Below are 72089 nucleotides of genomic sequence, written 5' to 3'. Positions count from 1 at the left end.
ATCAATTTCTACTAAAAACCCAGTTGGAGTTTCATAAAGATTTGTTGCCTCCATGGATCAATTTTGGGATCTATTTCTTTTTAAGCCGTTTTTCCCAACCTAGTTTATCCACAGGCTGATGTTATTTAAATTCATTACAATGTCATTACATAGGAATGAAAGGAAACAAATTAGGGGCCAATAAAGATGAATAAAATGGTAGTTTATGAGGCATGGTGAGAGAGGTGGTTAGGAATATACTTTCAGCTGACTGTTCTAGAGTGGTTATTCCCAGATACTTAAGGAGCACTGTTCTCACCCTGAAAAATGGTTATCTTTGCATGAAACTAAATGAAAAATCTAAAGGACTTTTAAAGAAATAATGTTTGTCTTACGTTTTTAGTGTTACGATGGTCTTTAAAAATAACAGTATTTTAAATGTCATATTTTAATATCAGGATGTTTGCCAACTCTGTTAATTCATAAGTCATTTTCTCTGTTTTATTTAGTTGCCTAAAAGCTTCAAATTTTAGAATATTCTTTAATGAACTTCCAGTATCCGTGAAGATTCTCAGTTATAAGAAAGAGAAGTAATTGGATGATCGAAAAAGAGAATGGATTCATTAAAAAAATACTGACTAGATCATTACCTCTCTAGGAGGGCTAAAAAATTACCGCAGAAGCTTCCATTGTGACCACCCTAGTCACATATACTAATTGTAGCCTATACCACAGGAGATTTTCAGAAAGGCCCTGGTAATCACATTCTGAGAATATGAGCCTGCCACCATATTTTAGTGTTACAAGCTGGCGCTTATAATGGAAATTTTCTTAAAGCTCCAATTTAGTTTAAAGCTGTGATCATTCAATTAAATTAGACAAATGTGCATTGACCACCCACTATGAGCACTTGGCTAGGCTCCGATCATGAGCCTTGCTATGTTTGACTTGGCTTGCAAACAACTTAGCCATGTTAAATGTGTTTCTTTGCCTACCAGTGAATGAGTGAGGGGAACTCTCCAACTCTGTTGGGTTTTGATGCTAAACAGCACATCCCGAGAGCCCTGCTGCACCTGATGTATACACAGAGAGCAGGAACAAGAATAATTACAATCAGGCTTCTGCTGGCTGTGCTTAAGATCAACGAGTCAGCACAGTGCCAATCAGTGCATTTCTGCAGAAGCTTGTGCTAGGAGCTTCCCTTTTCTCACAGCAAGATGGCCCGTTTGTGGGAAACAAACAACCCTTGCGTGCTTTTCCACTATGTAGTGCCCCCACTTCAAAAAAAAAAAAAATTGCAGCAAATTGAGAGTGCAAAAGTGGCTGCCTGTGGTATTAAATATAAGGAATGTCTTCAAGATGTTGCAGTTTAGAGTTCTTTGTGGCAAGGAGGCAAATCACCTGAAGCAGCAGAACGATCAAACCTTATGAACTTGTTGAAGTCGTATGAGAACGGCCTTAACCAAGAAGTATCTGACATGTTGAGTATCAGATGCAAAGTGTTTTGTGGTTCATAAGCCCACTTTTATGTCTGTCAAAATAAGAAAGGTTCTATCGGGAGCATAAACTGTCTTAGTCACGGGAACACCCAATGTCTGAGAGAGTGGAAATGGTTTATTTTTAAACGCTATACTTACGTAATAGAGTCCAGGCTAACCCCAGAATGGTTTCAGACTCTGAATTGAGTTTTCACATCTCAGATGGGAATATTATTTCTTAGTTTCTACCATACCAACAATTTTTACATATGACTTATATAAGGAGGTTTGTGTTAAACCTGAAGATGTTGTCTTTACTCAGTAAGGGCATTCTTTCTTGGACTGGCATTGTTCACATCCCATTGCTTATACATGTTGCACTTTATATCATATATCTGATTTATCTTTAACATATAGATGTGCAACCTTCTTAGTTACATTGGACAAAAAATGCAAGAAAATTGACAAATACATTACTTTGAATTTTCCAAGTGCCCTGAGAGAAGGAATCTTCCATCCCTGAGAACTTCCTCCATCTAATTCACTTCTGGCACAGGAATCTACCATGTAGAATGCCTTAGATTTAAAGAATGGCAAATTACTCCCTAGATCTTTCCATTGTCAAGAGGAACTAAACAGTGGGTATGATAATGTATTTCTGGAAAAAGTTGTAAGACAATCTGACTTTTTTTTCCTCCTTGTTCTTCTACGAAAGGAAGAATAAATTGGGCATAAAATATTCATATTTCTTTGGGAAAGAGTTTCACAACACAGCAAGTCTTGAGAGGGGACACAAAAATTACCTAACAACCCTTGAAAGTGTTCTTTTAAAGTCTTTTACAAAATGAAGCATTATTTTTAAATGGAAAGCCTTTTTCTTGCTTGATAGCTTTGATTTTCAAATATTGTATATGATTGCCTGCCTTAGTGTACAAATTCAAATTTCAAAATGCATTTTATTTTTCTCCAAGAACATTTACTTTATGTTTTAACCTTTGTTTCATTTCTAGTCAGGATATTAGCATTTTTGGACATTTAAGGTGTTTAGGCTATTTAGATTTTTATATAACTTTATTGATGATAAGACATAGGAGTATTTCTTTTTAATTGAATAAATTAGAAGTATAAAGTTATTTCAAATGTGTCATAAGTTACTCAGTTTTATGACTTTTTTACTATTACTATTCTCTTAAAGTTATATGTTGTTGAAATTTATTTATTACAGATACAAAATTTTTATCAACACAAAGAACTAATATCCTAGGATATTATTATTTTGATTTGAGTACCCATAACTTTAAGCCTTCTTTATCCTTAAATGAAAATGGAATCTTTCTGATATGCTAGATAAATCTGTCTTGATCAAATCCTTTGAACCAAATTCCAGAAGGAGCACAAAAGACGCATCATTGAACTATGGTAAGTTGAGGATTTTCAGCATTCCCAAATATAACAATTAAGAAGGTAATAAAAAGGATAGTTTAGAATGATCCGTGTTTGAATCTGGTTAGAGTTTGCATGACATAGTCTTCTAACTGGAAGTTACCTCCAGAAGAGCTATAGATAGTGAGCAAAAGAGAATGCAATGCCAGATGTGCCTAGTGTTATAGTTGGGAGACAGGCCTCCAGTCCTGTAGCTCTGGAAAGCCTTTAAATAGCTTAAGTTTGGGGATAAAATGATCTGATGAATATTTTTAAAAAGATTGCTCTGAAGTTGTACGGAGATACAACTAGAGCATGGCCGTGTGGGTGGGGAAATGAGTCGCTTGCAGTCTTTCAGGTAGGAGATGGCAACAGTTGGGACAAAGGTGGTGGCCGTGGATATGGCGAGAAGTAAGATTCCTAGGTCTGTAGGCTGTACTTAGGGAGTTTGCAATCTACCTTTTAAACTATGTCCAGGCACACACTGATGTTGATTTTTTTTCTTTTTCATGAAATGACTCTCTGTTTATCTGGACTGAAGTTTAGTCCTCTTTCTTCTTGAAAGCAAGCAAATCTCCCCCATTCTTTTTTTATTGCATATTTTTATTCCCATAATGAAATTCAGAAAGTTGATAGAAATAACTAGATAATTGTTGCTTGTCAAGTAGTCATTAAAAGTGTTTTCGGAGCAAATAAATAATATACCTTTTAGATAGTACTCTTCTTAAGGATTTTGACATCTGTGGGTGGGTATTTAAAAGTAGCTCCTTTTTCTCTGCTCGCCAAACACATTTACATTCCCAACTCTCAATAAAAAAATGGGCCTCCACACAGTGCTCATGAAGATTCTTTCCCCATTCTTGTTTGAACACTTTTGTTCTCTTACTACCCAGAAAGGAATGGGAGAGGGGACAGACAATGTAGGTGAGATTATAGCAGGAGGAATCCTAACTTTCCATTCCTTTCCTTCCTTTCTTTCTTTCTTTCTTTCTTTCTTTCTTTCTTTCTTTCTTTCTTTCTTTCTTCTTTCTCTTTCTTTCTAACAGGAATTCCTTCCTTCCTGGCAATATCTGCAATTAAACATTTCTACCAAGCTATTGAAAATGAACACCCCATTATTTTTACCCCAATGTGGAGAATCCTGAGGTCCAGGACTATACTGTCTGAATTCATTCAATGAGCTCAGTACAGCATTTTCCAGGGTCTCCTTTATTTTTCTCCTTAGAAAGCCTGCTTTATCCTGTAATTTGAACCATGCAATCAGTTGTCTATGCTTCATTTCTATCTACCGAAAGGCTGGGCTGAGTTATTTTCTACTTTATGGTCAGTATTTAAGAAAATTCTTTCCCTGTTTGAGTCCTAACTCTATCACTCATTTCCACTCAGAAGCTATTTGAATAATAGAGTTTTTTGAAATCTGATTTGGTGTTTTCCCCTTGCATCATCCACCAGCATTTCTAGTTAATAATCTTTTCTGAAACTCAAGCCTTTAGCGCTAGCTTCAAGCGGCACATCTTCTTTTGTTTCTATCTTTATGCCATCAGTATTTGTAATAACACGGGGAAAATAACAATCGGCATCCAAATCTGTCTTAGGAAAGAATCTGTATGTATTTGGAGAAAGCCAAGTAAACATTTGTGCCTAGAATAGGACTCTGAATCTGCAGGACATGAGTGAGACTGTTTTGCTCATTAGAGGGTAAAGGATTTGTTAGTTGCTCCAAAAAGGCGTAGCGGAGACAGGACGAGCAAAAGAGGGAAAGAGGAATCCATGAGCCGCTGCAAAGTCATGGTTGTGAACCCCTGCATATAACCACTGCTTATGACCCCAACTTCGTTCCAGAACCCTCACCCACCAGAAAACAACAGAAAACCACAAACGAATAGCAAACAAACAGAGGAACAAAAGCAGTAAACAGGGGAATCTGAGACATAGCCTTGGGTGAATGTAGTTATTGGCAAGTGGTTTTTATAGTTAAATGTGAAGAAGCAGGGAAACGAGAACAAGGAAAGGTAACAAGGCAATAGAAGATGAATTGGTGAGTCTGTTCTTGGTGTGGAATCCACCCCAGTGTGGGCCCTTCTAGAAACGCTGAAGAGAGTCCCGCTGGAGGGCAAGTTTGATAGGGTGGCTGGGACACCCAGGAAGCCAGTTCTTTCATTTAGGGTTGCTTCGGCCTCCTTCCCAGGCCACACTGGGTAGAATTGTGGGCAGCAGAGCAAGCTCCTGATGCAAGATCGCGGATACCCTCTCGCACCTGCCCTCTCCTACAAGCCTCCTGAAACCATGAAGAGACTGAATTGTGTCCAGAGTGTCTCAAGACACGGCTGAAACTTTCAAGAATGCAACATGGTGGAGGCAGAGAAAACCATGACCAAATAAGGGGCAGGAACTAGTAGAAATTCTTGGGAAGGTTTTTAAACGGTGATAGGCAAAGAGGCCGAAGTTCAGATCCAGATCTGTCCACAGCTTTGACAGGCAGGACATTCTGACTTTAATCAATGAGTCCTGCAATTCTCAAAGCTAAGTGTCCCACGCATGAACCGTAAAAGGAATAGAAATGATTTAAACAGCTTAAAAAGAAAAGGGACCTTAATATTTCATTTTACTTAAATATTCAAGGCATGGGTTAATTTTTTAAGCTTTTCTCCAAAATCTCTGCCTCTCTGTCTCCAATTGGAAGACACAGGGGTTGTACAGCCCTGGTGTTTGCCTATCTGTTTAAAATGACCAGCTGCTACCAAGCTCAAGTACACTTTACTGAAATAATCTCCATGAAACCAGGGTTGTTGTTTTTTTTTCTTTCCTTTCCATCATTTTTCTCCCTCTTTCTTTCTTCTCTTCTTCTTTTCCTTCCTCTTCCTCCCCTCCCCCTCCTCTCTGATTGTTAGAGGTTGGAAATCAATTAAATATATTAAATAATTCTGTTGCTCTCCCTTTGACAGACAACTGAAACATACGAAGGGAGTGGTTTGACTTGCCACTTATGCTCTAGGGTTTTTATTTGATTTTCTAAACATACGCACATGTGCGTTTGTACAAATTTTGCAGGCGGTATAAGCATCCTCAAACTTTCAATCCTTGAGGTTTGCCAGAACGTATCTAATGGAGTCTCCAGGCAGTTATCATTACTTATTAGTCATAGAAGTTTTTAATTCAGACTGATTTTGAGAAAAGTTATATGTGTGTGTATATATATATTTATATTTATATGTTATTTTCTTTCTTTATTTATTTATGGCAGAAGAGGAGGCTATAGTCCTATACCTTTCTCTTCCTTTGACTGATACATGATTTGGCTATCTTTTTTATGTCTTGTGATGTCAGAGACTGAAGACTTTGTGAAGAACCCATATCCATCATCTTTCTTTTAAGAATTTTTCTCCAGGGGCGCTTGGGTGGCTCAGTGGGTTGAGCCTCTGCCTTGGCTCAGGTCATGATCCCAGGGTCCTGGGATCGAGCCCCACATCAGGCTCTCTGCTCAGCAGGGAGCCTGCTTCCTCCTCTCTCTCTCTTCCTGCTTCTCTGCCTACTTGTGATCTTTGTCTGTCAAATAAATAAATAAAAAATCTTAAAAAAAAGAATTTTTCTCCAACTCTAGTCTGTGTCATTGTCTTTTTTGAAAATCTACTAAGTTTGCTGAAGGGCATCTTGGCTCTTTCCACAGTTTGGCGAGAGCCAAGATGTCCTTCAACAGATGAATGGATAAAGAAAATGTGGTCCATATATGCAATGGAATATTATGCAGCCATCAGAAAGGATGAATACCCAACTTTTGTATCGACATGGATGGGACTGGAGGAGATTATGCTGAGTGAAATAAGTCAAGCAGAGAGAGTCAATTATCATATGGTTTCACTTTCTTGTGGAGCATGAGGAATGACATGGAGGACATTAGGAGAAGGAAAGGAAAAGTGAATTGGGGTAAATCAGAGGGGGAGGTGAAGCATGAGAGACAGTGGGCTCTGAGAAACAAACTGAGGGTTTTGGTGGGGATGGGTGGGGGCATGGGTGAGCGTGATGCATGGAGCACTGGGTGTGATGTATAAACAATGAATCTTGGAGCACTGAAAATAAAATAAAATTAAGATGTTAATAAATAAATAAATAAATAAATAAAAATAGTTGGAAAAAGTCTACTAAGTCTGCAATCTTTATCGCTCATGTTTATGGCCTTGTTAGCTAAAGCTTTGTATAGACAAATGTAGACTCTCTTATTTAAACCTTTTATAGGGGCCCCTGGGTAGCTCAGTTATTAAGTGTCTGCCTTTGACTTGGGTCATGATCCCAGGGTTCTGGGATCGAGCCCCACATTGGGTCCTCTGCTCAGTGGAGAGCCTGCTTCTTCCTCTGTCTCTGCTGCTCCCCCTGCTTGTGCTCTCTCTCTGGCTCACTGTCTCTCTGTCAAATAAATAAGAAAAATCTTTTTAAAAAATGCTTCTTATAGAATTTAAAACTTCCTTTCTTTTTTTCCTCCTATCTTATCCAGTACCTAGTCCAGCACTGGGCTCAAAGAAGTGTTCAACAGACATCCATCAGAATAAATTCCAACAATATCTGAACACAGAGAGAAAAACTTTTCAGAAAACAGAACCTTTTTTCCTCACTTGGCATTTCATCACTGTTAGAAGTGCACGCAATTCTCATCTCTCTCAAACATGAAACTTAGCCTTTGCTTCTTTATTTTTTCCCCTGCACTGATTTTAGTTAAGTTCAATTTCTTTATTCTTCTTAGCATCTGAGTCTAAATAATATCATGTAGGAAACTGCAAACTGATTTCTTATGTATTATCTCCTAAAGTTCCCCTTTTTTGTGGTTGTAATACGATAGAATATACTCTCTTTATTTGACCAGATGTCCATTTTCCTTAAAATCCTGTAATTTCTCCTTATTAACATCTGTATTAAGTATGAATTAGGAACAATTTAATTTTCCAGTCTTCTTATTGCTCCTTTTTCTTGTCTTTTTTTCTTTTACTATTAGTCTGGTAACTTTGAGCCAAACAAAATGACTAGTAAGATCTTCTGGTATGTGTGTTCAAACCTCTTTCCTAGACCCCAGAATATCTACTTATTAATTTTCAATGAAAAAATTTAATTATTGCAGATGAGAACATCAAAGTTTGCATGACTACTGCAGGTTCTTTCAGTAAATTGCGTGAGAAGTCACATTATAAACTAAGTCACTTATTAATTTGCTATAAGAAAGTCTTGTCACAGAAACCATAAATACTCTAAAATCCTTTTGATCAGCACATTCTTTCCCCATTGCAGAACCACATGGGAAGCAGTTCATAATCAGAAGGTTGCTTGGCAAGTGTGGAATTAGAACAAGTAGCTCGAGATGACTCAAATATTACACGGGATGAAGTTAAAATTGCTACAGCGCAACTCTTTACACTTGCAAGGTTTTCTAACTGTGTTCTGAAATCTTGATAGGTAGAAGCTGTAAAAACTGTCATATAAAAAAGCTACAGGCAGCTTCTTTAACGGGTAAAGACTTGAAGACTCCTTCGGAGCTGATTGTTCCTTCGCTCTGGGAAAACCTCCTCAATGGGCCTTTAGTTGCATGGATGTAAAGCAAGAATTACTTATGAATTATGTATTGTTCTTGAAGAAAAATGTGATGTAATTGTTCACCTGAATGAAAACATTTCGGGCTGTGAAGCTAAGTGTGCTGTTTGCTAACGTAGGATTCTGCCTCTGCTTTGTGGAAGTTAGTGAACCTCCCCTAGCCTCAGTCTTCTCCTCAGTAAAGAGGGGATAATAATATTTGGGAAGATTAAATAAAGCAATACGAGTAACCTTATTTGAATGGGATCTCACATCTAGTTAATGACGTAATATTAGGGATGATGTTTCTGACAGCATAATTGTTTTTTAAGATTTTATTTATTTGAGAGAGAGAGCGCGCGCGCACACGCAGGGGGAGGGGCAGATGGAGAGAGACTCTGAAGCAGACTCCCAGCTGAGCATGGGCATCAGTGACCGTGAGATCATGAGATCATGACCTGAGCTGAAACCAAGAGTTGGACGCTTAATTGACTGAGCCACCCAGGCACCCCTACCATTGTTTCATTTTACTGAAACTGTACTTTACCACTAAATGGATTTTTGTTCTCCTTGGGGAAGAGGGTACTTTGTTTTGAAAGAAGATGGCAGAATGAACTGCAAGTCTGCTCCTTGCTTGTTGCAGCGGGACCAGGTATAAAGTGCAGGGCTGCGAGTGCCACACGGAAATGGCTGTTGACTCTTACACAGAATGAACCCAAATGGTTAGAGCGGTTTACACTATTGTGCTCTGCCATTTATGCCTGTACCTGGAAGGAGGTGTTTTTTGTCTTTTAATTAACTTTCTCATTCACAACTATCTTTTTTTTTTTTTTTTAAGGAGTATTTATTTATTTATTTATTTGGCAGACAGAGATCACAAGTAGGCAAAGAGGCAGGCAGAGAGAGAGGAGGAAGCAGGCTCCCTGCTGAGCAGAGAGCTCAATGTGGGGCTCCATCCCAGAGATCATGACCTGAGCTGAAGGCAGAGGCTTTAACCCACTGAGCCACCCAGGAGCCCCTCATTCACAACTATCTTAAGTACAGAAAGGTTCTGGGGGTAGAAAGTTAGAAAGTAAATTTTTAAGTGAGGTGGAAGGGAAATTGTTCTTTGCTCTGACCAAAGGACTCTTTGGGTGTATAGCCATAGATGTGGGTTGCATCCTCCTGTGTGGTAGGGAAGGGGTATAAATCAGTCACTATCCCATAAAATTCGGCTGGAGTGGGGCCAAGGCCTATTGCAATGTGTGCAATAATGCTGCCTGTTAAAATTCATTCTCCCTTTTTCCATTGAAATGGAAATGTTGGACAAATAGTTGGTCAAGTACACTACATTCTCCACCTTTCTTCGCAGTTAGATATTGCCAAGTGACAGAGTTGTCACTGATGGACTGTGAACAGAAGTGTGTTCCATTTGCAGGCCTGGCCTAAAAGCCTCCTGAGCATTTTGCTATGCTCTTTTCTCCTTCTGCCTAACTAGTGTGACAACAACGAGAGAGATCTTGGAACACCTATGTGTTGAAAATGGCAGAGTCACCATCCGACTAATCTCTGAATGACTGCATGGAGAAAAGCCAGAGTTGGCCTGGAACCCCCACTCTGACTTTTATGTGAAAAGGACATATTTCTTCAACCACTAAATTTTTGGTGTTTGTTTCAACCAATTTGCCTATTGTAGCCAATCCAGAAATTAATGTTTGGGCACTGGTGCCACAGGCTAAAAAGTTGGAGAAATATATGATATCATGGCAAAAACGTTGACATTTATTAAAACCACCTCCAGCTATAACTTGGAATACAGACCACATGCTCATATAGTTTTAGGTGTAGTAGTTGGAAAAAGCCAGAATGTTTATACATGTTGGCTGCTATTCATTGCTTCAGTAAGGTATTATAAGAATTGGCTGGTTTGTGCACAGAGATTGAGGGGAGAGAGAGAATTCACAGATGAAAAGCCTCGCAGGGTTGGAGAAGCTAGCTGCTTCTGAAATCCAAATAAGAAATATGATAAAATGGCTTCAAATGCCATAAAAAGTCTAAGTTACTTTAGGGTACTTGGCCTTGCAGCAAACATCATCTGAAGAATGCTATCTTCTCGCCCAACTACTTTCAATGTCCTTAAGGTAGCTGTCATTAATACACACACACACACACACACACACACACACTGCAGACAAGTTAAAAAAAACCAACAACAGACTGGTGAATTATGTCTAAGAAATTATTTTGGGTATGGCCACAGATACTTGGAAGGGACAGGGAATTAACAGACCAAAAATCGACTTAGTTTTTGAGGGACTTGTACTACCAAGGAAATCTGAAGCCTCACCTGAGCTTTTGACTTTCTGATCTGTAAGGAGGACATACTCTCAACGCTCTCAGTGTTCATCACAGATATGCCATGGAGGGAGGCAGAGAAGAAGAAACCTCTCGGAGGCATATCCAAGAGCTCCTGAGGCTCACGATCAAGGAATGCACGTAGATTCTCCCAGGTAGCCGGATCGTGTCTCATCTGGGGAATCCCCTCTATTACCAGGACAAGGATTTCCACAATGCCAGCTCAGCAAGAGTGTATTGTTGTAACAGTCTATGATTGCTAAATTCCCTACTCTTCTCTTTTAAAAATAAAATATAAGCTTTTTTTTTTTTTTGAGCAGTTTCAGGTTTACAGAAAAATGGAGGGAAAAGTATAGAGATTTCCTATGTACCCCTTCATCCCAACCCCGTCCCCATCCCAGCCTGCCCTGTAATTAACATCTTCCATTATTATGGTACATTTGTTACAATTGATGAGCCAATATTGATATGTTATCAGCTAAATTTCATGGTGTTCATTAGGGCTCATGTTGTACATTCAGTGGGTTTTGATGAATATATAATGATGTACAGCCACCAGTTTAATAACACACAGAATAGTTTCACTGCCCAAAAAAATTCCTGTTCTCCACCTATCTATTCATCTCTCCCTTCTTTTTCAACCTTCCCTCCACCATTGTCCAGCCTTAGCCCCGGGTAACTAATCTTTTTACTGTCACCGGTTTTGCCTTTTCCAGAATGTCATATAGTTGTAGTCATATGTCATGTAGCATTTTCAGATTTTTTTTTTTTCCACTTAGCAATCTACGTTTTTCCATGTCTTTTCAGGGCTTGATAACTGCTTTAAAAAAATTACTGAGTAATGTCCCCATTTATAGATATACCGGTTGGTTTAGCCATTCGCCTACTGAAAATCATTCTGGTTCTTTCCAGGTTTTGGCAATTATGAATTATTCACGTGCAGGTTTTTGTGTGGACATAAGTTTTCAGCTCATTTGGGTAAATACAAAGGATCATGATTGCTGGATCATGTGGTGAGAATATGTTCATTTTTGTATGAAACTGCCAAACTGGTCTTCCAAGGTGGATTTACTACTTTGCATTCTTACCAGTAATGAAGAGAGTTTCTGCTTCTCTACTTATTTTCTTTTTTAACAGGTATTTTTGTCATGGTTGTCCTGCTTCATCAATGTGTATTGACTGGGTTTGGGGTAGATAACCTTTATTGTACTTCTCTGTACTACAAAAACAAACAAACCAACACCCATTCAGTCCTGGTGGGGAAACTTCACATTCCAGAGATGCTGGACCTTGGAGTGGAGGCAGCACGCTGTCTCCTTGGAGAAGAGAAAGACTCTATTTTATCTGTGTACAGATATTTGATGATCAGAGAAGTAGACTGTCCTGGAGATGATTATTTGCCCTCATAACCCACTGCCCTTTTTTCCATTGTAATCAAAGTGCTTGACATATGGTTAGTGAGCTACATGTTTCCCAACTACCCTTGCATTTAGATGTAGTCATAGAAGTATGCTTTTCCCGTTGGTTCCAGTGTTCTAGATGAGTAGGAATAATGTGGGTCACTACGGGTGCAGGCTCTGAAAACTCCCAGACATGCTCACTTATGCTCTTTCTCACTTTTCTTTGGGCAGGAAAGGTGATAATCAAAGGTGACCAGAAGAACATTGGAAACCATATTATTAAATGGCCAAACTCTGTGAATCTTTGTGCCTGAATAACAGCATTGTGAACTACTCTGCTGACCTAAACTTTCCCCTCTGGACTGTTATGTGAATGAATAATGAACTTCTATTATATTTGAGCTAGGCTTGGTCGTTTTTGTAACAATAGTTGTACCTTTTCTAATTAATGCATGCAATACAATAGTTGTATCTTTTCTAATTAATACATACATATCATGTGAAGTGCACTATTTTCATCCTGCCCTAAGCTCTCAGAGTGCTGCTTAACTTTTAAAAAATAATGGTCATGGACTAGGAGGTCATGAGCTCACTCTATATTGTTTTTCTCAGTGGGGTGAGAGGCAATGTAAGATAGAAATAAAGAAAATTGCATCTAGTTGTTTCTTTACTACCTGTGCCTGCCTATATTTAAATGTCAGATTTTGTTAATTTGGGAAAACCGTTTTTAAGTTTCAAACTTTAGTTTACTTATCTGAATCCCTATTTTATAGATTTGTTGTAGAAATGAATTAAAATAAATCATGTAAAATATTTAGCACAGAAATTTGATACTCATCTACTCAGGCAACATTAGCTATTAGCTAGATCTTAATTCTGTGAAGTTTGAGTTTATACTCAACATTTTGTGGAGTGCCTGGTGTTTAAAATAAAATAAACAAAAAATGTTTCTGCTATCCTCACAGCCCCTAGCTGAAATACCTTTTGACTTTAGTCAGAGTGAGAGTGAGAAAATGAGGAAGTATAAAAGACAAGGGTTTTGTTTGATTTCCTGAGGGAATAGCTAATTTCTCCAAATAAAGTAAAATAATAGCACCTCCCACTGGGCAGAGAGTTTGTAGAGAGAATTGCTGAACTTCTCTATACCCGCAAATCCAGCAGTCAGGGCAGATGCCAGAAACAGCAGTAAGGGGGTAACACAATGAATTGCAAACGTGTACAAAGAGTTTAGCAACTGGCAGCCACTTGGAAAATACAGTGAGCATGTGTTGCACGGAAGTTATTGGCAGATTAAGTTCAGAAATCCAGCAGCAGCTGAAGCAGTGAAGACGATAAATAGCTTAAATTGGCAACCAACACTTCTAGCAAACACTTATATATACATAATGAGAACAATACAAAAGAGTGTACAGGAGGGTGAACAGGGGGGTGGCTGGGCTCCTTAAGGAGGTCACAAAGCCCGAATGTGTGGATTAACTAGACCATGCATCCCTGTCAAGGGTCCCTGCAAATCCCTACAATGACACCAAGGAAGAAAGTAGAAGAGCAGAGAAGTGAAGTACAATAAATCAAGTCTTACTTTCAAAAAGAGGATGGTGAAAAAATTGGCTAGAAGAGATTTTCCAACTTCCTAGGTAAAGAGGAATTGATGGTCAAATCCAAAAGCAAGCACATTCTTTCCTATACTCTCAGGAAAATTCCTCTTTGTTATAATTCCCAAATTCCCAAATCATAATTCTCACAGGGAATTATTCTACTTTTAAAACAATGCAGCGGGGCGCCTGGGTGGCTCAGTGGGTTAAGCCGCTGCCTTTGGCTCAGGTCATGATCTCAGGGTCCTGGGATTGAGTCCCGCATCAGGCTCTCTGCTCAGCAGGGAGCCTGCTTCCTCCTCTCTCTCTCTGCCTGCCTCTCTGCCTACTTGTGATCTCTCTCTGTCAAATAAATAAATAAAATCTTTAAAAACAAACAAACAAACAAACAAACAAACAAAAAAACAATGCAGCGTCTGGGCACTAACAAACGTATGGCTGTTTTAATAAAGTGCAATCAGTGATTAATTATATTGAGTTGAATCCATCACTTTCTAACCTATAAAGAAGAAGGAGGAGGTAGGCTTAAACAGTCAAAGTTGAGTTTGAATTCTTCTTTGCTATCCTGCCAATCAAATGGTGTCAAATGTCTGAAATTTAAGTGCAGAAAAAAGTCTGTAGGTGAGTAACTCAAAGAGGCAAGGATGCAATTCTTAGAATATTATCTAATAAATGAAGCTTTCAGGCTGAGCAGGCTGGCTGCCCACTCTACCTCACCTTGGCCACAGTCCTTGCTTCTGAGTTTACCTTTTATGTTCATACCATATATATATTTTTTTTAATTTTTTTTTTTTTGGGTAATGGCTTTCATTTTTTTTTACTTCTTTTACAAAAACTTTGCTCATTCCTCAGAGCCGAGATTAAATCTTCTGACCTCCCTCCTGTTGTTGAACTTGCGTAACATATAGCTTTTTGAACCACAGAATTTAACACTTTATTTTATGGCCCTTTAATCATTTCATGTATGTAAATCACATTTTGCCAACAAGATGATATATTCTTTGAGCAAAGGGCACAGGTCTTTCAGGCACATGCTAGACATTTAATAAATATTTATTGATTGTTTAATATGCTTCCTAATGCACATAAGTTACTCTTAGGAAGTAATTATACAGTGGAAGAGTCTGGCTTAAAAAAAAATTGATAGAGAAGGAGGTTGAGCTGAGAACTGGATAAAAACAAAGCTTACGTTAATGGCAGCAAATGACATGATTAACACCTTTTCTGGCAGCCTTGCAGCTTGAATTTGATAAAGGAAAGTAATTTCTCCAAAGAACCAAAAGCTAAATTGAGTGATTGAATTTAACTCCATAGTGTAAGGCTCTGTTAGTAGATTTTTAAAAAGATGACATTTGAGTGTATTTTAAGTGCAATACATCAATCTGCCATTGAGCTAATGAACTTCAAGTTAAAAATCACTGAGGAGTTTGGTATAGATGACTCCTTCAAGTATCCTTGGGGAAGCAAGATGTGTAGGTAATTGAATGAAAATCTATCCTGACTGACCCCAATGACAACAATGTCCAACTCATATTACAAATCACCTGTAGTCTTTAATGGACTATTTTTTAATTGCTTTTAAAGTGTTAATTGTGACTATAAGGGAGCAGAATGTTTCTTATTTGCTTATTCCTCGTCAATAAAATAAATTTTGAGTGGGTTTTTTTTCATTTGTCACTGGCAGTTTGCAATTAGCTTTATTTAGTTGCTCTAGTTTACATTTCATCGGAGGAGAAAAGAAAAGCACATTTGGTTGTCTGGTACTTTGCTAATCTCTCTGTCTTTATGAATGCCTTGAGATTATGGGATCAGATTTGTTCAACCATAAAATGTGGGAATAAATGAGTAATTGGTGACTGCAAGCTAATAAAAAGGAAAATAAAATAGAGAAACACCTTTTCCTGTGAGTTCTTGTAGGCCTGCATCCAAGTTTGCAGCTCAATTAAAAATATGATTTTCTGTTTTTCTAAAGGGAAACATAAATGTTTAAAGACTCTAACACAAATAATATATTATGAAGGAGTCCTAAAATAAATGCATTTTTAAGAAATGGTAAAGAATGCATGCAATCACACATTAAAATATGTAATAATATTAACAAAAACAGAACCAATAGCTAGAATATTTAAATTAAGCCTTGGCCAAATGTGTGCTTTGAGTACATCATCAGAATTACTTGGATGCCTGAAGTGTGGGTTCCTAGATCATAGCCCAGATCTACTGAATCAGAATTTCTGAAAGCGAATCACAAAAATCTATATTGTAAAATGGTATCTCTGATGATTCTTGTAGATGAAAGATTTAGAAAACTATAACATCCACTTAATCCTTGACTTTCAAAAATATGTCTAGAAAGATAATAGTGTCAACTCCTGGCTGCAATGTTGAAGGAGGGCAAACTCTTTTAATTATACATCTCTGCATTGTCTTTTCCCCAAATTCGGCATCCTTTTGTTGTAAAGAGAATCTATGCAATTGATGGTTTCTGATATTATTATGAGTTGCATTTTGTCTGTGGCTTCTCCCCTCCAACTTGTATCTTCTGCTTCAAAGGTCTTGTTGGGGGAAATTGTGGTGTTGCTTAGGCTGCCATAACAAAATACCACAGATTAAGTGGCTTAAATGATGGGAATTTATTTTCTCAACAATTCTGGAGCATAGAAGTCCCAAATTAAGGCCTGGCGGCATCAGTATCTGGTGAGAGCTCTCTTCCTGGTTTGCAGACATTGGATTCTTTCCTCTGAGCTGAGAGAGAGAGAAACTATGAGCTCTCTCCTATCACTTCTTAAAAGGACACCAATCCTATCAGATCAGGGCCTGATTTTTATGACTTCATTTAAGCTTAATTCCTTCTATACTCCAAGAGTACAGTAAGCCATGCTGGCCGTTAGGGCTTCGTCCTCTGAATTATGGAGGGACACAAATATTTTGTCCATAACAAGGATGGTCTTCTGTATCTGAGGAAACCATGGTGAGGGAAGAATAGAGTGATCTTTGTCAAATCCTTGAAGATAAGTGAAGGATCAAAATGTAGAGACCAAATGCCAAAGTTTAAGGGGTGGAAATGATGTAATAGAAATAAAATAGAACCAGGATAAAGAACTGGGAGGAACAGGATTAGAATGGAAAGAATCCAGAAAGACGATCATAATCAACAATGGACACTCCCTCTGGAGGCTAACAATCTGAAAGCCGACTTAAATTTCCAAGTTAAAGACCCAAGAGTCAGAGATGATTATAAGTTAACTTTTGTTATGATTTTACTTTCTAAATTACAAGATAAAAATGGTAGTTAATTCATTTCTATTAAGAAAAAAAGTGCTGCTTAGTTTAGTATGAATACTATGAATTTGACATTGAAATTCCAAGTTGTTGATTCTAAATATTTCTGAATAAAAAAACCAGTCTGTTAACAAGAGAAATAGAAACAGTGTAAGTCAGAAACATCACTAGTACAAATCTGGAATAATCTTGGCATATTTAGGGACAAAAACTAAATGGCTAAACTTAGTTCATCTAGGAAGAAAAATCTCTAGTGGGAAAAATGTAGAGAAAACAGACATCTTGAATTTTCTATTTTTTAACCTACCACTTTCTCTCTTCCTCTGGATGTAGGTTTATGTGATAGGAAAGATCTTGTTGACTTAGAACAAGGACAGATTTTGTTATATATGGGGGCTAGTGCTAATGTCTGCCTCTCCCATTCCCACTTAGCTGTGGACTTCCCTGCCCTTGAAGTGAAGAGGCATCCGTACTTAGTTGCTGAACTCATATTGGCAAATACCAGGGACACTTGATCCCACCAATGGGACAGAGCTAGAAATAGTTTTGTTGTTATTTGATCAGGATTTTAGGCCTAAAATGAATTTCTTGTATCTGCGTATCTACTTAGTTTATACTTTCCATATAGATCTCAATAGTTTGCTCAGTTGTGCCTTCAAGTACTGGTAACTACTAATTTTCTCCAGGGATTAACTTTTTTCCTGAACTGCATACCACCGTAAAAGAACTCCAACTGTTTGATTACCATTTGGTGTTGCCATAGCACAAGTTATGTCTTCTTCCTGGTATAGTCATTTCCTGTTTGGGTTCTTCTACATGACTCCATAGGTTGATACCAGGATTCTATTATACACCCGATTTCAAGTCATGCCAACTACTTAGACCTTTGCTTTGTATTCTCACTTGCCTGGTTGGAGTTCCTTGATCTTCAGTGGCTAGTAAAACAAACCATGGTGTCTTTGGGCACAATTCTTTGTTCAAAGGGCCCTCCTTCAGAGTGCTGCCCTACAGAAATGTCAATTGTTTTCAATTACTTCTCTTTTACGGTCCTAGTTTCCTCCTTTTGCCCACTGGCCATGCTTCTTTTTCATTATGCTTGGTTTGAGGCCAAGTTCACGCAACATGCAGTTGAAAGAAATTTTGAGTTATAGTTCTCAGTACTTGATAAAAAGCACCTGTTTCCATAGGAAGAATATATGTTTTTGAATCATAGACATACAAGTAAAATTAGTGCCTCTAAGAAGTTTCCAGGGCTAAGCAACCTCCCATCATTGGTGGAATGAGATTGTCTGATATGAATTCAGAAGGAAAAAAATAAAGTTCTTTAGGGAACCTAAACATCAGAAAAATGTCTTTCCCCTTGAACTAGTGTGTTGGGGGAATGATGGACCTGATGCTCATGGTTATTCCCATTTTTGAGAGGCTGACACAAACCTGTATTTACTCCTTCATGAATGGTTTTTGTTGTTTTATGTTATAGAAGAATTTAAGAATGGAATGGTTTGTGTTCATTCTCGACTCTGCATTTTTTCCTGGACACCTCAAATAAAAGAAAGCAAGTCATGAATATAATTTGTATGATTCTTTTATAACATTCTATTAGCATTGCTGTAATGCCATTTTTCTTGGTTACAGATGTAACAGCATTTCTTACTTTACGTCTACCTACACTTTGACCGACAGTCTCATGTTTTTACTAAATGATTCCCAGTAAGTTTACATAATCTTACATATTCAGCTTGAAACAACACCATGGTAGCTCCCCTTATTTGTGAAACCAAAGATATCCTCATGTACTTCTATGCACCTTTGCATGTAGCTTCCTGTTACTATAATGCAACAATTTGTATGAAATTCATTCCTCTTTTTCCTTTCCTCTTCTCCTTTTTTAACCGTATTGGTTGACCCTGCATACTTTTTTTAAAAAAAAGATTTTATTTATTTATTTGACAGAGAGAAACAGCAAGAGAGGGGACACAAGCAGGGGGAGTGAGGGAGAGCAGGCTTCCTGCCAAGCAGGGAGCCTGATGCGCAGCTCAATCCCAGGACCCTGGGATCATGACCTGAGCCAAGGGCAGATGCTTAATGACTGAGCCACCCAGGCAACCCGACCTTGGACACTTTGACCGACTGTGTGGACCATTTTCCCTTTGCATTTATCACAAGGAGACATTTTCAGTTAAACTTCTCTGGACCTAGACTTTCCTTCCTGACTTTTCTTACTGTAACTGGTAGTTCAACAGCTGGTCTGTCTCATTTTCCTTAAATTAGTTTCATAAAGCTTTCCAGCAGAAAACTGGAAAGAAAATTAGTTAGGTGCTTTATGTGTCACTGTCTTCTAAATTATAAAATCCATTAATTTTATTTACAAGTGAAAAAAAAAAATGAGCCTCAGAGAGTTTAAGTGACTTCTCCAAGGCCAAATCACTAGCAAATGATATAATCGGATGTAAAGAAGGCTCTTTTGATTTTAAGTCCAATCTTTTTCAGTGATACTGTGCATTAATAGACAAATATTATCTCATGGGCTCTTTCATTCATGGGAAAGTAAAAATATGAATTTGTAAGCACTCAATGTCTTTTTAGGTGGTCATCTTATATAGCTGCTCTACTCATTGAAGGGTGGGAACAAAACCTCAGGATTGTCAGCCATAACTATTTTCAACTCCATCATGATTCTTCTTTGCTGAGGTCTTGGTCTAATTAAATTGTCCTTACTCTGGTAAAGTATGTGTAGAGGGCATTTGATGAGGTTTAGTTGAAGAAGAGGAGACAACAAGGCACTGATGATCTGACGTAACAGTATAACAGATTTTTTTGTTGTTGCTGACACAAAATTTGAAAGTTAAATCATTTCTAGAAAAGAACAAGAGAAATTATAATGTGATGTAAAAGGAATCCTGCCAGGAAAAGAATCTCTTTATATATAAATCTAGAATTTAACTTAAATCTAGAACTTAAAATCTAGAACAATCAATACTTTGAATTTTAAATTTCTCTTGTTTTTACTGTAATTTTTGCAAAGTGAAGTATTACTGGGAAAATTAAAAAAAACTATTTATTTATATATTTGATTATAGTACAAGTATAGATAAAAGTGTTCAGCCAACACCAGAATTTCAGAGGAATTTATTGTTTTGAATATATATTTATTTTTTCATTAAATAAAAAGTTTTTGTGAAAACCTGAACATAACTATAGATGCATACAGTTTATTAAGCCAACATTTTTATGAGACTAAGTTATGAGCTGGGCTTAGTTCTGGACAGATTTTAAGGTTTTTAAATGCTTAGGTGTGTTATCCTGCTAGTGGCTCAAGTTAAAAATAAAATAAACACAATATTATGGTTAGTGGTGATTACTGTTACTGAAACTGTTTCATCTTCAGATTGGAAACTTTAGAGAAGTAATCTAATCTTTCTGTTTTTTAGATCTGGTCTTAAATTTGTCATGAACAATTTTTTTTTAAAAGGTTTATTTATTTATTTTGGGGGCAGAAGTAGAGGGAGAGAGAAAATCTCAAGTGGACTCTGTGCTGAGCATGGAGTCCGACATGGGGCTCAATTTCATGACCCTGAGATTATGACCTGAGCCAAAATCAAGAGTCAGACACACAGTCGACTAAGCCACCAGGGTCCCATACACCACCTTAGCAATACACACACACACACTTTTTGAAATTGCTATTACACTCATTGTTTTCTCATAGCCAATTTTAACTCATATTTATTCTCTACTTACTAACTTGATCACAGCAATAACTTTCTAAGTGATGTCCCTTTTTCCAGTCTCTCTTCTTCAAACCTATCTTTTATATTGTTGTCAGCTTAAGCATGCTAACATGTCATTTTCTTCATGTCATTCCATTAAAATAATCAATAATTTATAATGAGTTTAGACATCTATTAAAAAAACAGGCAGTAATTTTGAAATGTGGGCTATGAATTTCAGGAAAGAGAATTGTCAAAGAGATAATTAAGGGTTATACAGAGTCAGAAGAGAATCAATATCAAAGAGGTCAGTGTGAAAATAGGAATTAGAAAATTAAACTGAGAAGGAATGGGTCTAGAATCATGGCTTGCAAAATTCCATCATGACTTGTAATGAGAAATGCATTTTATATTTTGGCCAGATATACAAATGTACAATACCTCATCTACAACCCCCCCCCCCCCGCCACACACACACAGAAGCAAATGTCACCAAACAATACTTATTATAATCAGTGCATCCGATATTTTCAAGTCAATTCTCTCTCTTTTTTAAAGATTTAATTTATTTATTTGACAGACAGAGATCACAAGTAGGCAGAGAGGCAGGCAGAGAAAGAGGAGGAAGCAGGCTCCCTGCTGAGCAGAGAGCCAGATGGGGGGCTAGATCCCAGGAACCTGGAATCATGACCTGAGTTGAAAGCAGAGGCTTTAACCCACTGAGCCACCCAGGTGCCCCAATTCTCTTTTATTTAAAAAAAAAAAAAAAAACCCTGCAAATTTGTGGTGGTAATTCACTAATTGAGTTCACAAGTAAATCTTGACCTGTACTTTGGGAAATATTCCTACAGAAGAAAGTAGCTCCAAGTGTGCCATTAAGACCTGAGAGGAAGGAGTTTTAAGAATTTTAAGGAGATTAATCTAAGGAGTCAAAGCCAGCACAGAGATTAAGATAATGGCTAAAAGACCTCAGTTGGATTTAACAAACATAAAATAATAATGAAGGGGTGACTGTTGCAATGCTGATTTCAGTGATCAAATGTAGAATAAAACCAGATTGGGAAAGGCTTAGATATAATCAAGTGAGGATGGCTGTATCCCTGAAAGAAAACTGAAAAAGTCTTGGGGATATTGTTTACCTTCACTTTATGGAAAGAAGTAGGTTCACAGAGGAAAAGAAATTTACCCACCTTTGCACAGGTTGTGGTAAAAGAACCAGCATTCAAACCAAGCTAGCTCTGAAGTCTAAGCTTTCCCCATCATATCACAAAACAGCGTGACTGAAGAAGATCATGGTGGGATTGATTCTTTGCCCAATATCATGTCCTCCATTCATGTTTCTCTGTTCATGTAGCCACTGCCTCCTTTTGAGTATCTATTAGTGGCATATTTGTTGTATTCATTAGACAGTTTTCAGATACTGTCTTTCATCACAATTAGTTCATGTCTTATATGCCCCACTAGGTTTTAAGTTGCATTTTAGCAGAAATAGTGTCCCACTCTTGAACTTGTGGTCCCTAACCACAATAAGGGACTGGTTATGGTGTGTCGGTCCATCACTCCCAGGACTTGGAATAAGACCTTGCACTTAGAATATATTAGATAAACACTTGGTTATCTAATAAACAATGATAAAGCAGAAGTGGCTTAATAATGGTTCTAATGAACACTTCTGGTTTGTTAAATAAGCAAAAGCATTAGATGCTGCCTAGTCTTTGAAAAGACTGTTGCTTTAGAAATCAACATATATAGGTTATTTTATAGCTAGAATGATTGGCTACAAGCTACATGACTAATAAATAATAGTAAACTCTTCACTAGTCTTCCTATTTTTTTTTCATGGATTTTGTAGACATGTGGTCTCTTTGAAAATCTTTTCAAAGTAACCTCAAACTCACCTTAGTTGAGTAGCAGCAGTAATTTTTCTTTTTAATGAGCCAAATGATACTCTATTGTCCTGCTTTCCTACCTTCACCATTCTTTCCTCTCAATTGGAGAAAATCTGTTCTAAGAACCTAACACCTCAGAAACTGCCTCTTATAAATATCCTGACAATTACAGCAATTTTTCATTTTGTGTGTGTGAAAAACCCAGTGATAATTAGACATACTAAACCTGCAATTTTATTTGTTTCTTTTAGTATTGTGTTTTACTTTACTGTTTTTATAGGAGCTGCAAAGTTTTATAGACTAAATGTGTCCTAACACTTGACGTTCTGAATTAATTTGTCTGCAATTAAAACATTCTTATTCTATGAATTTTGTGAGCTAGCTCCATTCAGCCAAGTCAAGTTTCGTATGGTTTCCTAAGCAAAGATCAGGCGTGTCTTTTACATTCTTAACCCTATTCCTATAAAATTGCCTTTTTTAAGGTATGGGAAGAAAACTGTTGGGAGACCATACTTTTGTTGAGAAGCTGCATCTGTGAAGTGAGGGTAGTATTTGGCTTGAAAACAATTCTTCCTCAGGAATTTGTATCCTGTCGATATTGGAGGTATTTCTTATGTTTGAATAAAAAGTGGAGATTTCTACACTAGCCAGAGAGTCCATATGGCCTTGCTCTGGGTTCCCATTGTAGGTGAACAGGGGAACTTTCACCATGGCTGGAGCCTCTGATGTGCTGCAAACTAAGGCTGAGGATGTCCTCAAATTCCTTACAGCAGGAACGCAGGTGTCAAAACCCTGAGTTCCAAGTGGAAGGGTTTTTTTTTTTTTCTTTCTTTTTTTGTTTGTTTGTTTTAAAGATATTACTTGGGGCGCCTGGGTGGCTCAGTGGGTTAAGCCTCTGCCTTCGTCTCAGGTCATGATCCCAGGGTCCTGGGATCGAGCCCCGCATCGGGCTCTCCGCTCAGCAGGGAGCCTGCTTCCCTCTCTCTCTCTGCCTGCCTCTCTGCCTACTTGTGATCTCTCTCTCTGTCAGATAAAGAAATAAAATCTTTAAAAAAAGGATATTACTTATTTACTGAGAGAAAGATGGCGAGAGAGAGAGAGAGAGAGAACAAGTGGGGGAGGGGGAAGCAGGCTCGGCCCTGAGCAGCGAGGTCGAGGAGGGGGTGATCCCAGGACCCCGAGATCCTGACGCGAGCCTCACCTCAGCTGAAGGCAGATGCTTAACGGACTGAGCCACCCAGGTGCCCCGGAACAGGATTTTTATGAAAGGGAAAATGACAGCATGTGCGTCATAGATCTGAGGAGAACCTGGGAGGAGCTTCTGATAGCTCCTGCTGTGGCCATTAGAAACCGGGCGGAGGTCAGGGTCATGTCCTCCAGCAAAGCCGGCCAGGGAGCGGTGCTTAAGTTTGCTGCCACTGCTGGAGCCACTCCTGTCGCGGGCCACTTCGTTCCTCGACTCTTCACTCCGGAGAGCCGGGCAGCTTTCTGGCATGGCCACTTCTGGTAACAGCTGACCCCAGCGTGGACTACCAGGATCCCGCAGGTTCTGCGCTAACCTGCCTACCCTTGCTCTGTGTAACGCAGGAGCTTCTCCGCAGGATGCGGATGGACACGCGGGTCTCTCGCAGGCAAAGGAGAGCCCCCTCAGCAGGTCTGAGGCGGTGGCTACGCGGCGGGAGTCCCCGCGCATGCGCAGCGCCATCTCCCATGACCACCCTCGGCAGGTCGTGCCTGGTCTTTCCTTCTACAGAGATCCTGGAAAGGTTGACCAGGAAGAGCAGACCCTTGCTGACAGGGCTGTGACCAGGGAGGACTTCTGGGGTGACTGGACTGCTCCAGCTCGTGAACTGACTGCTCCTCAACCCGAGGTCGCAGGTGCGTCTGAAGGCCTGCAGTTCCCCCTGTGACTACTCACCGTTTCTTGGGGGAAGCCTGGAGCCTTCTGCTCACCCCGGAGATCGCTCTGCGGACCCCACGGCTCCGGCCACTGCCCGGGTAGGAACAACCGCTGAATTGTCTGAAGCTGTTCTTTCATGGACCTGTAAACACCAAAACGGTAGCAAAGGTGGCAGGAAACACAATAAAAAAAAAAAAAATGCAGATTCTGCGAGCAGTGGAAAGTGCATATATTTTGGTACGCTGTATGGACTAGGCTAAGCTAGCTGTTGGCCCATTTGTTGGGATTCTAGAAAAAGTTGTTTGAATTCTTAGAACTTCAGTTTCCTTTACTGTAACTGCAGTATGATCGCCCCCAGGGTAGGAGGATTATCTCTGGGTCAAATGTTCCAGGTTATGGGAATCTTGGCTCCTATCACTTTTTGCCACTGGGAAAATTACTTAACCTTTCCATGTCTTAAATTATTTATCCCTTTTATAGGGATACAAGTCACTATGTTACAGATTTATTGAAAAATAAATGACAAAATACATGTGCTCAGCTGACTTACAGTATCAAATGTACTCTGATAATTTTTACTTTGTGTTGATTAAATTAGATAATACCTGCCAAACACTTGGCACATAGTTAATAGTCAACAAAATTTCCTCTTTTTCCTGTAAATCAGTAATGAGTTCCTTTATAAATCAAAAGCTGTAATTTTACATTGGGGATTGATAAAGTTCCACTTGCTTTTTGGTATGTAAAGTTAAGACAACAGGAAATTGATTTAATGAAAAGTTTAGATTGGATATCCCTTTCTTATTCATTGTTTCATGAAAAAGGTAGCCATGATGCCATTAGAATTTAATCGTTATCCAGCTTCATCTTTGGCCATGAAATACTTGTTTTATTGCATATACATGGGGAAGAGTTGGGGGGTTAGAATATTTTCTTGCACAGATTATGGAAGGAGATGTACTAAATAGTCAAATAGTCAATATACATAGAATGGTGACAAATGGATTATTTTAGTTGTACCCCTTAGGGAAAGAAATGTTTTGTTTAGACAAAACCTTCCGTAAGCCTCTGGGTGGGGAGCAGAGAGCCATAATTGAGACTTGTGAGGTTCAGGAAAAAAGACTGCAGAATACTCAGCAATAGGGGTTCAGGGAAGAGGAACACAACTAGATTTTAAAAATTTCAGTTGCAGGAAAGTTAAGGGAAGTTTTTTGAAAAACATTTGATTTTATGGGGTTTGTGTTTGTGTAGCATAACCTTTCTGTCTTCAGGAAAATCTAACACACAAAGTAATTTGGTGGAAGTCCAGGAAAACAAACAAATTCCATGTGGATTTGTGCTGCATGAATAGGACACATATGAGAGAAATGATGAAATGGTTTCCACACTGAATTATTTTAATATGCAGAGAGATGGAGATGACCATGAAAACCACCCGTCCTTACTGTGCATTAAAATCTGGGGAAGGATGGGTTCTAAAAATCAGTGGAATGGAAATTTGCATCTGTAATTTGGGTATTAAGAGGAAGGGAGATCCCAACTGATATCTGGGTTATTGTTAGTGACAGAAATATTTCTAAATGCCTACAGTATTGGTTTTATTACTTCCACAACAAATTTGTGACTTAAAACAATATAAATGTATTAACTTACTTATCTGTAAGTCAGAAATTTGACATGGGTCTTGTTGGGCTAAAACCAAGGGATGGGCAGGGCTGTGGCCCTTTCTGGAAACTCTAGGGGAGAATCTGTTTCCTTGTCTTTTCCACCTTCTAGAGGCCCCCACGTTCCTTGGCTAGTGGCACCCTTCCAACGTCTTCAGAGCCAGCAATAATGGGTAGAATCCTTTTTATACCTCAACTCTAAGACCCTCTTTCCATAATTCTCTTCTCTGACTAGAGCTAGAAATAGTTCTTAGCTTTGAGGCACTCATGTAATTATAGGCCCACTTAGGTAATCCTAGATGATCTCCCATTTCCAGATACTTAATCTAGCCACCTCTGCAACGTCTCTTTTGCCATGTAAGCTAACATATTCATGGATTTCTGAGATGAGGACGGGAACATTTGGGGTGTGTGTGTGTGTGTGTGTGTGTGTGTGTGTGAGTATTTTGCCTACTACATATACAGAAGTTGAAATAGTAGAGAATGAATATATCATGCACTTAATATTACTATATACTTTAAGGAGAACCTTGATGTTTATTTTAATGATACTTTAATACCATAAGTATGAAAACTATAACTATTACTCTGTCAATGATGATACCTCTGCAACAAACCTGTTAAAGTCTGTTTTCCCAACTATCAGGCAATGCTGCCCTTTCTCCTCAAGCAATTGTGTTATTGTACACGATACACCTTCACTGTGGAGAAAGAATAGAAACATTATGGGGAGTTCTCTTTTTTATGGAGCTCTCACTGAGGTGTATTCAGTTCAATGAATTAAAACACTGCGCATGGTTTCCCACAGTGGTACTTTTACAAATGGTGATTAGGTGCTGAAATACCATTAATATTATACTTCAACTAAATTCTAGGTAAAATATGCTTACATGGGCTTGCTTGCCTAGAAGCATTATTTTTTCCAGGAAAAACTGTGCAGTTTCTTTACAACTGCATTATAAACAAACACAAGTTTCTTGTCAGTTAACAACACCCTGCATTTACAGTCTCCCTGAAAAGGGAGACATGCCCAGGAGCTTGGGCAGTGCAGGATAATGGGACTAGCCCTTGCGTGGGAGACTGCTACCCTGACTTCCTGTTCTACTACGGATAGCTGTGGGAGGAAATTGGATCAGATAATACCAGGCTCTTCTAGGTGGGGCACTCTGTGCTTCCATTTCATTTCTTTACTAGCAGAAATCAGAAGTAGTTTTTAACTCTTATGATGTAGTAAAAACCTTAGGCTTCATGAACAGCTGTTGTTGCAAACGGGTCTGTCTTCAAGATAACTGTTAGGCTGCAGTTCCTCCACAGATCACCCGCCTTCTATCTTACACTTCAAAAGCCCCACCATCTTCATGCCATGATCTCTGGATACCAGGAATTTCAAGCACAGCTAAGGCCAAGTGGATGATTATGGAATGGTTTTTTTTTTTTTTTTTTTTTTTTCCCTTAAAGTAGAACTTAGGCTCTTGCTTGTATTGAGAAACATGGCTATTAAGAATTGAATAATTAAGACTAAATGAAGAAATTGACCTATCATATCATTTGACAAGCAGTTTGGAATATTTCCTATGTGACAACTACAATATTTTGGACAACCTCTGTCCTTGTGGGTTGTATATACTAATGGAGTAGGAAATGGAAAAAAATTAAAAATTAAAACATCTAGTATGTAAGAAGGTGGTAAGTGCTCAAAGATAACAACACAAAACAGCAAGATAAGGGGGTTAAGATTTCAGTGAGTGTCACAATTTAAAATAGGGGGATGGATTAGCCTTCATAGGAAAGTTTAGTTCTGAGTAAAGACTTGAAAAATGTAAAGGAAGTTGCACATGGATATCTGGAAGATTGTTCCAGGCAGAGAAAATAGCCGCTGCATGGGTCTGAGATGGGAGCATGTCTGGTGCTTTCTAGAATTTGGAAGCTGTGTGTCTGAAGTGACAAAACAAGAGGATAATAGGAAATGTGCTCATAACCATATCATGTAGAGGTTTGTTGATTGTTGTTAAGAGTTTGATTTATACTCCAAATGAAAAGCTAATAATTCAGTTTTCCGGAGCAGGAGAAAGACAAGATCTGATTTCCTTGTCATCATGCTTATCCTGGCAGCTGTGTTGAGAATGGACTGTTGAAGGCAAAGGATGGAGCAGAAAAAACGGTTAGGAAGCTGTTGTAGTAACAACAGTAAGAGAAGATAGGGGCTTGGATCAGGGTGGTTAAGTGGAGGTGGTAAAAAGTGGGAAGATTCTTTTTTTTTTTTTTTTTAAGATTTTGTTTATTTATTTGATAGAGATCACAAGTAGACAGAGAGGCAGGCAGAGAGAGAGAGGGGGAAGCAGGCCCCTGCCAAGCGGAGAGCCTGATGGGCTTGATCCCAGGACTTTGAGATCATGACCTGAGCCCAAGGCAGAGGCTTTAACCCACTGAGCCACTCAGGTGCCCCAAGTGGTCAGATTCTTGATATATTTTGAAGATAGAGCTAATAGGATTTCCTGGCTTATGTATTGTTTTGTGATAGAGAAAGTGAGAAGTCAAGAATGACTCTGGAGTTTTTGGCCCAATCAACTCAAAGGATGGAGATCCAAAAGACTGAAATTCAGCTTGGAAAAATTAAGTTCAGAATGTCAAGTAGGCAGTAAGAAACATGATTTGGAATTCAGACTTATCTCTGGTATCAAGATACTAATTTTGGAATCATTGGCGAGCTGAAGATATGAAAAGCTACAGGACTAGATACAAATCTCCAAAGGAATAAGGGGGTTGGGAGAGAGAGAAGACCAAGGACTGAATCCTGGAACACTCCAATGTTAAGAGGTTGGAAACTGTAGAAAGATAAATAAAAAGACCAGAAAGGAGAAGTATGTGACAGCCAGAGGAAAACCAAGAGACTCTGATGGAAACCAGAAGGATGAAAGTATATCAGGAGGAGGGATTTTTCAAATTTGTTTGGTAGATAACTAACACCAGGACTTAGACCAATGGGCAAGCAGTGTAGAAATGATTGGTTACTTTAATAAAAGCAGCTTCAGTGGAGGGGTTAAGTGGTTTAAGATAGAATGGGAGGGAAGGAATTGGAGAACATAAATATTGACAACAATTTCAGGGAATTTCTATGCCCAGAGAAGTAGCAAAACAGAGGTTGAAATGGGGTAAAGAGACTATTTTTTGAAGGGGAAAATAACAGCATGTCCATGTGCACATGAGAAGGATCCAATTGAGGGGAGAAATTTGTAATTTTGGATAGAGAGGGGAGATTGCTAAAGTATTGTCTTTAGGTAAGTAAAAGGGATGTGAGCTAGTGTACAACTGAGAGATTGATTTAAATTAGGAGTTCAGGGGGACGCCTGGGTGGCTTAGTTGGTTAAGCAGCTGCCTTTGGCTCAGGTCATGATCCCAGCGTCCTGGGATCGAGTCCCACATCAGGCTCCTTGCTCGGCAGGGAGCCTGCTTCTCCCTCTGCCTCTGCCTGCCACTCTGTCTGCCTGTGCTCGCTCACTCCCCCTCTGTCTCTTTCTGATAAATAAATAAAATCTTAAAAAAAAAAAAATTAGGAGTTCAGGGACTAGATCTGGAGCAGTGCTGTGTGAACAGAGAATATGAGCTATACATGTAATTATTTTCCAGTAGCCACATTTTAAAAATAAAAAGATGAATTAATAATGTATTTATTTGTCTAATATACTCAAAATAGTATCGATTCAACATGTAACAACATAAAACATAAAACAAAAATTGTCGAGTAATTTCATATTCTTTATTTATATAAGATATTCAAAATCCTGTATTTTGTATAATGGACATTTTATTTTATTTTTTTTTAAGATTTTATTTATTTATTTGACAGAGAGAAAGAGAGCACAAGTAGGCAGAGAGGTAGGCAGAGGGAGAGGGAGAAGCAGGTTTCCTGCTGAGCAGAGAGCCCGATGCGGGGCTGGATCCCAGAACCCTGAGATCATGACCTAAGCTGAAGGCAGAGGCTTAACCCAGTGAGCCACCCAGTCGCCCCTATAATGGACATTTTAATGTGGTCACTAAATTTTTATCAGAAATACTTAACTGCTTTTTAAATTTCAAATTTCAAAAAAATGTACTATATACATACATATATATATACTTTCATACAATACACTGTGTATATATATATATATATATATATACACACACGCATGTGTTCCAGGCATAACTAAAATCGTCAATAACTAGACAAACCATAAGTGACTTTTAATCTCACAAAACAAACTGAGGGTTGCTGGGGGGAGGGGGTTTGGGAGAAGGGGGTGGGATTATGGACATTGGGGAGGGTATGTGCTTTGGTGAGTGCTGTGAAGTGTGTAAACCTGGTGATTCACAGACCTGTACCCCTGGGGATAGAGTATTATGCCTCCATCAGAAAGGATGAATACCCAACTTTTGTAGCAACATGGACGGGACTGGAAGAGATTATGCTGAGTGAAATAAGTCAAGCAGAGAGAGTCAATTATCATATGGTTTCACTTATTTGTGGAGCATAACAAATAGCATGGAGGACATGGGGACTTAGAGTGGAGAAGGGAGTTGGGGGAAATTGGAAGGGGAGGTGAACCATGAGAGACTATGGACTCTGAAAAACAATCTGAGGGTTTTGAAGGGACGGGGGGTGGGAGGTTGGCGTACCAGGTGGTGGGTATTATAGAGGGCACGGATTGCATGGAGCACGGGGTGTGGTGCAAAAATAATGAATACTGTTATGCTGGAAATAAAAAAAAAAAAAAGAAAGAAAAAAAAAAGAAAAAAAAATCGTCAATAACTGAATTGAATAACTTTAAATGTAAATTTAAAGTAAATTTCATGTAAATTATTAGGTAAATTTAAGTAAGTTATTTAATTTTTCAGTTATACTAGCCACATTCAAGTGCTCAGTGGCCACATGTGACTAGTGACTAAATTAGGCAGCTTTACAGTCTTAGGTAGGGTGACAGACCTTGAAACAAATATTGACAGATATTGAAACGAATGCTTGTAGGTAGGTAGATACGGTGAGCAGGTCTTAGGAATTTTCTTTTGAGTGTTCCAATTTTCTAAGTAAAGTTGGAAGCAATATCTTCAGCCTGCGATACAGGTACTAGTCTGGACCGTATCAGGAAATAGAATCTAACTCAGTTGGTTCAAGAATCTTACTAATGTGTTGGAAAGATCCAGGAAATCCAGACGGAAACAAACGCCGTCAGAAAGCTGTTTCCCTCCTAGGCCTGAAGGGGAAGGGAAGGAAACAATGGTAAGCAGAGGCACTGTCCTGAAGTTGTAGATTTAGAAGGAGGAAGCAAGTGGTAGAAGCACAGTCTGCAGCAGAAAAGAGAGCAGGAAGGAGCCGCCATGACTCGTTTCTTTGGCACTTTGACATCCTGCTGAAAACTGCCACTGGCGAACTCTGGGTCAGTTTATAGGGTCACTTCTCAGAAGGCAGAGCAGAAAGGGGTAGAGCATGTGTCCTAGGGGTAAGAGCAAATGGAGACACTGGCAGTTTTGGAGAGAAAGCGTAGGTTTGAGGAGAGGAAAGTTGTGCAGTAGTTATCTAGGAAAATGAGCAAGTTCATGAACTAGAAAAATATAAAGCCTATATTGGTGTCTTAATATTTTTTGCACTCCCCTATCAACAAATATTTGTTAAGTGCCTACTGCGTACAGTGGTAGAACACTTTGACCTTCTAAGCCATGGGGAAGAGAATTAAATAGAGAAAGCTCTTCTTTACCCTACTAGTGGGTGATGTGAGCAATAATCAGGTGAACAAATAAAAAACAACCTCAGATAGTGATGCATTCCATTTAGACAGTTACAGTATTTGACTAGGGATTGAGGCTACCACAGATTGTCAGGAAGGACTTCTTTTAGCAAGTTACATTTGAACTTGTATGTGAATAACGTGAATGAAGCAACCATGTGAAGACCTGGGGAAGAATATTTTTGACACATTAAGTGCCCAAGGCCCTGAGACAGGAAAACTCTGATGTCTTGGTGAGAAAAGAGTAACAGTGTGGCTAGACGGGAGGTACTGAGTTAAGAGAAGTGCCGTGCAACATGAGATTGGAGAGATCAGATGGCATGTGAGGATCTTTTTGTTGTTGTTAAATGTGAAGACTTTGAAGGTTTTATCTGAAAAATGATACAATCTGGTTTACTTTTCAGTAAGTTTACTCTGGCAGCTGTATGGTGGACAGACCAAATAAGACAAAATTAGAAGCAAAAGACCAGAGAGAGGGGCTGTTGCCGAAGTCCAGATGAGAGTCGCCGGGGCGAGAGTGCTAACAGCTGAGCTGCTTAGGCACTGTTAGATGTGGAATATATTTTTGGGTAGAATTGACAGGACTTTCTAGCTTTGCTGCTTTCCCTCCTTCCCTTTTTTCCACCAATGCTGAATGGTGGGGTATTAGAACTTGGGATCCTGAGAGAATTGTGGTAAATTTCCTGATCGGAAGGCTGTGGTGGGAAGGGCAGTAGAAGGGAGTGACAGCGCAAGAGCAGGCCCGTACATGAGAAAGTGTGCCCGACGGGAGTGCAGTAGGATACCTACACCCAGATGGGAGAGTGAGAATTCTACCGGGTGGACATCCATGAGGGAGGGATCTGGAAACTTTACAGAAAAGGTAATGCTTGAGCTGAATTTTGAAAGAGGAGTAGGTGTTTGTTTGCTAGGCAAACAAAGAGGGAAAGAAGATTCCTGCCAGAAGCAGCAGTGCCTGCAAAGGCAAGGCAGTGTGAAATAGCCTGGCATTTTTGAAGAACTGCAAGTCATGCAGTTTTGTACGGTTTGAGGTTGAGAAGAGTGGGTGGATGAGTGGGAGAAGGAAATGAGAGGCTTGATAAGAAGTGTAGCTGGAAAGGTAGGCTGGTGCTTGGACACTGAATGTCATATGCGGTCTGATAAAGAGTTTGGGCTTTGTCCCTTAGGCAAATGAGAATCTTCAAAGGGATATATAAATAAGGAATCTCTTGATCAGGTTTGATTTTTTTAGAAATGGCAAAATGTTAGCAGCATGGAGAATGGATTAGTAAGAGGGTAAGACAAGGGATAAATAGGTTTTTTAAAAATTAGTAACTTGGGGCTCCTGGATGGTTCAGTCGTTAAGCGTCTGCCTTCGACTCAAGTCATGATTCCAGGTCCTGGGATAGAGGCCAGCATCAGGCTCCTTGCTCGTGGGGAGGCCTGCTTCTCCCTCTCCCACTCCCCCTGCTTGTATTCCCTCTCTTGTTGTGTCCCTCTCTGTCAAATAAACAAATAAAATGTTAAAAAAAATAGTAACTTCATTTTAAAAGCAATTGTTATTAGTTATTAATTGCTTATAATAATTCACAAAATTCATTTATTATTGTTTTCTTCTATCACATATTCATATAGTTCTAATTAAAATCAAAGAAACTTATTTTGTGTCCACACGTAGTATTGTTATTGGGATTGGAAAATGTCCAATTCATTTCATAATTTTCAGAGAATCTGTGAAGCTGCATGTTGGGACCTGTTAGCCAGATTGTCTCTAGGGTCCCTTTGACATTCTGTGAGCTCGTAACTAGAACCGACATATAGCTCTTGCTCCCTTTGTGGATATTAGAGAGTGTTCTAGTTAAAATAGCATCTATGCTGATATTATCAACTACAGCCTTAGTAAGTTAGTTTTCAATGAGCCAAATGTGCTTAGAAGTTGCAGCAATTGAACTTCACTCATGGTTGGCAGAGTTTAGATATGAGTCATGCGAACACCACATAGAGATACGTGTATTGCGTAATGATGCCATCACTGAAAATGAGAGAAAATTGGCTCAAGGTTATTGTATCCTTAGGAAGGCCAGCAGCATAATACTGTTACAGCAACTACTGTCTTATATTTGTATAGAATTTCTTAGTCTGCAAGTTACCTTCACAAATAATTCATTAAACCCCATATTAAGCAAAACGCCCATAAGTTATCATTTTATCATCTGTGTTTTTATGACACCAGGTTCTTTCTTCTTTGGTAAATATCAAGTGACAGGACAAGATCAATGCAAACAGTTTGGTCCTAGAACACAATCTGTGAGCATTGAAACCATAATATTCAAAATTCTGATAAGCTGGACAAGGTGTATATGAAAGATGGAATACAGCAGAGCTGAACACCTGCTTTGTTTTCAGTTCAGTTGGGACAATTTCAGGAAAGGCAGTAGAAAATGCTGATAAAATTCTGAGTTGCACCATCTTAAACCACAAGACACAGCTCTAGGTAACTCAGAAACAAGAAAATTGGCCAGTGGGTGTCTAGATTGGATCGGCTCTATTGGTAGATAAAACCAACCTTGAGTCTAGAAGGCAGGGATGGTGGAGGCATTCACCAAATAGGATTAGTTTGACTTATCTACAGGATGGAAAGAGCTGTTAGTTCGACATTATCATCTTCTGTCTTTCTCCTACACAGATTTTGGCTCTTCTTTAAGACCCAGGACAAATGCCATCATTTCCATAAGGCCCAGTTCAATCTAACTAGAAGAAATAATTTCTCCTTTCTCATGATGGGCTCTTCTAAATGTTAAGTGAATACAGTGGTGTCATCTTGAAAAAGATAAATATACCTGCTCAGATTTTCTTCTTACTTTATATTCATATATGTATAGGGCATTTAAATCTGAAGATGGACTTACTAATTTGAAATATATTAAACTTTTTCTTTCTCTTTTTCTGGTTCCATTTCAGTTCCGTTTCTTCTTTTAAATTTCCCTTTTTCCTAAGGACTGTCATCAGACAGCTATCATACTCAGATGCTTTGGTGAAGATTTTTATTTTCATTTGCATTCTCTGGTCAATTTTGAGATGGGTGTCTGCTTTGCTGTGATTAGTATGGAAAGGAAGCAGCTGTGAGTAGGGAGGCGCTGGCAATGAGGGTTTTTGCTTTTCATTTTTTTGCTGTTGGTAGAAATTGTCTAAATAACAGGTGTCTATCATCATAAGTGTGAGAACATGTTATTTTTATCACCATGAGGGCCAGATTCAGCCTCTAGGTACTCATCTGAACTCAGAGAGAAGTCAGCTGTGCTGAGTCCCTGAGAGTAGGTTTCACCTATATGATTCTGTGTTCTGACCTTCAATTGCTTCCTTATGTAAAACTTCCACTCCTTAAGCATTTCTATAAACCTTTGCCAAAAAATCTCATGAATATAAACATACCATCCACTGGCTATGACATAATATAAAACTTTTCTTCACAACAAAAACAGACTATTGGCACTTAACACCTACAATTATAAGTAGCAGATAATGTAATTTCAGTCATTCTGGAAAACACAAACCCTTTGTCACTAGTCTCCCACGCAGCCCTGAAAATGTCTCACGATGGTTTGAAACACTTTCGCATTCCGCAGTTGTCTCTGAAAGCATTTTTATGCTGGTGGTAACACACCATTAGCAACATGCAAGATACTAAAACCTTTTCTTATTAATTATTTTAATATAAAGTGACTAATTATGTGGAATGGGAAATCCTAGTGCATGAATGCACAGAAAAGCACAGAGCTGTGCCCCATGCGTGATTCTGCGCTGCACACTCAGAGTTCAGATGGCATAGCAAATTATTCTCCTTCCAATCATTTAGGTCATCAGAACCCACTCGCTGTGAGTACATAGCCTTTTAATTTAGCAGTGCAGCTTTTCTACCTAAAACAGCATGAGCCAAGCAAAGTATGAGTATAGGAAAAACACAATGTGCTGATTGCTATAGTCCCTTTGACATATTTTGCTGAGCCATGATATAAAAGGGGAAAGGTATATGACTACAAGGTACCATTGGGCAAGTGTAGAGATGGGTTTCAAAAGTGATATATTGATCATCCTGAACTTACTGAAGAGAGTATAGATAGATATATATTTCGTCATTGCCGGTAGCTAATTCCAGGAGAAATTGATGTTTTTCATTTAGATTTTAGATTACTTGCTGCCAATGGCCCATTTTTTTCATCTTTGTATAACCAGCCACCTTTTATTCTTAGCAGTGCTATGCTCAGGGCAGGCATTTAATAAATGTTTTACTTGAATTGAAAGAGTTATCTAAAAATTAGTTCTCCAGTTAATTATATTTCTTCTATTTTTAGTAGTTACTGAGAGTACAGAATGGTATCTTATGTGTTAGATTTGCAAATCTTATCTAAGTGCTTTGCACATAGTAGGCATTTAACAAATATTTTCAAATTGAATTTTATTGGATTAAAATGAAAGGAGTCTTGTTTCTAATAGCATTAGTTTGATTACTTTAGTATGCATTAGTTTTTAATTATTTTTTGCTTTTTTTTTAGCAAGTCCCATTGCTTGAGTGGGAGTTAGAGTTGAACTTGGTTCTTTTCTGTACCTCCTCCTCAACCCAATATAAAACAAATTCTGTTGCTCTACTACTAAAATATGGCCTGAATTTTTCTCCATCCCAGTTACTACTACCCTAGTCCGAGCCACCTAGACACTCTCCTTAAGAATTCCAGCAGTCTCCCCACTGGCCCCTGTTCCTGTACTCCTGTACCCCAGCAGTCTATTTCTCACACAGCAGTGAAATTATCTTTAAAGGGGCACCTGGGTGGCTCATTGGGTTAAAGCCTCTGCCTTTGGCTCATGTCATGATCCTGGGGTCCTGGGATTGAGCCCCGCATTGGGCTCTCTGCTCTGCGGGGAGCCTGCTTCTCTTCTTACCTCCTTACCTCTTCCGTCACTATATCATGGTTACATCAGTCTGCATTCTAGTCTTCAGATTGCCTAAGTTTGTTCGTACTTGAGGGCCTTGGAATTTGCTCTTCCTTGTGTATAGAATGTTCCTCCTTCAGATCTGTGCATGGCTAGATCCTTGGAAAAATTCAGGTCTTGGCTCAAAGATCATCTCCTCAAAGTGGCCTTGACTGCCCTCCTATAGGAAGTGTCATCACATCATGTGCTCACTATATTGTCACCATGTTTCATTTTCTTCATAGCATCCATTACCATCTGATAGTCATTATTTTGTTTGTTCATTGTATTATCCTTTCAACTAGAATTTAAATGTCATAGAAGCAAAGACTTCATTGGTCCTTTTTATACTGGCACATAAAAATATGAAGAAATAATTTGTCAAATGAATGAATGAATGAGTAAACATGCGTATTTACAAGACAGATTATAAGTTTAGAAAGAAAATGTAATGAAAGCACACTATTTGCAATGATTTGCTTTAAATAGAACTCCCTGTTAAAGTTCATGGATTTAAAAGACTTACTCCTCAGCTGTTTTCTTTTGACGTGTTAGGAATTATCCTATTGATCAAGACTTCCAAAATATAGTTCTGAAGGCTTTTATATATTCTGAGATACATAGAAAAGATTCAAGAGATGTGGCTTTGAGTTTCAGTATATACAGTCCTATTTTCCAATCTAGAAAAAAGGACTGACACCTACCACTTTCTAATTTGTTTTTTAAAAGATTTTATTTATTTGACAGAGAGAGAGAGCACAAAGAGTGGGTGTAGGAGAGGGAGAAGCAGTCTCCCCACTGAGCAGGGAGTCTGGTGAGGGGTTTGATCCCAGGACCCTGGGAAGGCAGATGCTTGATGACTGAGCCACCCAGGTGCCCCTCTAATTTGGTTCAATGTTTTAAAATATTTTAGTGTATAACCTGGATTTCAAACTGGAGATTATATGAATACATATTTGTATATACTGACATATGTGTGGTATACATAGTTTGTCCATGACACCTATTATAGGATTATTAGATAGTTGCTATAGTACCTACAGAGTAGGACCTGAAATTAAATTATCCTTATTAACTTGAAGAACTGGTCAGAAACAAATAAGTTGAAACTCAGTGAGAAAAAGTGTAGAGCAATATGTTTTGGAATTAAATGAATCACTTTTTTTTTTAAAACCCATTTAATTACCTAAAGCCATTTTTGTGTTAGATCTATGTATTATGGTAGATAGTTGCATGCATAGTGTGTTTTAGTTTAAATATTTTTAAAGATCAAGAAAATATTAAAATATCTTATTTTACAGAACAAGAAAATATACTACATTCCGGTAGTATATTATACTATTATGCTATACATACTATATACTATAGTCTTATGGGGAGATACTATATCTCCCCATCCCAGTATCTCTCTATTGCATGCCATATTGTCTGAAATTGCACCATTGCAGAGTCACATTACATTTGGTTTAAGTCTTATTATTCTAAGGTCTCCTTTGAAAACACAACTATGTTGTTTTTCCAAAGTAGTTTATTAGAGCTCTGGGATCCTCCTCTCAAATTTTGAGGATGGTAGAAAGAGAGCCCGAGAGCCAGATATTGCTGTGGAAGGTAGTGCCAGGGTGGTGGGCCACCTGTGGAAGTACTGCTTAAAAACTGCCTGGAGGGGTGGGCATCACTGGGATGGAAAAGGGTGTGGAAAAGATTGGTAGGCAGCTGCTGCAGCCAAATTCACTACCTTGCGATTGTGCCTTAGGCAGGGCCTGTCATCACATTCCTTTTGGTGCTAAGCCCAGATCTGTAGGGACTGATTAATGCTGAATACCTTATGGTTCTTACAGTTTATGATCCTACTATCATGTATCCCACTATCATGTTCCCTTTCTTAACTATAGTCCTACACTGGTGTCCCATTGTCATCTTATCTACGATGATTCCTGATCCTTTTTCTCTGTACTTGTACATCTGGTCCTATCCCACCTTGTAATTGGGCAGCCTTTTTATCTGAGGCACCAGAATTTCTTCTCTTTTATATTTTCTTAAATGAAAAGACCTGAATATATGATTCTGTCAGTATAAGCTCTGCTTATAATAAATTGAACTGCCAACCTGAATGAAACATACATCCATATAAGAACTTAAAGATCGGAATTTGAAAGTGTGCAGTAATATATTCGACCAGCTTTTGAGTACCTGGGATTGGCATCAGGGACAAAGGAGATTACAGGAAAAACAATGGATGCAGGAATAAACAGTGAGGAGCCACAGACACACCATGTAAGGTATATGATAAGAGAAACCCAAGCAGGTGGTGAGTGAAGAAAGGGCAAGAGACTTTGCTTACCTTCATCCATCTCCCATCAAAAAACAAAGGCCAAAACACAAAAATAAAAAGATTAAAGTGGGGACAGAGACAAATGTAAAAACCTTCCTTAGAAAAAAGTGAATTTGATATGCAGAAGTAAACTCTTCCCTGGCTTCATTTTTCCCCTTCTACCAACTCCACATTATTTATTTCTTCCAAATTAATCTTCCTGTATCACAGCTATGATTATGTCTCTCACTTGCTTAAAGCAGACACACACACACACACACACACACACACACAGACACATACAAACACACACACAAGACACACGCACATACACACTAGCATTTTGCTGAATAATCTCTCTTCCCTGGCTCTCAATGTCCTTTACTTTGTTACTTCATTGGATGGTCCTGGCCTAAATCTTCCAACTTCTCTACTTGTTCTTCTCAGATTGTTAACTGGGAACCCATCATGTGGAAATGTCTTCATATTTGTCATTGCAGGACCAGTGCTAAACCCAGTGTCTGGCCCACAATCGAGTAAGTGTACTCAGCCCTTTACTGCCTCTGAGCTTTTGCTCCGTCAGTTCTCGGTTTGGAATGCTTTCTCCCACTTATCTTTGGATACCATAATTACACCAACATTTCCAGAACCATTTCAGTTACTTTTTCATGATTCCAACCATTTTCTTTAATCATTTCTGTATCAACTAAAAATATTTTTAGTATCCACTTCCATATTCTGTCTTATGTTACAGTTTTCTATATTGCTGTCTCTCTGCCTAGGGGACTGTAAACTTCTGAAAGATAAAGTCTGTCTCTTACTTTTGGCACCTAATGTAGTTTTTTTATACAAAGAGATGTGCCCAGTATTTCTTACAATGAACCAATGAATTGACCGATAAGGAAATGGGGGAGAAGAAGCTCTTGGTTAAAATAAAATACTGTGTTCTGAACCTGAGTTTTAAAAAATTGCATTTGTTTTTCTATCAACCAGTAATTCATGCTTCTAGAGAGATAAATATGTTTCTGAGAACTCTGCTATTTATTTGTACAGAATTAGCAATTTAGGATGATTGTCATATCTTCTAAAATAAAAGACTGTGATTCATCTCTTAGCTGTCTTCCTGGGATAAAATATCCTTCCTATTAAAGATAAAACAGTATAAAACTATCAGTCTTGAATTGAGCCAAAAAGTTAACTAAAAAAGGCACTGGAGAGATACTATTCAGTTTAATAGATATGAAAATATATCTCACACTGTTTTGTAAATTTGTGGAATACTATGTAATTTGTTAAAAAATGTAGGACTTTTAACATTTAATTACATTCCAGGAGCACCAATACGGATTGTCCAAAAAAAAAAAAAAAAGAAATGCAAATGCCATGCAGAGACAGAGCACTCTTCTAGAACACTGACAGAATTGTTCTTTTAAGATACACAGAACCAATTTGTGCTGCCACCATCTTGTCAAGACAAGACAGTAGTCCTCCTCCTCAGGGTGTGTTTTTGTTTTCCTCCACACTGGTGTTTCTATATACCACTATTTCCCAATGTTTCTCAGTCTGTGAAACATCTGTGACCTTGCCAGGATGGTAGGGAGGCTGGATTTAGATAAAGCAAAACTGAGGGAGAAAGGAGATGATACCTAGCAACTGCAAAGATTTGCAAGAATAAACATATATATATATTTATATACATGGGACATCCTCCCTTCTCACTCCGTGGTGGTTATCACCACTTCATCGCGTATATTCATCTTCCACCTTCTTGGTTTAAAAGAAAAGACAAAGACTAATGTGAAAATCCAAAATGTCAGTAAAACAAAATGACCTGATATAGTTCTTGGGAGAGATTAGTCTATGACAATATTAGTCACATATACAATAAAAAACCAAATAATCAGCTAGCATATAACAAAAATAACTGAGTGCTTGCTATTGTTAATTATGAAACTTTAAAAAATTAACTTATAAGAATTCTAAGTGATAGTTTTGCAAAATAAATGTGATGGAAAGTCTTCTCAAACGAAAAAAAATTTCTTAAAAAAGAGCAGACAGGGGGCCTCTGGGTGGCTCAGTGGGTTAAAGCCTCTGCCTTTGGCTCAGGTCATGGACCCAGGGTCCTGCGATCGAGCCCTGCATCGGGTTCTCTGCTCAGCAGGGAGCCTGCTTCCCCATCTCTCTCTCTCTGCCTGCCTCTCTGCCTACTTGTGATCTCTGTCAAATAAACAAATAAAATCTTTTAAAAAAACGTTTTAAAAAAAGCTGACCGAAAAACAAAATAAAGAATTTTTTTTTAAATTAATTTTTTTTAAAGATTTTATTTATTTATTTGACAGAGAGAGATCACAAGTAGACAGAGAGGCAGGCAGAGAGAGAGGAAGGGAAGCAGGCTCCCTGCTGAGCAGAGAGCCCAACGCAGGACTCGATCCCAGGACCCTGAGATCATGACCTGAGCCGAAGGCAGCGGCTTAACCCACTGAGCCACCCAGGTGCCCCCAAAATAAAGAATTCTTAAACTAAGACTGATTTCGCAGGGAGTGTTCTTAAAATCCTGACTTTGGGCATGCTAATTAATATCATTTGTGAACGATATCATTCTTTCATATTAAAATATTTTCTTTCCTTTGTTGATAATAAAAGCTTTGTAATGGAAGAATGGAATCTTGTAAAATACTTTCAAGTTCTTTAGAAAAACAAAATGGTGTGGGACATTTATGAGGTGCTAGATTTTGACTGAACATATTTTATTTATTTATTTATTTTATTTTGCTATTTAATTCCAGTGTAGTTAACACACAGTGTTATATTAGTTTCAGGTGTATAATATACTGATTGAACAATTCTGGACATTACTCAGTACTCATCATGATACATACACTCTTAATACCCTTCACCTCTTTCACCTGTCCCCCTTCCCCTCTGGTAACCATCACTCTCTTTTCTATAATTAAGAGTCTGATTTCTGGTTTGTCTCTTTTTCCTTTTTTTGTTTGTTCTGTTTTTTAAATTCCACATATGCGTGAAATCATAATGTATTTGCCTTTCTCTGACGGACTTATTTCACTTAGCAGTATACCTTCTAGAGACATCCATGTTGTTCCAAATGGCAAGACTACATTCTTTTTTGTGGCTGAGTAATATTCCAGCATGTGTGTGTATGTGTGTATGTATGACGTTGATGTTGGCCATCTCGACAGGTGTGAGGTGATACCTCACTGTGGTTTTGTTTTGCTTTTCCCTGATGATGAGTGATGTTGAGCATCGTTTCATATGTCTGCTGGCTTTCCGTATGTCTTTTTTGGAGAAATGACTGTTCCTGTCTTTTGCCCATTTTTAATTGGATTATTTGTTTTTTTTGGCATTGGGTTGTGTAAGTTCTTTATGTATTTTGGATACTAACCCTTTGTCGGCTATGCCATTTGCAAATTATCTTCTCCCATTCAGTAGGCTGTCTTTTAGTTTTGTTGACTGCTTCCCTTTCTGTATAGAAGCTTGTTATTTTGATATAATCCCAGTAGTCTATTTTTGCTTTTGTTTCCCTTGCCTCAGGAGACACATCTAGAAAGATGTTGCCACGGCCAATGTCTGTTCTCTCTTCTAGGGTTTTCGTGATTTCAGGTCTCAGGTTTAGGACCTTACTCCATTTTGAGCATATTTTTGAGGATGGTGTAAGAAAGTGGTCCAGTTTCATTCTTTTGTGTGTAGCTGTCCAGTGTCCGTGACACCATTTGTTGAAGAAACTGTCTTTTTCCCAAATCTTTTTTTTTTTTTTGTCCTTTACCAAAGATTAATTGGTCAGTTAATTTATTTCTGGGCTCTCTTCCTGTTCCATTCACCTGTGTGTCTATTTTTGTGCCAGTACCGTACGGTTTGGATGACCACAACTTTGTAGTAGTTTTGAAATCTGGGATTGTGTTACCTGCGGTTTTGTTCTTCTGTTTCAAGATTGCTGTGGCTAGTTGAGGTCTTTGGTGGCCTCATGCAAATTTCAGGACTCCCTCTTGTAGTTCTGTGAAAAATGCTCTTGATATTTTGATAGGGATTGCATTAAAACTGTAGATTTCTTTGGGTAGTATAGCCATTTTAACAATATTTGTTCTTCTAATCCCTGAGCATGGAATATATTGCCATTTGTTTGTGTCATCTTCAACTTTTTCATCAGTGTTTTGTAATTTTCAGAGTACATGTCTTTCACCTCCTTGGTTAAGTTTATCCCTAGGTATTTTATTCTTTTTGTGCAATTGTAAATGGGACTGTTTCCTTAATTTCCCTTTCCGCTGCTTCATTATTAGTGTGTAGAAATGCAACAGATTTCTGCATATTGATTTTGTATCCTGTGACCTTACTGAATTCGTTTACCAGTTTTAGTAGTTTCTTGGTGGAGTCTTTCAGGATTTTTATGTATACTATCATGTCATCTGCAAATAGTGAAAGTTTAACTTCTTCCTTACTCATTTGGATGCCTTTTAGTGCTTTTTCTTGTCTGAGTGCTGTGCTAGGACTTCCAGTACTAAGTTGAATTAAAGTGGTAAGAGTAAACATCCTTATCTTTTTCCTGACTTAGGGGAAAATCTCTCAGGTTTCCATTAAGTACGATGTTACCTATACATTTTTCATATATGAACTTTATTATGTTGCAGTATGTTCTCTCTAAACCTATATGGTTGAGGGTTTTTATCCTGCATGGATATTGTACTTTGTCACATGCTTCTTCCACATCTATTGAAATTGTCTTAAAGTATTTATTGTTTCTCATGTTGATGTGATGTATTATGTTGATTGATTTGCCAATATTCAATCACCCTTGCATCCCAGAAATAAATCCCACTTTATTGTGGTGAATTATTTTTTAAAATATATTATTGTATTCAGTTTGCTAATATTTTGTTGATGATTTTTGCATCTTTGTCCTATATTTATTTTGTATATCGTCCTATAGCTTTTTTTGTAGTGTCTTTATCTGGTTTTGGTAACAACGTAATACAGTCCTCACAGAATGAAATTGGAAGCTCTTTTTCCTCTCCTCTTTTTTGAATAATTTGAGAAGAATAGGTATTAACTTTTATTTTTTTAAAAGTTTTTTTTTTTTTTAATTTTTATTTGACAGAGACACAGTGAGCAAGGAACACAAGCAGGAGGAGTGGGAGGGGAGAAGCAGGCTTCCCACTGATCAGGGAGCTGGATATAGGACTTCAGCCAGGACTCTGGGGTCATGACCTGAGCCAAAAGCAGATGCTTAATTGACTAAGCCAGCCAGGTGCCCCTGTTGAAAGTGTTTTGATTAGTTTTTCAATTTCATTGCTTGCAATCAGTCTGCTCAAATATTCTATTTCTTCCTGATTCAGTTTGGGGAAATTATATGTTTGTAGGAATATATCCATTTCATCTAGGTTGTCCAATTTGTGGGCATGTAATTTTTCATATTTTCTTATAGAACTTTATATTTCTGTGGTGTTGTTATTCTCTTTCTGATTTTGAGACCTCCTTTTTTTTAATGAGTCTGGCTAAAGGTTTATCAGTTTTGTTGATCTTGTCAAAGAGCCAATTATTAATTATTAACAAATTATTATTTGTTTTTAGTTTCTATTTCATTCATCTCTGCTCTAATCTTTATTATTTCCTTCCTTCTACTAAATTTGGGTTTTGTTTGTTCTTCTCTTTCTAGATCCTTTAGTGTAAGGTTAGGAAGTTTATTTGAGATTTTTCTTACTTTTTGAGGTAAGGCTGTATTTCTATAAACCATCCTCTTAGAATAGATTTTGCTGCATGAAAGATTTTGGAATATTGTGTTCTCATTTTCATTCATCTTCATATATTTTTTATAATTTCCTTCTTGATATCTTGGAGGGCCCATTCATTGCTTAGCACCATGTTATTTAACCTTCATTAGTTGTTTTTCTTCCTGATTTTTTTTCTCGTGATTGGTTTCTAGTCACAGGTTTGTGATTTTAAAAAGTTGGGTGGTATGACTTCAATATTTTTTAATTTGCTGAGACTTGTTTTGTGACCTAACATATGATCCTGGAGAATATTCCATATGCACCTGAAAAGATTATGCATTCTACTATTTCAAGATGGAATGTTCTGGATATATCTGTTATCTCTATCTGGTCAAGTGTGTCATTCCATTGTGTCTTTGTTGATTTTTTATTTTGGATGATCTATCCATTGATGTGAGTGGGGTGTTAAGCTTCCCTATTATTATATTACTATCAGTTACTTCTTTTATGTTTGCTATTAGAGGCTTTATGTATTTCAGTGCCACCATGTCAGGTGCATTATCATTTCGGATTATTATATTTTCTTGTTGCATTGTTCCCTTTATGATTACGTAGCGACCCTCTTTGATCATCTTAAAATTTTTATTTTAAAGTCTATATTTTCTGATGTAAGCATTGCTACCCCAACTTTATTTTCATTTCCATTTGCATGGGTAATGCTTTTCTATCCCTTCACTGTTAATCTGCATGTGTAATAGGTCTGAAATGAGTTCTAGGCAGCAAATATATATATATTTTTAAATCCACTGTCAAAATATGTCTTTAGACTGGAACATTTAGTCCAATTCTATTCAAAGTAATTATTGATAAGTATGTATGTATTGCCATTTTGTTACTTGTTTTATTGCTTTTGTGGTTCTTTTCTGTTACTTTCTTTTGCTCTTTTCTCTCACAGTTTGCTGGCTTTTTTTAGTACTATCCTAGATTTCTTTCTCTTCTTTTTTTTTTGTTTGTTTGTTTGTTTTTGCCTTTCTATTACTGGTTTTTGATTTGTGGTTACCATTAGATTTATATATAACATGTTATGCATTTAGCAGTCTATATTAAGTTGATAGCTGCTTAAATTTGAACTTATTCCTATTCTCCTCCACCCCACATTTTAAGTATATGGTGTCGTACTTTATATCCTTTTATTTTGTGAATCCCTTGACTGATTTTCATAGAAATACTTAATTTTACTGCTTTGGTATTTCTTACTTTCCTTTCTCCTACTTCTAGTCTTTCCTTTCCACTCAAAAAGTCCCCTTTAACATGTGCTGTAGACTGGTTTATTGGTCATAAATTTCTTTAACGTTTGTTTGTTTGGTAAACTCTCTCTCATTTTATGGGAAATCCATAACTCCTATTATGAGAGATAACCTCCTAGATAGAGTGTTCTTGGTTGAGGGTTTTTTTGTTTTGTTTTGTTTTTTTCCCTCAGAGAACTTTTAACATATTATGTCACTTCTTCCTGGCCTGCAAAGTTTCGGTTGAGCAGTCAACTGATAGCCTTATGGGGTTTCCCATGAGGGAACACATTTTGAAAGTTCTTTGCATCTAAATATTTTCTCAAAGTTTGGTAGTTAATAACTGAAGAGGCAGTGACTATTTGCTGTGTTGCCTTTATGTTTTTTCAAAGTATACTAATTATAATTTATTCCAAAATAATTTTGTTGTGTGAAGTTGCTGGATACATTCTATGTCAGGAAAGTTTTCAGTATAGTCCTCATCTACTTCCTTATCCAGCACTGGACATATAGACATTGAGGTATTAATGATAAAATAATTTCACTTCACTTATAAATTAGCGGGCCTTTTAAAATACAAATATTTGGTATATGGAGACTAAACAGCATCCTTCTAAAGAATGAATGGGTCAACCAAGAAATTAAGGAAGAACTGAAAAAATTCATGGAAACAAATGATAATGAAAACACAATGGTTCAAAATCTGTGGGACACAGCAGAGGCAGTTTTGAGAGGAAAATATATATTGGTGCAAGCCTTTCTCAAGAAACAAGAAAGGTCTCAAATACACAACCTAACCCTACACTTAAAGGAGCTAGAGAAAGAACAACAAAGAAAGGCTAAACCCAGTAGGAGAAGAGAAGTCATAAAGATCAGAGCAGAAATCAATGAAATAGAAACAAAAAAAAAAACAATAGAACAAATCAACGAAACTTGGAGCTGGTTCTTTGAAAGAATTAATAAGATTGATAAGCCCCTGGCCAGACTTATCAAAAAGAAAAGAGAAAGAACCCAAATAAATAAAATCATGAATGAAAGAGGAGAGATCACAACCAACACCAAAGAAATACAAACAATTTTAAGAACATATTATGAACTCTATGGCCACAAATTTGACAATCTGGAAGAAATGGATGCATTCTTGGAGACATATAAACTACCACAACTGAACCAGGAAGAAACAGAAAACCTGAACAGACCCATAACCAGTAAGGAGATTGAAACAGTCATCAAAAATCTCCAAATAAACAAAAGCCCAGGGCCAGTCAGCTTCCCAGGGGAATTCTACCAATCATTTAAAGAAAAATTAATACCTATTCTCCTGAAACTGTTCCAAAAAATAGAAATGGAAGGAAAACTTTCAAACTCATTTTATGAGGCCAGCATCACCTTGATCCCAAAACCAGACAAGGATCCCATCAAAAAAGAGAATTACAGACCAATATCCTTGATGAACACAGATGCAAAAATTCTCACCAAAATACTAGCCAATAGGATCCAACAGTACATTAAAAAGATTACTCACCACGACCAAGTGGGATTTATTCTAGGGCTGCAAGTTTGGTTCAACATCCGCAAATCAATCAGTGTGATACAATACATTAATAAAAGAAAGAACAAGAACCATATGATACTCTCAATAGATGCTGAAAAAGCATTTGACAAAGTACAGTATCCCTTCCTGATCAAAACTCTTAAAAGTGTAGGGATAGAGGGTATGTACCTCAATATCATCAAAGCCATCTATGAAAAACCCACCGCAAATATCATTCTCAATGGAGAAAAGCTGAAAGTTTTTCTGCTAAGGTCAGGAACACAGCAGGGATGTCCATTATCGCCACTGCTATTCAACATAGTACTAGAAGTCCTAGCCTCAGCAATCAGACAACAAAAAGAAATTAAAGGCATCCAAATCAGCAAAGAAGAAGTGAAACTATCACTTTTTGCAGATGATATGATACTATATGTGGAAAACCCAAAAGACTCCACTCCAAAACTGCTAGAACTTGTACAGGAATTCAGTAAAGTGTCAGGATATAAAATCAATGCACAGAAATCAGTTGCATTTCTCTATACCAACAACAAGACAGAAGAAAGAGAAATGAAGGAGTCAATTCCATTTACAGTTGCACCTAAAACCATAAGATACTAGGAATAAACCTAACTTAAGAGGCAAAGAATCTGTACTCAGAAAACTATAAAGTACTCATGAAAGAAATTGAGGAAGACACAAAGAAATGGAAAAATGTTCCATGCTCCTGGATTGGAAGAATAAATATTGTGAAAATGTTTATGCTACCTAAGCAATCTATACATTTAATGCAATCCCTATCAAAATCCCATCCAGTTTTTTCAAAGAAATGGAACAAATAATTCTAAAATTTATATGGAACCAGAAAAGACCTTGAATAGCCAAAGGAATATTGAAAAAGAAAGCCAAAGTTGGTGGCATCACAATTCCTGACTTCAAGCTCTATTACAATGCTGTCATCATCAAGACAGTATGATACTGGCACAAAAACAGACACATAGATCAATGGAACAGAATAGAGAGCTCAGAAATAGACCCTCAACTCTATGGTCAACTAATCTTTGACAAAGCAGGAAATAATGTCCAATGGAAAAGACAGTCTCTGCAACAAATGGTGTTGGGAAAATTGGACAGCCACATGCAGAAAAATGAAATTGGACCATTTCCTTACACCACACACGAAAATAGACTCAAAATGGATGAAGGACCTCAATGTGAGAAAGGAATCCATCAAAATCCTTGAGGAGAACACAGGCAGCAACCTCTTTGACCTCAGCCACAGCAACTTCTTCCTGGGAACATTGTTAAAGGAAAGGGAAGCAAGGGCAAAAATGAACTATTGGGATTTCATTAAGATCAAAAGCTTTTGCACAGCAAAGGAAACAGTTAACAAAACCAAAAGACAAATGACAGAATGGGAGAAGATATTTGTAAATGACATATCAGATAAAGGGCTAGTGTCCAAAATCTATAAAGAGCTTAGCAAACTCAACACCCAAAGAACAAATAATCCAATCAAGAAATGGCAGAAGACATGAACAGACATTTCTGCAAAGAAGATATCCAGATGGCCAACAGACACATGAAAAAGTGCTCCATATCACTCGGCATCAGGGAAATACAAATCAAAACCACAATGAGATACCACCTCACACCAGTCAGAATGGCTAAAATTAACAAGTCAGGAAATGACAGATGCTGGCGAGGATGCGGAGAAAGGGAAAACTCCTACACTATTGGTGGGAATGCAAGCTGGTGCAACCACTCTGGAAAACAGCATGGAAGTTCCTCAAAATGTTGAAAATAGAACTGCCCTATGACCCAGCAATTTCACTACTGGGTATTTTCCCTAAAGATACAAACATAGTGATCCGAAGGGGCATGTGCACCCAAATGTTTATAGCAGCAATGTCCGCAATAGCCAAACTATGGAAAGAATCTAGATGTCCATCAACAGATGAATGGATCAAGAAGATGTGGTGTATATACACAATGGAATACTATGTAGCCATCAAAAGAAATGAAATCTTGCCATTTGCGATGATGTCGATGGAACTAGAAGGTATTATGTTTAGCGAAATAAGTCAATCGGATAAAGACAACTATCATATGATCTCCCTGATATGAGGTAGTAGAGATGCAACATAGGGGGTTTTGGGGGTACGAAAAGAATAAATGAAACAAGATGGGATTGGGAGGGAGACAAACCATAAGTGACTCTTAATCTCACAAAACAAACTGAGGGTTGCTGGGGGGAGGGGTCTGGGAGAGGGGGGTGAGTTATGGACATTGGGGAGGGTATGTGCTATGGTGAGTACTGTGAAGTGTGTATACCTGGCGATTCACAGACCTGTATCCCTGGGGATAAAAATACATTATATGTTTATAAAAAAATAAAAAAAAATTAATAAAAAAAATTTAAAAAGTACAGATATTTGGGTACCTCCTGTTTTTTTTTGGTTTGTTTGTTTGTTTGGTTGGTTTATTTATTTATTTATTTTTACCATATAGGACTCTTTTAATATATGGTTTTTACTGGCTCTGAGTTCAACCCACAAAATGCATTTGGATTAGGTATTCCTTTTCTAAGTCAATTCTTGCTCATTCTCTTTTCAATAATTTCATAAAGAGTAAGTCACTTGCTCCAGGTTACACAGTTCTTTTTACAGAGTCCAGTCCACAGTCTATGTCCATTGACTTCTAATCCAGGACTGTTTTGACTACATCATTTTGCCTCCTGGTTTGTAAAAGAGGATATATGCTTTTCTTTGGTGAAAGACTCTCAATACTAAATATGTCTTCAGAGAAATTTCAGGTTCTTAAAATTAAACTTTGCCAGTAAAATCTTAAGTTCTTTCTCCTCTTTTGCCAGTATTTGTTTTCTTGGCAAGATTTGTGTTTTCATCAAAAATGTCTGAAAATTTTGTTCTGTTTGAACTATGTAAAAGGATCTAAGCTGTGCACTTTCAGCTTGCAAGAAAAAAAAAGAAAAGATAGGCTAATAGTACTTCAGATTTTGGGGCAAGTCAGACACCAAGGTGAATGATGAACTAGCATACAAAAAACAGATCTTTTGGAAACCATTTTGGGGGGCGGGGGCGGAGGGCTGAATTCACAGAGATTAGTGCCCTATGGTCTACTGACCATCACCTTCAAGGGCAGCAAATGGATGTACCAATACCAAGAATCAAACTTAAAGGTTTTGGATTTGTTAAACATCTTGATTAGGAAATCATTTGTCATTCCCAAGTCCTGCATCATCAGGAGCTGGGATGCAATTGTAGCATCAACAAATGGTAAATCCCAGTTTTTAGCACCATTTTGCTAACATGGTTGGGCAAGAATCAGACTCTTCTTTGATATAATCAGGGAGGATACACTCCAAGATTCCTGCTACTGTTTTTTTGAGCAAGTGAGTAGACCAGTGGCCTGGTAGACCATCTCCACATTCTACTGAGGTAGGTGGGTTAAGCACTTTGCTGTAGACAATTTCCATGGTATTCTAGGAGTCCTGCCTGAAAGTAAACAAGTAGTTTACTTCTCACCTCTCACTCAAGTAAGAAAAATTGAAATTATTTCTGAAGTTACTAAGCTAGGTCTCATGGAAGTACAGCCTTATTTAGGCAGAGCAGAGAGTCTAGAAATGGGAGGACACATCTAATGGTTATCCTCAACTTTGATGTTCACAATGACTCAGTCAATTACGTGACTCAGCTTATTTGTGTGTTTGGAATATAAACCTGAGAGAAAGGAAAATTTTTCTTTTTTAAAGATTATCCTGATGACCTTTCCATATCCTTAAATATTCCTTACCAAGATTATAAGGGATAAGTAAAGGTGACTGTTAGACTAATAATTCTGATTTGTCTAAAGGATTATTTCCATATGAGTTCATTCCTATCGCTTAGAAAACATTTTTTTTTTTTGTTTAAAATAACTGTCTCTTCAAGATTACCAAAATCTACCCCTAGTCACAGTTTAATTAATTTTAGCTTACACATGGCTGAAGTCATTGGTATTTAGATCACACAAATCTACACAGCCAGCCATGTCTTTGAGTAGTTACTGATCAGGGCATCAGGTCCTGGTAATATCATCCTTTTGTGCATTTTCATGATTAATATAGATTACATTCAATTCATATTGAGAAGTTTGTATTGTATACTTCTGATGTCAGACAAAATGGTAACTCCTTAAGTATTAAATTTTTTTTACTATCATAACAAATTACAACAGACTTAAAAGTTTAAAGCAACACAAATCTATTTTCATGCAGTTCTATAGTCCAGGATCTTAATAGGGGTCTCACTAGGCCAAAATCAAGGTGTTGACAGGGTCGTGTTATTTATTGAAGGCTTTGGGGGAAAAATGTCCCCTTGCTTGTTCCACTTGTTCCCAGAATTCAGTTCCTTGCAACTGTAGAATTGAGATACCCATTTTCTTGCTGGCTATCAGCTGAAGGTCATTCTCAGCTTCTAGAATTCTACATTCCTTGGTTCTTCCTTCCTCCATCTTCAAAGCCAGGATGATGGGTTGAGTTCCCCTCTTCAAATACCTCCTCCATCTTTTATCTCATCTTTCTGAGCCAGGAAAGGTTACTTTTAAGGACTTAATTAGACTGGGCCCACCTGCCTTAGTCCAGGATATTTACGTCTGTAAAATCCTTTTTGCCATGTAAAGTAACATACTCATAGGATCCAGCCATTGTTTTGCCTACTACAGGTGGCAACAGAAGATTGAATGAGACTCAGACTATGCCCTCAGGGACTTTCAGTTAGTGTGAGTCCAATGCTTCCTAAACTCATAAGTAGCATTATTCAATTAATATGATATTTAAGAAATTTATGATGAGATCTGTAGGTTACAGTACCCACATAGCCCTTCAGTATCAGAATACTTGAGAAAACGCTAAAGGAGCTATGATTTATTTTCATGATAGGTTTGAGTGAATATTGTAAAAAGAAATTCTAGCCTGCCCATGGTAAACTTATATTCTCAATCCATTCCCCAGTCCTTACTGGGAAATAATTTCTCTCTCTCTCTTTCCCTCTCTCTCCCATATTCTTATAGTCTAGTATATGAATTGGGCCCAATATGTTTGAGAGTAAGATGCTCTTACACATAAGGCACTCCATTCATAATCCTTTGAATTACATCTCTCTCCTCTACCCAGGACAGATATAGAAATGGGATTTGGTAAAAACAGATGCTGATAAAATTGTACTGAAAATATACTACTTTCTACCCTCAGTTACTGCCTTTGGTGGTTACACATGTTTTCTCACTCTCCTTCTGCCAAACATATTTTGATTTCCAGTCATAATTTTGCTTTTAGTTTCTTTTAATGTGGATGACACGTTTACCCATGGTCGTTCAAAGCAATAGTGTGTTCTCAGGATAAAATTAAAGGCTGCATTTCTCCCACCCACCTCTTTGTTTTAGTACTATTACCTTGCTAGTTCTTTTCTTTGAGCACTATGTTTTAAATAAAATAGAATGAAGATCTTTTCTGAACATGCATTTTATAGACTTTAATGAACTTTTTCATTAGTCAGATCTAGTATCCATTTTCCTTGGGAAACACTGCATTAATATTCCAACTTTTCTTGGGTTGGCCTTTCTAAACTCAATGCAGACCACTTCCCCTGGGTTAACATATTCTTCTCCCAGCTTTACACATGGAAATTAGTTTAGTTATTCTCCCTGGAGATTCTTTGCTGGTCACTTGTATCAGAATTTGTTTCTCCCAGTGTGTGACCCATTCTTTTACAGATTATTTCTCAGGATGGGTTACTTCTACATCCCATTAAGCCCCAGTGAGTACATATATAACTATTAAATTATGAACATGGAATGATTAATTCAGCCTCATCTTTTCTGTGAATACAGCAGTCTCTATTAGGCCTGACTTTCCTCATGTCCTTGAAATAACATTCTCTCTCCATCTTCTGCCATTTCTTTTTTATTTTTTAATCATTTCTTTCTCTAGAAAAAAATAAGACCAAAAAAAAAAACCTCAATCTTTTGTATGGCAGAAGACTCATTCATTGATGGATTATCTGACTCCACAAGGTTAGTTATGGCTAAATAAAATTGTAAGAAATATTATTTTTGACAAGAAATTAATAAACTATAATGTAAATGTATCTTCAATATTGGCAATATTTAAAACTGATGTTTTTAGAGAATGGGCAAGCTATTTGTCCAGATATTCTCAGCTAATACTGTTTCTCATTTTGATTAGACCTATAATTCCAACAAGTTTTAGAAATTATTTATCTGGAACACATATTCAAGGTGAATCTTGTTCAGTAGACAAAATCAGCAAAGTTTTAGTTATTGAACAACTACACCTTATTATAATCACTGGCTCTTTGAGATCCAATCAATATTAGTACATTAGGTGTCTATATCATATAAAGAGAAAATAAAATTAGACAAATGCCCTCAACTTTTTTGCCCAGTTCTGAGCTTTTTAAAACTTGACTCTAAATATATATTTGAAAATTAGCTTCTTTTCTAATAATATCTAATGGTATCCACAAGCAATATTTTTAACCAATTATTATGAATAAAGGAGGCTGCAGTGTCTTCAGTGCATGAGCACTGCTGGAGACACTTTTTGGCCAATAGGTACCAGAGCTCTAATCAGTTTCAGGCAATGAGTTGTGGTCTGATTCTGAACTATGGAGAGAATAGGAGGCATCTAGGATGCCAAATAACTTTATGAACAAGGAGCCCAGAAATATAAAATCCTGCTGCCCATCCCCAGGAAGAAAGAGAATAAAACTAAAATTTTCTAATTTAATTTTTTCCTATATTCAAAAGCAAAGAATCTGAGTAACCTGAACTGGATTACTAGAATACTTCTTTTTGCTAAGATACATGTTTTCAACCAATGTAGGAAATAAGGCCTCCTTTAATTTTTATCCCTTTCCCTGATCCTCTCCATACAAATGGGTCTCAGATATTTCCACATTTCACTGAATAGAGGAAAGACACAAATCAATTTATGACCATTCTGTGCGTGTAGGCCTCTTTTAAGACTAGATTTGGCTGTATCAATGGGGTGTCTGGGTGGCTCAGTCAGTTAGGCATCTGATTTCAGATCAGGTCATAATCCTCGGGCCATGGGTTCCAGCCCTGAGATGACTCCCTGCTCAGTGGGGAGTCTCCTTCTCCCACCTTCTCTGCCTCATCTCCTCTAATTTCCTGCTTTTTTTTCTCTCTCAAATAAGTAAATAACATCTTTTTTAAAAGTCTAAATTTGGTTTCATATAAATAAGATATAAAGTAACATTGGTTTAAGTAATGTAAAACTTCACTTCTCTCTCAAAATTAAAGACAGGATGTAGGCAATTTTAAAGATTGATTTGGTGGTTCCACAGATGGCAAGGTCCCGGTCTCCTACTTATATTTGGCTCTACCAGCCACAGCATAGTGGTCTCCATTCCAAGGTTGCCTCATAGATGAAGATGGTTGTTGGAGCTCCCACAATCATATCTCCATTACAGAAGTAGGAAAGGGGGAGGGGTGTGAAGTGTCTTTAGGCAGGCATCTTAGAAATCTCATAAGAAATTGTCAGTGAGACAAGAAAAAGCACTAAAAGGCATCCAAATGAGTAAGGAAGAAGTTAAACTTTCACTATTTGCAGATGACATGATAGTATACATAAAAATCCTGAAAGACTCCACCAAGAAACTACTAAAACTGGTAAACGAATTCAGTAAGGTCACATGATACAAAATCAATATGCAGAAATCTGTTGCATTTCTACACACTAATAATGAAGCAGCGGAAAGGGAAATTAAGGAAACAGTCCCATTTACAATTGCACAAAAAGAATAAAATACCTAGGGATAAACTTAACCAAGGAGGTGAAAGACATGTACTCTGAAAATTACAAAACACTGATGAAAAAGTTGAAGATGACACAAACAAATGGCAATATATTCCATGCTCAGGGATTAGAAGAACAAATATTGTTAAAATGGCTATACTACCCAAAGAAATCTACAGTTTTAATGCAATCCCTATCAAAATATCAAGAGCATTTTTCACAGAACTACAAGAGGGAGTCCTGAAATTTGCATGAGGCCACCAAAGACCTCAACTAGCCACAGCAATCTTGAAACAGAAGAACAAAACCGCAGGTAACACAATCCCAGATTTCAAAACTACTACAAAGTTGTGGTCATCCAAACCGTACGGTACTGGCACAAAAATAGACACACAGGTGAATGGAACAGGAAGAGAGCCCAGAAATAAATTAACTGACCAATTAATCTTTGGTAAAGGACAAAAAAAAAAAAAAAGATTTGGGAAAAAGACAGTTTCTTCAACAAATGGTGTCACGGACACTGGACAGCTACACACAAAAGAATGAAACTGGACCACTTTCTTACACCATCCTCAAAAATATGCTCAAAATGGAGTAAGGTCCTAAACCTGAGACCTGAAATCACGAAAACCCTAGAAGAGAGAACAGACATTGGCCGTGGCAACATCTTTCTAGATGTGTCTCCTGAGGCAAGGGAAACAAAAGCAAAAATAGACTACTGGGATTATATCAAAATAACAAGCTTCTATACAGAAAGGGAAGCAGTCAACAAAACTAAAAGACAGCCTACTGAATGGGAGAAGATAATTTGCAAATGGCATAGCCGACAAAGGGTTAGTATCCAAAATACATAAAGAACTTACACAACCCAATGCCAAAAAAAACAAATAATCCAATTAAAAATGGGCAAAAGACAGGAACAGTCATTTCTCCAAAAAAGACATACGGAAAGCCAGCAGACATATGAAACGATGCTCAACATCACTCATCATCAGGGAAAAGCAAAACAAAACCACAGTGAGGTATCACCTCACACCTGTCGAGATGGCCAACATCAACGTCATACATACACACATACACACACATGCTGGAATATTACTCAGCCACAAAAAAGAATGTAGTCTTGCCATTTGGAACAACGTGGATGTCTCTAGAAGGTATACTGCTAAGTGAAATAAGTCCGTCAGAGAAAGGCAAATACATTATGATTTCACGCATATGTGGAATTTAAAAAACAGAACAAACAATAAAAGGAAAAAGAGACAAACCAGAAATCAGACTCTTAATTATAGAAAAGAGAGTGATGGTTACCAGAGGGGAAGGGGGACAGGTGAAAGAGGTGAAGGGTATTAAGAGTGTATGTATCATGATGAGTACTGAGTAATGTATAGAATTGTTCAATCAATGTATTGTGCTCCTGAAACTAATAAAATGTTGTATGTTAACTATGATGTAATTTAAATTTTAAAAAATCTCACATAGCACTCATGCTTAGGTATTAGTTGTCAGCACAGAGTCACAATGACATATTTGGTCCTAGGGATGCAAGAAAGTTAAACTTTAAGCTTCCCACTGCCAATAAAATTTCAGATTCTTCTATGCCTAAAACATTAGATTTTTCTATTACCTATTTTGAAATTATTTAGGAATCCTAGAGAATTCTATGGTGTTTTTTAAAGATAAATCAATGTTAATAAAGTGTATAGATTTGATTTTCACCACTTCAGCCATTTAAAAAAAAAAAAAATCTAAGGCAAGGCAAGATTTTGGGAGACTATTCTTTACAGTACAGAGATGGAAACAATACAACTTGTGGTTTAGCAGCTGACAGACACACAAAAATTCCTCCCAAACCAGAAAACAAAACAAAACAAAACCCAACAAAAATCCTCACACTTTTTTTTGGTTTCTTTTATTTTTGCTACTGGTGTATTTATTTTATGTATTTTTAAAATGATGGTGGTTTGTTTCTATTATCTTAGCTATATATACAAATTAAGCAATGTTAAATTTTTGACAGTTACCTGAGTAGTATTTATTAACAAACATGTTTTTTACTATTTGTCAACTACTTTTCTAAAAGCTTTATAGATAATGACAGTGTGAATCCTTGTAGCTATCCTACATGATGAGTACTAATGTTTTCCTTACTTAGTAGGTGAAGAAACTGAGGCAGAGTAGCAATAAATAATTTGTTCAAGGTTGTACAAGTTTTGCTGTTATTTGAGATTAGAAGTGTGGCTGTGAAATGTGTGCTTGATACCACACTGCTACATGTTCTCCAGAAATACATGCTGTATTTCTAAAGTACCAAACTTAAAGAACATACGGTTACTCTTGTAATTAAGCACAGAAATTATCTGATAGTACAGATATAGAAACTCCAGGAAGGATAAGTGAAAAGTTTGCCCTTATCTGATTATGTCAATTCGAGTTGTAAATAGAACTCAGGTATTCAGACTTCAAACAAGCGTTAAAATAGCATGAGCCTTCTCATCTATTTGCAGACAAAATATTCATGACATCTCTCTACAGAAAAATACATTTCTGATCTTTTTCAATGCTTTGAGAGATGAAATGTGAGTCTAAAATATTAACATTATTTTCTTTCCTTTATAGCCTTAATAATTTTTGATTCACAAGAATATTGTATGTCATGAGGTTAAAACCAAAGATTGATAGGAGAAACAACGCTTGTTTTGTTGTTTACCAAAATATACTATTTGTTCATTTGAAAACAAATTATTGAAAGTTGTACACCTAAAGTCATCTAAAAATGAATTATGTCTATTTTCCAGAAGTATTTGAATCTATTACTTGATTTACTTTATTGCTTTAATCTTTACTAAAGATTATATATATATTCAGGTATGTATATATCTGTATCTGTATCTATATTTATATATGAAGAGTAGGTAGGTGGATAGATAAGGTGATGGCAAATCTAACATTTGAAAAGCAGAGAAACCCCTCCCCACCATCACCAGTTTTAAGCCTGTTGAATCCTATCAACCTCAAGCATGATTCAAACATTTTAGATCTTCACAGAGACAATTATGAAATGAAAATGTTTATAAAGCATATGTAGCATGTGTTTTACAACCTTTGCATTTTGTTTTCAGGAGCTTCTGAATCATTGCTGCTGTTTATATTCTGCATCTGTTACAAAATAAAATAAAAATGATAAAAATGTAGTTCATAAGAATACAATGAAAAAAAAAAAACAATAACCCAGAAGAGTTGGAAATGTATTTGTTTTAGAAAGGAAATGCAACAATAATGAAGTACATTGAGGAGAAACCTTGCAGTCTCCAGAGAGGCCTAGTGGCATGGCATTACTTTGGCGAATTCATGGAGGTTCAGGGTATAAACTCAGTCTTCACTGGGCTTCTGACCAGACCTGGGGAGGCAGATAAGATAATTAGATTTAGAAGACACTGGAGTATATAAAATGTCCACCATTATAATATATATTGTTTTGGCTTAAGCTGAAGCAATATTTCCTTTTGGGATTTAGGTACGTCTAGAAATACCAGATGGACAGACTGAGCAGGTGGAGCTTCCAGAAACTTATTTGTATGACAGAGAAGCCTTCTAGGCAAAAAACACTTCTTAAGAGATGAGGGAGTTAGCTTCAGTTCTCAAATAGAAGTAATGATTCTGAGAAGAATCATGTGTTTGTCACCTAAATTAATCCTCATCCAAACTTCTATGAACTCATGTCCAAATCCTAAGTCAAAAGAGCTCTGAGTAAATAATGCAGAATGTTGGGGACCATGGCCATGCTGTGTATGTTTTCCCCTAAGAGAGTATGACACAAAAAGTAAGAGACATTCCCTCCCTGTAACCAAAGAACCTAACAGAGATTTCACCTCTCAAGATCTCCCATGATTCAACAATATTGGAAGCGGGAGCAGACATACATGTCAGAAAAATCAATTATTCCTTAAAAAGTGATGGCATATCATGAGGATGGAGTTGTGTTTGGTTGAGGTGATTGTATAGGATCTGGAGGGGAGAGGGGGAAGTATTCCCTGATGGGGCTCTTCCCTGGGGAAGTGGTGATATATCAAAGGCAGGAGCATTGCCTAGAAGAGGCAATGCCTAGCAGAAGAGTTTGTATCAGGCAGAAATGGATGAACTGTTGGAAAGCATTTTTTTCCTAACTACTAGATGCAGTAGGGATGAGGGGTAATAGATGCTTTAGGTGTTTCTTTCAGCTCCTATTGACTGGTTTAGACACTTATTCCCTAATTGCTCTAAGTGTTATCTCATTTGATCTCACAGATGGTCACTTACCTTAGAATTGCCAAACATATTCCATATTGTTCCTAATATGCAGTTGCGGATGAGCAGTAACTCATGATCATGATCAATTACCACCAGTATGGTAACTCTTTTCTTTGCTTTCTGGAAACAAATTTTCCATCTGGGTCACCTCAACTTCTTACTCTTGGTTTCCAGACCCATGTATTCTAATTACTGGGGACACATCACCACACAACTGCCATTGGTTGAAAGTACATACTACGTTCTGAAGAGTGGCACCCCTTCCTCTCTTTGTGAAGAGATTAATAGCCTGAGGCAACTGTCTGTACAGACACATGAGCAGTGTCATACTTCTTAGTTTATGATCAGTGGCTTGGAAAGAGCAAGATTGGAAGATTTGGGACAAGAAGGTCTGGAGAAACAACATGTAGATAGACCTATAATTAGGCAGAAAGTGTGAGGCTCTTTGTATTACATCCTAATGCCTACCAGAGAGAATCCATTGCAGAAGAGGCATTAAAACCAGGTGAACGAAATGTCTCAGTAACTATCAGTCAGATTCTGTCCTTGACCTTCTTAGTGCTAGTACCCTGTGGTGGCAGTGAAAGATGCTATGCATAGACCTGTCAGCATTGGCTCCCTCTCATCAAGGCTGAACATTAACCTGTCCATAACAAAACACATTGAACTCACAGTACGGCACCATTCTTTGAGGAGACAAACTAGTGACTTGGAGTCAAATGGTTTCTATCAGTCTCTACACATTATGAAGAGGAAAGTATTTCTGATTGAGATTTATATGTGATCTAGATACAGATTTACTTTTTTCCCTTCACCTCCTCCCTCCACAACATTAAGGACTCATGGTATCTGATCCAACAATGCAGGATTTTGTAGAATATTGCCTTGGACTGAGAGACTTACACTATAGAAATATGTTGTTGTGATGAACTCTGTCCATTGAATGACATAGCACACTATCCAAAAGCTGCTGGCTATTAGAATCAGTTTGGTGATGAATCACAGAGATGCTTGAGTGCTGTCCTGTGAGACATCTTAAACTGATAGGCATTAACTAATGACTAACACTGTATGGAGCTGTGTATCCAATAGTTAGAATACATTGGTATAGGAAATAAGAGGGTTTTACCTTTTCTCCTCCTGACCTATTTAGGAATTTGAGATTCTCATCTTTGCAACTTCAGGGTCTATAGATCTTGAGATTCTGATTTGCAAAAGGAGTCACTCCACTAGAGGACACAGGTTTTTACCAGATTTAAACCTAAAGATGTCATCTCTGTATACTACAAGCTAGTAGACCAGTAACCAAAGAAATGTTTGTTTGTTTCTATGTTACCTCTAACATACCAGCAGGGATAATTGGTCCTAATCATCATGAGGAGGCATAGTTGCTACTATACACTGGGACGTCTCTATAGCTACAACTGAAAATGGTCCTAGCTATAACAGTAACCATGGTCTGAGAAAGGCATGATAACCAAGGGTTCAGAGCCCTCAGGCATGGTAGTCAGGGTCATCTCACAAGGAAAACAAGAAATTCTGACAATCAGAAACAGAAAATGAGCAAGAGAACCTAGAAATGATGAGAGAAGAGGAAGATGATTTGGTTATGGGTTCAGGACCAGATGCTGTAGCAGGTGAGGCAGTTCATCCCACCAGCCTTTCTCTTGTAAGTTTTCCCAGAAAATGAGATTAACCATAATCCTAGAGAAGCTGTCCTCAGATGAAATACATTTAATGTGACAAACAAGCGGATCTAAGTTACATAAGAAATGGGTATTTTTGGCACCTCACCTGGGTTCCTTTGCCATCATATACACCCATCTTTCTGCTGCTCCGAGTGTTGGCTAAAAATAACACATTGCTATTCCATTCTCCCAAAAATCATTTTTGGCCAAACAGAAGATACCTCCCCCCTACTTCCTGCAAGTAGACCTTGGCCAATGACTTCAACATGAGTGTTCAAAAGGGCATCTTCTTGCCTTAAGGTGGGGGTTACCTTTGTGGTGCAATTTAAATTTCAGAACTTCATTGTAGAATCAGAAGCAAGCTAGTCACCAGCTGAGACACATCCTTTCTTAGCCTCCCTCTCACCCGCTGATCAGTCCTGCTTCTTTCATCCCACTCCTGGTAAAAGCACCATCCCAAAATACCACTCAAAGAAGAATCCTCAACTCAGGCTCTGCTTCTGTGGAACACATTTTAAAGCAGGGTGAAATGTCTTCTCAACTTTCAGCAGGAAGGAAGTAGTGACCGTAGTCACGACTGGGGCAAATTAAAACAAGTAATGTACCAGTGGTGTCGTCACACGGTTACTGAAGAGAATTAGAATTGCTCCTGAACACTTGAAGATAGCTACTGAGACATTCTCAATGTAATTGGAAAAAATTCTGTCAAGAATTGGAGAAACTCGGGGCGCCTGGGTGGCTCAGTGGGTTAAGCCTCCGCCTTTGGCTCAGGTTGTGATCTCAGGGTCCTGGGATCAAGCCCCACATCGGGCTCTCTGCTCGGCAGGGAGCCTGCTTCCTCCTCTCTCTCTGTCTCTGCCTGCCTCTCTGCCTACTTGTGATCTCTCTCTGTCAAATGAATAAATAAAATCTTTAAAAAAAAAAAAAAAAAAAAAAAAAAAAAGAATTGGAGAAACTGCAAATCAGAACAAGAATGAGTAAAATTTGTTGCTACTCTCTTTTTTATACACTGGACTGGGAAACATGTCACATTACCATAGGAAACCAGCATTTCCAGTCACTGAATTGCTTTTTGTCTTCATGTCTTGTTGTTTGTGACACTGGAAAGATGGCTCATTATACATGGACTCAGAGCTAATAGACTACATGATCATGATTTGAGGTAGAGTTCTTTGGGCGTGGTGACCACTGATGAGTGATGCTTACCCTGTTTGATGATTTACCTGCATAGTACTTTTAAACATGGCAAAATTGAGCCTAATTTGGCATAATTTTCCTATCTTCTGCTATTAATTTCCTCTTCATCAAATCTCCTTCTAAATATTTTAACTTCCATTAAAAAAAAAAAAGATTTTATTTATTTATTTGACAAAGAGAGAGACACAGCAAGTGAAGGAACACAAGCAGGGGGAGTGGGTGAGGGAAAAGCAGGCTTCCCGCTGAGCATGGGGCCCTGTGTGGGGCTTGATCCCAGGATCCTGGGATCATGACCAGAGCTGAAGGTAGACGCTTATCCACTCAGGTATCCCATGATTTCCACTTTTTGAACTTGAAAATTACAATCTAGCTTCCCTGAGATGTTACTTAGCTCTGCTTAAGTCTTTTAATGTTCCGATACATATCAGTCGTATACAGACAGTTCCTAGATTTATTTTCACCAAAGCTACTGACATTTGTTTTATATAGATTTTATTGCTTGAGATCTTAGAGCGTTTTTAATTCTTTCAATTTCAAGTCTAAGGGTACATCTATTTTTTTTCTCAACTAGTACTCATCACTTCAAAAAACTGGGAAGAGCTGAAGTAAAAAAGAAAGAAAGAAAGAGAAAAAGAAAGAAAGATGACCTGAATATCAATTATTAGCAAAATACCAGTGTGTTTTATCTTAGAAGAAGACTGATCACAAGGATTTTCAAGGCTGTTAGTCTATCTTCATGCTTTCAGGCTAGTACTAAACCTGAGTTGAGAGCAGAGGATTTAATCTCTTTTTAGTTTATCTTTAAACTGGAAATGATTCCTTTATATTTTAAGATTAATCTAGAAGCTAAAGATGCCACAATTCTCTCATAAATCACTATCATTTCATAACTATATAGCAATCAGAAGATCCTTAACACCTAAAACAGCTTGAATAAACTTCCATTTATCATCAGAGAGTTGATGTCTATCAGTTAGGACTCATACACTGCTGAATCTAGGAATTTCAGTCATTTTCAGAACTGGAAAATTTCTTTTATTCATAAATACTCCCAGATTTGCTGTCAAAGTCACTGTGACTCCATCACTAGAGATTTGTTTATTTGGCTTAGGGCTTTGCTTCTCTGTGATTTGATTTAGCAACCTGGATGTTGGGTATCTAGGCTGAATTGGTTTGCATCCTTATCTGGGACTGTTTTTGCACAGGGGAAAAATGGTCTTTTCCTTCTGGCCTCATTCTTCTTTCTTTCTTTCTAAGACTTTAAATCAGAACGAATACGATAAGAATAAGATTCCTAAGGACAATTTTCCCTATCTACAACATAAGACCAGTCTAATATTTCCCAAACAGTGTTCTGTGGCGATGTTAATAAATGATACGGTTTTCTTTGAATAGATGTCACTGTGGCTACTTTACACCACAGCAAGAATTACGATGCAATAGAAACTTTGAAAAAATGTTACCAGAAAAGAAACTTGTTTCTTTGTTTAAACTTTATAAAAATAATTTTTGGTGGCACATCGTTTAACCTTATTCAGGCCACTAATATTGGGACTGCTAGTTCAGAAATATGGTTTAGTATTTAGTAAACGCAAGGGATTTTATAAAATCAGTGTCACACCTTGTCTCTGTAATGTTCTCTTCTCTTTAGTTCCTGTGATCCGTGGGCATATGAATCATGCAGCTTCCTCACCTCGGGACTTCCAACCTGAATGTGATCACTGTGGTTTTCTGTTCTAATTTTTTTTCAAGAGTATTTTTTTATTATAAAATAAAAATATATTCACCATTAAGAATACAAAGGTTAGTTATATAGATTGATGTATCAGAGAGCAATCTTTTTTTTTTTTTTTTAAAGATTTTATTTATTTATTTGAGAGAGCGCATGAGCAGGGTAAAGGGCAGAGGGAGAATCAGACAGGGAGTCTGATGCAGTACTTAGTCCTGGGACTCCAGGATTATAACCTGAGCCAAAGGCAGATGCTTAATCAACTGAGACACCCAGGCGCCCTAATGATCAATCTCAGTTACAAGTTCCAGGAATGCAACTCAAACTTGCTTATGCAAAGGTTTTCATCAGGCAGTGAAATTGGATGGTCTTTGGGGTGCCTGGGTGGCTCAGTTGTTCAAACCTCTGCCTTTGGCCCCGGTCAGGATCCCAGGATCCAGGGATCAGACGTGCATTGGGCTCCCTGCTCAGTGGGGAGCCTGCTTCTTCCTCTCTCTCTGCCCCTCCTCCTGCTCATTTTCTCTCTCTTTCTCTGTGTCAAATAAATAAAATCTTAAAAAAAAAAAAAAAAAGGAAAGAAAGAAAACAAATTGGAAGGTCATAGATGCAAAGAAATAGTTTCAAGAGTGAGAAGAATTCTGGGGATATCAGATTTCAGAGCCAGAGGCCTGATCCCATCCGGGCTCCTTCGAGCCTCCTCTCTTCTGGGGTTGCTTCTGCTTGGCTTCATTTTCCCTTAGATCAGACAGCTTTTTCCCATGTGGAGTGAAAGGCAATGCCTTCTAGTGGCCACCAATTCACATTTTTTCAAACTCCATGGCCTCAAATGAAGAATCCTTTCCTCTTGCTTCAAACAAAAAACTCAGGGCAGAAATCTTTTTGGACTAATATAATCAGCTTGAACCAGTCACTGTGGACAAGTGAACTGATAAAATGACTCTAGGTCTGGACTATATGCCTAGCTTTTAAACCTGGAAAGTGAGTTACTGAATCCCTTGGAATTGAAGAACTAGTTCACCAAAGAACATGGGGTAGAGGGGAAAAGAGGAGTTCCTAAGAAGGCAAAAATAAAAATACTACATTTCACTTTTTGATGGACACAAAGAGTGTCTATTTTGCCAATATATAAACTTGAAAACAATGTCCATACTTAAGGAAAAGAGTGACTAAAAACACATTTACTTTCTTCCATCAGAACACTATCTGAAATCTTGTTCAGTTACTGCATTTAGCATCTCTGGATTAGGGGTACCTGGGTAGTTCAGTGGGTTAATGTCTGCCCTTGGCTCAGGTCATGATCCCAGGGTCCTGAGATCGAGCCCCACATCGGCCAGTCTGCTCTGCAGGGAACCTCTTCTCCCTCTCCCTCTGCCTGCCACTCCCCCCTGCTTGTGCTCTCTCTCTGTCAAATAAATAAATAAAATCTTTTTTTTTAAAAACTAGAATTTCTGGATTATATTCATTTTCCTCAATCAGGTTTATATGTACCACTTTATGATCTGGCCATTTTGGGCTACCTGATAAATAAAACCGTAAAAGAAACACAGTAAGGCCTCTCTTCTAGAAACAGGGAAAATGGAATACAACATGCAGAGATCAAAGCTCCAGGATACAGATTTTTGTCTAGCAGACAGCAGTCTCTACATTATTTCCTCACTGGCTGAAGAGTGAATTCTGCAAGGGGGCAGTCATATTTCCTATAAACAAAATGGTTGGAGCCCCCTCGCGTACCGTCCTCCACAATGACTCTTCAAAGGGGTATTGGGAAGATTCCCATCTGCGGATAATACTACTTTGGAAGTTTTCTTTCCTATTTACATGAGTTTGGGAAATCTTGGAATTGCTTTAGGGACTAAACAGTCATAGGATTTTTGATAGCCAGGCCTGGGTGGCAAATACTTAAATAACTTGGTTGGATGTCAGACAACTAGATATTTTTTTTCCTCCGCACTAACTTCCTAGGTATTTTCATAGATTTAAGGACACTTATGAAGCTCCATAAATATATTACTCCGCACATTTCCCTGTGCATCAGACTTGCATTCCCAGCTTCTCTCTGGAAGTTTTAATTCCGTGAGGCCACACCAGTGGGTCTTCTCAGGTTTTACTATCTGGCTCTATGATTCACCCATATTCTCAGGCCAAACACTCCTACAAGTCATAGATTAATGCACAAAACCAAGGTATTTTCTGAATCAGTGTATCACCATTTCCACAGCCATCCTGATTCCAGCCAACATAATATCTTGCATTGACTACATGGTTCATATACGGAAGCTTTATAAGTCGGCTTCCGCCTCTCTTCCCGACTCAGCCCTCCTCCTGTAAGTTCACTAATAGCAGCCAGAGTAGATTTTATTTTAAAAGTGTATGTCAGATCTAGGAAACCTGTCTGCTCAAACAATCCTAGTGTTTCTTTATTTTAAAATCAAATTTAAATCCTCACCGTATCCTGCAAGGCTCTCTTTGTCTTAGCCATGACCATCTATGAAGTCTTATTCCGTAATGGGCTCCACCTTGCTCTGTCCATTCTGACCACACTGGTTTTCCTGCTGTTCACCAAACTTAAGCTCATAAAGCCTCAGGGCTTTTATATTGCTGTTTCCTCAGCTCTATTTTTCTATCCCCAGATGTGAACATGACTTCCCTCATTTCTTTCAAATTGCCCCTCATATGTCACCTTCTATACCTTACGTTATTTTTTCTTCATAAGGCTTATATTTGCCTGGTATTATATATTATTTGTGAATTTTCTATCACCCCACTAAAATGCTAGAATGTGATCTCTCTCACTATAAGGCTTTTTTTGTTTTCTTCATTGCTATTTTCTAGAATGGTAGTTGGAATATTTTATCTTTTTCATTATATAATTTATATATCTCTTTCTTTATATAATTATATATATGTAATTATGTATTATATTGGATGTATATATGATTATTTTTATGGTTCGTAACCAGTGTCTAACTCACGATCATTTATTGTTGACTTGCCTTTTTGGTTTTTGTTCTTTAGCAACAGCTAGCATAGGCTCTCTTTTCGGCCTTACTTCGAAGTCTAATAATAAGTGTCAAGCACTGTTTTAAATGTCTTAACAATGTAAAAGTTCATTCTTCTATCTCAGGAAACTTCTGGGGTAGATAAAATAGTATTATCCCATTCTAGAGAAGGGAAGTGAGGCCTCAAAGTGTTCACTTACTTTCCCAAGTTACATGCTAAAAAGAAGCAGAATTAGAATTCAGCTGGTTTAGTTTGGCTCTCTAGTCAGTGCACATGAATACTTAACATGACACAGTCCCGCGTGGGCCTTGACTTTTCCTTAGAGCGCTGAGCAACACTGGGTTATGAGTGTAAGGGAACATCCCACGATGCATTTCAGGAAGGCTTTGTTAGGGCACTTGTGCAGGGGGCTGGCGGGGCCTTCAGACTGACTTTGTGCAGGGCCTTCAGAATTTTTTACTTTCCTGGTACTATCTTGGCATGAGGAGGGGGCCCACCTCAGTTCCATGCAATCGTTCAGACACTGGTTGCTTCCACGCTTAGCCTAGAAGAGACTTTTCATTCCTTCATAACTCAAGAAAAATAACTAGTGAGAAGGCCAGTCTTCAATGGAAGGGACGATGAGGTGTATTTAGCTACATACAGGTAAAGGAAACACATTTTATTTTTTATTTTTATTAAAAAAAATAAAGATTTTATTTATTTATTTGATAGAGACAGAGAGAGCACAAGCAGAGGGAGTGGCAGGCAGAGGGAGAGCAGTGAGCATGATGAAGATCTCCATCCTAGGACCCTGGGATCATGACCTGAACTGAAGGCAGACATTTAATGACTGAGCCATCCAGGCACCCTAAGGAAACATGTTAAAAAAAAAAAAATCCAGGGGTGCCTGGGTGGCTCAGTTGATTAAGCTTCTGCCTTCAGCTCAAGTCATGATCCCAGAGTCCTGGGATAGAGCCCTGAGATGGGTTCCCTGCTCAGTGGGGAGGCTGCTTGTCCCAATCCTTCTGCCCCTGCCCCCCCTACTCATGCTTTCTTTCTCTGTCTTAAATAAATAAATAAATAAAATCTTAAAAAAAGAAATCTAACCAGCATTTTCCAATAGAACTTCCTTTGATAATGAAATTTTTCTATTGTACTATCTAATATGGTAAGCATTAAGCTATATATAGCTATTTAGCACTTGCAATGTAGTGTGACAGAGAAAATGAATATTTCATTTTTTTAAATTTTAATGAATTTAAATGTAAATAATGAGAATGATAGCTTTCATATTGGAGAATGCAGGCCACTTGCGTAAGTCAATAGGAAATATGTACATGAATGTTTGTTGGGCATTACTGGCAATAATAAAAATGTGGAGGCAATCAAATAGTCAATTTGGAAATTTGTGACATGACTCCCTCAGCAAATTGTTAAAATATTAGGTGTTGAATATTGGTGCTTAGGTTCTGAGCCTGTGGAGGCTAGAAATTTAGGAGACTTAGTAGAAAATATCAGAATATCAGAGTAGGTTGGCTCTTTAAGACCTTGGTTAGGTACTACTAAAAGCACCATTTTTTCATCTAAGGCAATTGTTCTCAAAGTGTGGTCTCAAACCCTAAGCATTAGCCTCTCTTGGGACCTTGTTGGAAGAAGAAGTTCTCCAACATCACCCCAGGCCTACTGATTAGAAATTCTGGGGGTGTGGCCAGGCACATTGTGTTTAATAAGCCAGCTCTTCTGGCTAACATTTGAGGACCACTGGTATAAGGCAGTAGTTCTCAACTCCTAGCTGCTCATTAGAATTACCAAGGGAACTCCAAAAAAAAAAAAAAAAAAAAAAAAAAAAAGCTTGCCATGGCTCATCCTCAGAGATTTTTATTTAATTGTTGTGTGGTAGGGCCAAGTATTTTTAAAAGTCCCCTGGGTGATTCGAATGTACAAACAGAATTGAGAACCAAAACTGAGGTGACCCAAACTGCAAACAGAAAAGGAAACAGATTGCAATTTTATTACAAAAGACTTTTTCTACCTGTGGTTCACAGTGCAAAGCTGCTGGTGAGTGAGAAATAAATCTTGATAGTGTCAATCCATTAATATGGTGAGGTGTTTAGTTATAACACTTGGTCCAACTTGATTAGTGCATTGCCCTACAAAAATGTTAGGAATTGTGATATCGCATTCTTAAGTACCAGTAATTTTTCTTCAAAATACTGCAAACATTAATTTATTCTTATTGTCATTAATTTTTGTATAGTAGATGCTTGAATGCAATTTCATTTTTATTTCTTTGTAGGTAACTTTTTTCTTGATAGTTGTAGGAATTGTTTTTAATCATTAAAATACTCATTTTTGTATATGTATGCATTCGTTTTTTCTTGATACTTGGTGAACCTTTTAAATATTTAACTTAATGTAAGTTTTCAGCTTAAGAATGTTTCTATTTCTTCAGTTATTACTTTGAATCTGTTTGCCTTATTCTATCATGAATTCTTTAGGATCCTTTTTTCCTCCTCTATAGATTGAATTTCCTGGATCTAGTTCCTTTTTCTTTCATCATTGTTTATCAGTTTACTCAGGCTGCCATAACTAAATACCACAGGCTGGTGTTTAAAAAACAATTTTTTTTTTTTTTTTTTTTTTTCCTCACCGTTCTGGAGGCTTGTCCAAGATCAAGGTTCTGGCAGATTTGGTTTCTGACTAGGGCTCTTTTCCTGATCTAAACTAAAAGTGATGTAAAGTTCACTTTTTTTCAGTATGCTTGTAACCTGCAGTTTATTTCCAAAAGCAAATTTCATAATCTTTCCCTTCTTTCCCTCAAACATTTGACTGGATTGTTGGGTTTCTTAGAGCAAGGACTTTAGGCTTGTTTTAATCAGGTTAACTGGTTTTAATTGGTTGCTTATCGTGAACGATGACTTCCCTTCAAAGATAAGCTAAACTATCTTGAAATCTGAATTGATCAGTTTATTTTTACTTTTAAATAAATTTCAACCTCGTTTAATCTCAGCAGTCATATATCGAGTGGTTATTAAATACAGAAATATAAGAACCAAATTATTTAAACATTACTCAGGAAAGTGCATCGTGTTCTAATATCACTCAAACTGCAAAATAAACATCAGTTAGAACAAGCTAGGCTATGCTGTGATAACACGTAATCTAAAACTCTTAATGGCCTGAAATAGCTAAGTTTTGTTTCTTGCTTAGGCTTCCTGTTTATTTCTGGATAACTAGGACATACCATCCAAATCTTCCTTACTTTACGCCAGGGTTTCTTAACAGTGGTGCTGTTGACACTTTGAGTTGGATTTTTTTTTTTCTTTTTTAAGATTTTATTTATTTATTTGACAGACAGAGATCAAAAGTAGGCAGAGAGGCAGGCAGAGAGAGAAGGGAAAGCAGGCTCCCTGCTGAGCAGAGAACCCCATGCGGGGCTCTTTATTTATAACACTTTTATTTATAACTGTTATAAAGTTGAACTGCTAAAACTTGTTCATCAGAATATTTTGGCTTACATTAATATTTATGTTCCCACATTTATATTAATTAAAAATTCACACACAAATGAAAATGGATAAACTGTCAATACCTGATTTCTGCCTCCTATTTTACAACTTGCAATCATATATACTTGGGTACTTTTGACTCTGTGGGGAAAGGTATCTAATATTCAGAACTACTATAACAGGAAGAAGAGAACAATGTTTTCGAGAACTTGATCAATCACGGAGTATAACAGTCTCTCATTAGTAGGGCCTCTCCTGACAGGTGCAGAAAAAGGAACCAAGACACTCTAGTAGCACTACAGCTGTCATGTGGGAATATTTTAGGGTCAAATATATCACGGAGAGTTTGACATGCTAGTAACTCATTTGCAAGCATCATTTCAGAGACTGGTTTGTCCATTCAAATTGACCTGAGAGCCAACTTTGGAAGACAGTTTGGTGGTTCCTCAAAAATTAAACGTAGAATTACCATATGACACAGCCATTCCACTCTTTGGTATATACTAAAAAAAAATAAAAGTTGAAAACAGGTCCATACAAAAATTTGAATTTAAATATTCATAGCATCATCACTCATGACAGTCAAAAAGTGGAAACAACGCAATGTTTATAAACTAATTTATGAATAAAAAATGTGATATATCAATGCAATACAGTATTATTTGTTATTTAGCCATAAAAACGATTTAATCATTCTTTTCTGTCATGTTTACATTTTATTGAACATGGATTAAAAAACTTGGAAAAAAGTTTGGATGCAGGGCGCCTAGGTGGCCCAGGCGTTAGGCATCTGCCTTGGGCTCAGGTCATGATCCCAGGGTCCTGGGATAGAGCCCTGCACAGGTCACCTGCTCAGTGGGAAACCTGCTTTTCCATCTCCCACTCCCCCTGCTCGTGTTCCCTCTCTTGCTGTGTCTTTCTCTGTCAATTAAATAAATACATAAAATCTTAAAAAAAAAATAGTCTGGGTGCTTCCTCTTACTTTTGATACTTAGAAGTGTTCTTTGTACAAATGATCATTAGTTAGGTTTTTTTTGTTGTTGTTGCAAATAATTGAAATTTACTCATTTAACTAAAAGAGTAGTTGAAAA

The sequence above is a fragment of the Mustela erminea genome, chromosome 2 (assembly GCF_009829155.1).
Source record: "Mustela erminea isolate mMusErm1 chromosome 2, mMusErm1.Pri, whole genome shotgun sequence".
NCBI classification, from domain to species: domain Eukaryota; kingdom Metazoa; phylum Chordata; class Mammalia; order Carnivora; family Mustelidae; genus Mustela; species Mustela erminea.
This window is presented reverse-complemented; position numbering follows the sequence as displayed.